The following is a 60,297-nucleotide window of genomic DNA, read 5'->3' as shown; positions in this document are numbered from 1 at the left end:
AGAGCAGCCCGGAGCCGGAAAAGCCTGCTTGGGTGGCCGAAATGACAAAACTCATTCGGGCTGTGTCGCTACAGGCGGCACGAAACACAAGCCCTGGTCCCAGGGTCTGCTGGGGTTGTGGCCAGCCAGGCCATCTGCGCCGAGATTGCCCCATGTCCCCCCAGAGCTCAGGGAAACGGCTCGGGGTCCGCATAGACCGGGTAGTGCGGACCCCTGGCTTTCTATCCCAACCACCATCATCTTCAGGAGGAGCCCACCTGCACAGACGGGGAAGCAAGGCTCCACTTCCCCCAGAAGCAGACGAGGGCAAGCGGATGGAGCCTGTTGTTGTGGTGGGCCGGACCTGTGTTGGGGACTTTTGTCATGTCCCTGTCACTGTGGAGGGGGTGCCCTGCTCCGCCCTGGTGGACACTGGGTCCACAGTAACCCTGGTGAGGCCAGATATTGTGCCAGGTTGGACTCAGTGTGAGCCTACAACTGTGCAGCTCCGCACAGTCACAGGTGAGCTGGCACCCATGAAAGGGAAGGGAATAATGACTCTGACAGTAGGGGGCAGGACTGTGCGTCATCCTGTGTGGGTGGCGGCTGTGCAGGACCCTTGTATCCTGGGGTTGGACTTTCTTAGGAGCACAGGCTGCCAGTTAGACCTAAATAGGGGCACACTGAGCTTCCAGGGAGGGACGGAAGTCACCATGGCCCCCCTAATGTCACATTCACTCAACCCAACAAACCCTTTACTCCAACAGTTAAAGTAGCAGAGACTCATGGCTGCGCCCCCTCCCCACAGCTGTGTGTGACTTTTCCCCAGTCCCCCTGTCACCTACGGCGGTGTGTTACATTCCCCAGCTACCTCCATGACACAGCCCTCTGTGAGCCCGGGCCGCAACCCCCAGCCCAGCTACCCCAGATGGGAGAGGAGAGGACACTGTCTGCAGTGAGGGAGATATGGGAGGAACTGTGTTGGTCTTGACCCCGAGCAGCAGGAACGGTTGTGGCAGTTGCTGTTTGAATTCAGAGACAGTTTTGCGTTGAGTGAGGAAGAGGTGGGTCAGACTCATCTGGTGCAGCATGAGATCGACACAGGTGATGCTCGACCCATCAAGATGCGTCCCCGCCGTATCCCGCTGGCACGCCAGGAGGCGGCAGACAAGGCTGTGTTGGAGATGCAGCGGGCAGACTTCATTGAGCCCTCAGACAGCCCCTGGGCGGCGCCAGTCGTCATGGTTCCGAAGAAGGGGGCAAGCTGAGGTTCTGTGCGGACTACAGGCGGCTGAATGAGGTAACCAGGAAGGACTCATACCCCATACCACGTATCGATGAGTCGCTGGACCTGGTTAGGGGTCCTCCTGGTTCTCCTCACTAGACCTCCGAAGTGGCTACTGGCAGGTGCCCCTCTCCCCAGAGGCCAGAGCCAAAACTGCGTTCTCCACTAACAGAGGACACTGGCAGTTCAAGGTCCTGTGCTTTGGCCTGTGCAACGCTCCAGCTACTTTTGAGCGTTTGATGGACAGGGTGCTGGATGGCATCCCCGACAGCAGTGTCTGGTATACCTCGATGACATCCTGGCCCATGGCAGCTCCTTCCAGTCAGCCCTGGAGGCGCTACGGCGTGTGCTGGAGAGGGTGGCTGCCGCAGGTCTGAAGCTCCACCCCGAGAAGTGCCACTTCATGAGGAGAGAGGTGTCCTTCTTGGGCCACCGAGTGGGGAAGGAGGGGATCAGCACCATGGAGGACAAGGTAGGGGCTGTCAGAGACTGGCCCACCCCCACCGACCAGCGTCAGCTGAAGAGCTTCCTGGGCCTGGCCTCGTACTACAGGAGGTTTGTACGGGGCTTCTCAAGCGTTGCTGCTCCACTGAACCGCCTGCTGCCGAAGGACAAGGCTTTCACTTGGACAGTGGAGTGTGAGGAGGCGTTCAACACCCTCAAACGTGCACTGATCGAGGCCCCGTGCTCGCCCCTGACCTCACCTTGCCCTTTATCCTGGACACAGACGCGAGCAATGTGGGCATGGGTGGGGTGCTGGCCCAGGTGGGGCCAGAGGGGGAGAGAGTGGTGGCGTACTTCAGCAAAACATTTGACAAACATGAGCGCCGCTACTGTGTCACCCGGCGGGAGCTCTTGGCTGTTGTGGCTTCCGTCAAACACTTCAAGTACTACCTGGGTGGTCTGCCCTTTACTGTAAGGACTGACCACTCTGCTCTCCAGTGGCTCATGTCTTTCAGAGAGCCTGAGGGGCAGGTGGCACGCTGGTTGGAGGAGCTTCAGCCGTATGACTTCACGGTGGTGCACAGGGCAGGGGCACGCCACTCCAACGCCGACGCCATGTCCCGTCGGCCCTGTACTGCAGACGGCTGCCGCCACTGTGAACGGAGAGAGGGACGGGAGAGAGAGCTGCGGGCAGAGGAGGGTGTCTGTGCCACAGTGTGTCGGGCGAGCGGGCCTGTCTGCTGCGAGCTGCAGACTGTCGACGTGGCTGAATGGCGGCAGCAGCAGGGACGGGACACAGACCTACAGCCAGTGCTACAGTGGGTAGAGGTGCAGGTGAGGCCACCATGGGAAGAGGTGACAGCGCTCTCACTCGCGACCAAAGGGTTGTGGTCGAAGTTTGAGAGACTGCGGCTGGCTGATGGCGTGCTACAGCGGGCATGGAAGGAGTCAGCTACGGGAGAGGAGAGGTGGCAGGTGGTGGTCCCAAAAGCATTGCGGGAGGCTGTGCTCCAGAGTACTCATGGGGGGTGGGGACTGGACACTTTGGGGTCACAAAAACACTGCGCCGTCTCCGTCAGGGCTTCTACTGGGGGCAGCACAAGAGGGATGTGGAGGACTTTTGTCGCCGCTGTGACAACTGCACAGCGAGAAAGGGCCCCCAGGCCGCTCTCATGCTCAGCTCCAACAGTTCCCAGTGGGGGCTCCCATGGAGAGGGTGGGAGTGGATGTAGTTGGGCCGTTCCCCACCACAGACAGTGGAAACCGCTGGGTGCTCACGGCCATGGACTATTTCACAAAATGGCCCGAGGCCTATGCTCTGCCTGACCAGGAGGCAGAGACCATCGTCGACGCCCTGACAGCGGGGATGTTCAGCAGGTTTGGAGCTGCAGAGTCCATCCACAGCGACCAAGGCAGAAACTTTGAGTCCCGTGTGTTCGCCACCATGTGTGAGAGGCTGGGTATGCACAAGACCCGCACTACTCCTCTCCATCCTCAAAGTGATGGCCTTGTGGAGCGCTTCAACAAAACGCTTGGACAGCAGCTGGCCATCGTCTCTTCCAAACACCAGCGTGACTGGGACAAGCACCTGCCTATGGTCCTCATGGCATGCCGCTCCGCTGTCCAAGACTCCACCTCCTGCACGCCTGCCCTCCTCATGCTGGGGGGAGAGATCCGCACCCCTGCGGAGATGGCGTTGGTCGGCCCCTGGATAGCCCTCATGTTCCTCCGGGGCCGGAGTATGCCCGGAGACTCCAGGACCGCCTGGAGACAGCCCACACCTTCGCCAGAGAGCAGCTGGTGAATGCAGGTGTGAGGCAGAAAAGGAACTATGACGTGCACACCCGGGGAAGGCACTTTGTGGCTGGGGAGCTGGTCTGGGTCTACAGCCCCCTAAGGAAAAAAGGCAGATGCCCCAAGTTGGACAGTCACTGGGTGGGACCCTGCAGTGTCCTGGAGAGGGTAGGGAGGTTGTGTACCGGGTGCAGCTTCCTCCCAGGGGAGAAAGGTGGCACTGCACCGGGACAGGTTAGCCCCATACAGAGGGGCCTCTTTTCCCCAAACCCCAGGAACCCCCACAATTCCCCTCTCTGGCAATGACATTCTCCAGGCACCCACCCTCAGGTGCCGCAGACAAGGCTCCAGACAGCCCACTCCCCCTGTCTCCCCCTGTGTCACCGCGTGGTTCCCCAGAGCCACGGACTGTATTACCCGTTCCCGCTTCCTTGTCCCCCATATCCCTGCCTTCATCCCCTGGTTCCCAGGGGGCACTCTGCGACCATCACGGCCACGCAGGCAAAGGAGACCTCCGGGTCGCTTCAGAGACTTTGTTTGTTCCCTCGGGGACGAGGGACTTTGTGGTGGGGGGCTGTGTAGCGACCCGCACAGACAGCTGTGTGTTATGTCTTAGGCTAGGATGTGGTTGTGTTGTACTGACCAGTACCCGGTGTTCGCGGGGTCCGACATGTCAGTCAACCTGCTATCTGCCAATCACGGGAATGCCTGGAATGTTCTGATGCCGGGCATCCTGGTGGTTGGCGGAGTGGCGTGGAGGGGGTTGGGCAGGGGGTGAGCATTGGAAGTTAAGACCAGGTTCAGCCTTTATTCTCTCTCTCTTACGTCTGGGCTTCCCAAGAGAAGGTCACGATTGGCTTATGGGTTATCTGTTATCTTTTTGGCGTGTGCTACGGCCCAAACAGTAGCCTGTGTAAAGTTGGTTTAATAAACCGTCAATTCGCAAACTCAAGCCTCTGTCTGGACAATTGTTCCTTTATGATCTAGTCAGGTCATTACAATATGTACACTTCAACTGTGAGAGACGGAATCTAAAACAAAAATCCATAAAATCACATTGTATGATTTTTAAGTAATTAAATGGCATTTTATAGCATGACATAAGTATTTGATACATCAGAAAAGCAGAACTTAATATTTGGTACAGAAACCTTTGTTTGTAATCACAGAGATCATACGTTTCCTGTAGTTCTTGACCAGGTTTGCACACACTGCAGCAGGGATTTTGGCCCACTCCTCCATACAGACCTTCTCCAGATCCTTCAGGTTTCGGGGCTGTCGCTGGGCAAAACAGACTTTCAAATCCCTCCAAAGATTTTCTATTGGGTTCAGGTCTGGATACTGGCTAGGCCACTCCAGGACCTTGAGATGCTTCTTACGGAGCCACTCCTTAGTTGCCCCGGCTGTGTGTTTCTGGTCGTTGTCATGCTGGAAGACCCAGCCACGACCCATCTTCAATGCTCTTACTGAGGGAAGGAGGTTGTTGGCCATGGCCCCATCCATCCTCCCCTCAATACGGTGCAGTCGTCCTGTCCCCTTTGCAGAAAAGCATCCCCAAAGAATGATGTTTCCATGGAGCCCCAGACCAAGGGTGATTGACCGTCATCTTGAACTTCTTCCATTTTCTAATAATTGCGGCAACAGCTTCTTAAAGAAAAACTAACAGGTCTGTGAGAGACAGAATTCTTACTGGTTGGTAGGTGATCAAATACTTATGTCATGCAATAAAATGCTAATTAATTACTTAAAAATCATACAATGTGATTTTCTGGATGTTTGTTTTAGATTCCGTCTCTCACAGCACCTATGATAAAAAATGACAGACCTCTACATGCTTTGTAAGTAGGAAAACCTGCAAAATCGGCAGTGTATCAAATACTTGTTCTCCCCACTGTATATGGATGAGTGATGGGCGAACGGCATAGGCAAGATGCAGTAGATGGTATAGAGTACAGTATGAGATGAGTAATGTAGGGTATGTAAACATTATATAAAGTGGCATTGTTTAAAGTGACTAGTGAAACATTTATTACATCCAATGTTTAATTATTAAAGTGGCTAGAGATTTGAGTCAGTATGTTGGCAGCAGCCACTCAATGTTAGTGATGGCTGTTTAACTGTCTGATGGCCTTGAGAAAGAAGCTGTTTTTCAGTCTCTTGGTCCCAGCTTTGATGCACCTGTACTGACCTCGCCTTCTGAATGATAGCGGGGTGAACAGGCAGTGGCTCGGGTGGTTGATGTCCTTGATGATCTTTATGGCCTTCATGTAACATCGGGTGGTGTAGGTGTCCTGGAGGGCAGGTAGTTTGCCCCCGGTGATGCGTTGTGCAGACCTCAATACCCTCTGGAGAGCCTTACGGTTGTGGGCGGAGCAGTTACCGTAGCAGGCGGTGATACAGCCCGCCAGGATGCTCTCGATTGTGCAGCTGTAAAAGTTTGTGAGTGTTTTTGGTGACAAGTAAAATTTCTTCAGCCTCCTGAGGTTGAAGAGGCGCTGCTGCGCCTTCTTCACCACACTGTCTGTGTGGGTGGACCATTTCAGTTTGCCCGTGATGTGTACGCCGAGGAACTTAAAACTTTCCACCATCTCCACTACTGTCCCATCGATGTGGATGGGGGGTGCTCCCTCTGCTGTTTCCTGAAGTCCACAATCATCTCCTTAGTTTTGTTGATGTTGAGTGTGAGGTTATTTTCCTGACACCACACTCCGAGGGCCCTCACCTCCTTCCTGTAGGCAGTCTCGTCGTTGTTGGTAATCAAGCCTACCACTCTAGTGTCGTCTGCAAACTTGCCACGCAGTTGTGGGTGAACAGGGAGTACAGGAAGGGGCTGAGCACGCACCCTTGTGAAGCCCCAGTGTTGAGGATCAGCGGGGTGGCTACAATAGTCATTTACAACATTAACAATGTCTACACTGTATTTCTGATCAATTTGATGTTATTTTAATGGGCAAAAAATGTGCTTTTCTTTCAAAAACAAGGAAATTATGCATGCCCGGTCGGTATGCAGACAAACAAATAAAAATTCCATTTAAATTGTAATACTTCTGACAGCCATCTGTTTAACTCTGCCCATAACTTTTGGACTTTATAACGTTCCCAGAACTCATGGATTATTGAGTCATTGTTAGTTTTACACTTCAGAGATGATTCTGCCATTGTGCTGTAGAATTTGTGAATCATGTCTTTGTATAAGAAATTATATACATTAGTTTATACTGGATTAAGCGTACATTTTTGACAACTGTAACTTCGTTAGTTATGTCCCAACATTCCCTCCAACATCAGCTATTTTTAAGTCTTGGTTCCAATAGTTCATATTTTTTTCTAAGAGGTTGTCAGTTGGATATGCTCTCTGCAAGATTTTATATATCTTACCTATCACATGAACAGCCTTTTCTGACTCAAATAAGATTCCCTCAAGGTTTCTCTGATATCCAAATGACTTATATAGCAACATTTCATGATATGAAACTTTTAAGTTGCATGTATTTGAAAATACTGTATCTACATTGGTCAGTCCAAAATGACTTTTTAATTCTGTCAAGGAAAAACATTTATTTCCTGTTTATGGTTTCTATGCCTTTAGTTTCCATGTGGACCAATTTATCAGTGAATTGTGAAAAGCCAAGAATTGTTCCAAAAGGTTGTGTTTTTAGGGAGTGACATTGGTTCTTGTAAAATACGTTTCATTTTCTTCCATATTGTTATACTGTTTTTAACTAGGAAGTTGTTCATGTTCTTAGCTTTATCTTACATTTACATTTACATTTAAGTCATTTAGCAGACGCTCTTATCCAGAGCGACTTACAAATTGGTGAATTCACCTTCTGACATCCAGTGGAACAGCCACTTTACAATAGTGCATCTAAATCATTAAGGGGGGGGGTGGTGAGAAGGATTACTTATCCTATCCTAGGTATTCCTTGAAGAGGTGGGGTTTCAGGTGTCTCCGGAAGGTGGTGATTGACTCCGCTGTCCTGGCGTCGTGAGGGAGTTTGTTCCACCATTGGGGGGCCAGAGCAGCGAACAGTTTTGACTGGGCTGAGCGGGAACTTGGAACTCTTTGAAAATAGACACGTAAAAAGATTCTGGGGATGAGCATGCGCATTTGGATTATGTACCCATTGTTCCTCGTTAGTGCGTTTAACTATAAGTCACAAGTAAAAGCCTTGGGTAGAGAGTTGATACAATTCCAAGTCTGGAAGGTTAAAACCACCCTCAGACTCAGAAAGGTTTAAACCACCCTCAGACTCAGGAAGGTTAAAACCACCCTCAGACTCAGGAAGGTTAAAACCACCCTAGGACTCAGGAAGGTTAAAACCACCCTCTGGAAGGTTAAAACCACCCCCAGGAAGGTTTAAACCACTCTCAGACTCAGAAAGGTTCAAACCACCCTCAGACTCAGGAAGGTTAAAACCACCCTCAGACTCAGGAAGGTTAAAACCACCCTCAGACTCAGGAAGGTTAAAACCACCCCCAGGAAGGTTTAAACCACCCTCAGACTCAGAAAGGTTTAAACCACCCTCAGACTCAGAATGGTTTAAACCACCCTCAGACTCAGAAAGGTTTAAACCACCCTCAGACTCAGAAAGGTTAAAACCACCCCCAGGAAGGTTAAAACCACCCTCAGACTCAGATAGGTTAAAACCACCCTCAGACTCAGGAAGGTTAAAACCACCCTCACTCAGGAAGGTTAAAACCACCCTCAGACTCAGGAAGGTTAAAACCACCCCCAGGAAGGTTAAAACCACCCTCAGACTCAGAAAGGTTTAAACCACCCTCAGACTCAAAGGTTTAACCACCCTCAGACTCAGAAAGGTTTAAACCACCCTCAGAAAGGTTTAAACCACCCTCAGACTCAGAAAGGTTTAAACCACCCTCAGACTCAGAAAGGTTTAAACCACCCTCAGACTCAGAAAGGTTTAAACCACCCTCAGACTCAGAAAGGTTTAAACCACCCTCACTCAGGAAGGTTAAAACCACCCTCAGACTCAGGAAGGTTAAAACCACCCTCAGACTCAGGAAGGTTAAAACCACCCTCAGACTCAGGAAGGTTTAAACCACCCCCTGGAAGGTTAAAACCACCCTCAGACTCAGAAAGGTTTAAACCACCCTCAGACTCAGAAAGGTTTAAACCACCCTCAGATTCAGAAAGGTTTAAACCACCCTCAGACTCAGGAAGGTTAAAACCACCCTCAGACTCAGGAAGGTTAAAACCACCCTCAGACTCAGGAAGGTTTAAACCACCCCCTGGAAGGTTAAAACCACCCGCAGGAAGGTTAAAACCACCCTCAGACTCAGAAAGGTTTAAACCACCCTCAGACTCAGAAAGGTTAAAACCACCCTCAGACTCAGAAAGGTTTAAACCACCCTCACTCAGGAAGGTTAAAACCACCCTCAGACTCAGGAAGGTTAAAACCACCCTCAGACTCAGGAAGGTTAAAACCACCCTCTGGAAGGTTAAAACCACCCGCAGGAAGGTTAAAACCACCCGCAGGAAGGTTAAAACCACCCTCAGACTCAGGAAGGTTAAAACCACCATCTGGAAGGTTAAAACCACCCCCAGGAAGGTTAAAACCACCCTCAGACTCAGAAAGGTTTAAACCACCCTCAGACTCAAAGGTTTAACCACCCTCAGACTCAGAAAGGTTTAAACCACCCTCAGACTCAGAAAGGTTTAAACCACCCTCAGACTCAGGAAGGTTAAAACCACCCTCACTCAGGAAGGTTAAAACCACCCTCAGACTCAGGAAGGTTAAAACCACCCTCAGACTCAGGAAGGTTTAAACCACCCCCTGGAAGGTTAAAACCACCCGCAGGAAGGTTAAAACCACCCTCAGACTCAGAAAGGTTTAAACCACCCTCAGACTCAGAAAGGTTTAAACCACCCTCAGACTCAGAAAGGTTTAAACCACCCTCTGACTCAGAAAGGTTTAAACAACCCTCAGACTCAGAAAGGTTTAAACCACCCTCAGACTCAGAAAGGTTTAAACCACCCTCAGACTCAGAAAGGTTTAAACCACCCTCAGACTCAGAAAGGTTTAAACCACCCTCAGACTCAGAAAGGTTTAAACCACCCTCAGACTCAGGAAGGTTAAAACCACCCTCAGACTCAGGAAGGTTAAAACCACCCTCAGACTCAGGAAGGTTTAAACCACCCCCTGGAAGGTTAAAACCACCCGCAGGAAGGTTAAAACCACCCTCAGACTCAGAAAGGTTTAAACCACCCTCACTCAGGAAGGTTAAAACCACCCTCAGACTCAGGAAGGTTAAAACCACCCTCAGACTCAGGAAGGTTAAAACCACCCTCTGGAAGGTTAAAACCACCCTCTGGAAGGTTAAAACCACCCGCAGGAAGGTTAAAACCACCCTCAGACTCAGGAAGGTTAAAACCACCATCTGGAAGGTTAAAACCACCCCCAGGAAGGTTAAAACCACTCTCTGGAAGGTTAATACCACCCTCAGGAAGGTTACTACCACCCTCAGGAAGGTTACTACCACCCTCAGGAAGGTTACTACCACCCTCAGGAAGGTTACTACCACCCTCAGGAAGGTTACTACCACCCTCAGGAAGGTTAAAACCACCCCCAGGAAGGTTAAAACCACCCCCAGGAAGGTTAAAACCACTCTCTGGAAGGTTAAAACCACTCTCTGGAAGGTTACTACCACCCTCTGGAAGGTTAAAACCACTCTCTGGAAGGTTAAAACCACCCTCAGGAAGGTTAAAACCACCCCCAGGAAGGTTAAAACCACCCTCTGGAAGGTTACTACCACCCTCTGGAAGGTTAAAACCACTCTCTGGAAGGTTAAAACCACTCTCTGGAAGGTTACTACCACCCTCTGGAAGGTTAAAACCACTCTCTGGAAGGTTAAAACCACCCTCAGGAAGGTTAAAACCACCCCCAGGAAGGTTACTACCACCCTCAGACTCGGGAAGATGTAAAACTTTGCTTTTTATTCTATGAGTTTTAACTGCCCATAAAGTCTGTTTTGACAGAGTATACTTTTTAAAGAATGTCTTCGGTGGGTAATTGGTATTCCCAAAAATAAAACCAAAACCTTTGTCAGCCATGCCGTTCTAAAGAGTTTTATTCTCCCTGTAAGATTCATGGGAAGATTATTCCATTTAGTTTGATCTGCTTTCATGTGGTTGAGTAATGGAATAAAGTTATCTTTATATATTTGTTGGCACTTATTAAGAATCCTAAGTATTTTATATTTTTTGCGGACCACTTAAAGCACAGGTGTCAAACTCATTCCACAGAGGGCCGAGTGTCTGCGGGTTTTTGCTCCTCTCTTGTTCTTGATTGATGAATTAAGGTCACTAATTAGTAAGGAACTCCCCTCACCTGGTTGTCTAGATCTCAGTAAGGAACCCCCCTCACCTGGTTGTCTAGATCTCAGTAAGGAACCCCCCTCACCTGGTTGTCTAGATCTCAGTAAGGAACTCCACTCACCTGGTTGTCTAGGTCTCAGTAAGGAACTCCACTCACCTGGTTGTCTAGGTCTCAGTAAGGAACTCCACTCACCTGGTTGTCTAGGTCTCAGTAAGGAACTCCACTCACCTGGTTGTCTAGGTCTCAGTAAGGAACTCCCCTCACCTGGTTGTCTAGGTCTCAGTAAGGAACTCCCCTCACCTGGTTGTCTAGGTCTCAGTAAGGAACTCCCCTCACCTGGTTGTCTAGGTCTCAGTAAGGAACTCCCCTCACCTGGTTGTCTAGGTCTCAGTAAGGAACTCCCTCACCTGGTTGTCTAGGTCTCAGTAAGGAACTCCCCTCACCTGGTTGTCTAGGTCTCAGTAAGGAACTCCCCTCACCTGGTTGTCTAGGTCTCAGTAAGGAACTCCCCTCACCTGGTTGTCTAGGTCTCAGTAAGGAACTCCCCTCACCTGGTTGTCTAGGTCTCAGTAAGGAACTCCCCTAACCTGGTTTTCTAGGTCTTAATTGAAAGGAACAACCAAAAACCAGCAGACACTAGGAATAATGGAATAAGTTTGACACCCCTAACTTAGAGGATTGCTGTAGATCATGAGTTATGCTTTCTTTCTTTTTATCCACGTTAATTTCATATCCTGAGATTTTAGAACATTCTGAAAATATTTTTAGCAAGGGGGTTGAGTTTTCAATATTGGTCAGGTATATGAGGGGGATCATCTGCAAATATGTTTAGTTTATATTCATGTTTATCAATACTGATATGTTTGTGTCCTATCTAATTCTTTCTGGAAGCGGTTCAATTTCCAGTGCAAACATGAGTGGACAACATCCCTGTCTTGTTCCCCTTTCTAAAGCAATTTTATCAGATAATGTATTATTTGTGTATATTTTTGCTTTAGCACATTTAAAGAAATGTTTTTATTAAATGTATTATTTCAGCTGGAAAGTTAAAAGCTTCCAAAGTTTTGAATAGAAAAGGCCATTCAAGATTGTCGAAAGCCTTTTCGGCATCAACAGCCATTATTAATAAATCTAGATCTTGTTTTTTTAGCGTATTGTATTAAACTGAAACATGTTCTTGTATTTGTTTGTGTAAATTTTTTATAAATCCTGTTTGATAGATATGTATCAAATCTGGTAAGACTTTTGCCATTCTATTGCTTATGAGCTTTGTTATTATATTGTCACAATTTCTTAAACTTATGGATCTATAATGAGCAGGGGACTCTCCAGATTTTAACAGAACTGAAATAACTCTTTCATACATGGAAGTAGGAAGTACTGAATGGGGCGGCAGCGTAGCCTAGTGGTTAGAGCGTTGGACTTGTAACTGAAAGGTTGAAAGTTCAAATCCCAAGCTGACAAGGTACACATCTGTCATTCTGCCCCTGAACAAGGCAGTTAACCCACTAGGCTGTCATTAAAAATAAGAATTTGTTCTTAACTGACTTGCCTAAGTAAAAAATTGAGTGCTGTATGTTGTCATTTGTGTAAATAGGGGGGCTACTTTGTCCCAAAATGTTAATTCTATGAGAAAGCTGTCCATTCCTGGTGCTTTTCTCCATGCAAATGTTTTAACAGTGTCCAATATTTATTTTTGGGTGATATCTATTTTTTGTCTGCTTCGACTCAACAACCCTGAAGCAACTAAGGCCAACTGATGTTTAAATCTGATTTATATAGATTCTGTTGTTTCTAATTAACACATTTGCATTCTTTGTATTTTCAAATGATAACAATATTGTTCAATTTCATTTCTTGATGTGCAAAAACCACAAGTTCAATCAATCAGGATGAATTTTATAAACCATATCTATCATTGATTACAGTTGCAGGAACATAATCAACCAACTGGGCACCCATACTGGCACTGCTTCCCAAGCCTGTGGGATTTCCTAGAAAGAATATGAAGTGTAGGTGACTTGATGCAATACTGTGACACACTAAAAACTAACAGAACAAAAATGAGTCAATGTTGTAGTCGTCCACTTCACCGCGCATCAAACACAACCACTGGAGTCTGGGAGTCGAGGAATAGCAACAAGAATGGAAAATATTATTTCATATAGTAAGTAGCCTTGCACGAGTCTTGGCTTGTGCGAGCCATAACGGCTAATATGAGCAGGAGCCTATCTCCTGTTTTTGTAGCGTGAGTCAGCTTGATGTACAAGTAGGATGTTAGTCTATCACAGGGCAATTTTCTATAATGTACAGTAATGATTGGGTCCCTCCTAGAATTCTTATGTAGAAAGACCGAAGCTCCGTTCTGGTGACCTTTTAAAAGGTCATTCTACTCCAAAATGAATGACAATAAAATTATGCAAACACCATCTAAAATAGAATTTCCACCTCCAGAAATGAGCCCAATAATACATTGGTAAAATTATTTGTTAGAATTCTTTTAACATTTTTGGAATATTTGTTTTTGCTACTGCAAGAATTGTTGTTCATTGACTGCTTGTCAGAATCCATATCCATATTCCCTAAGGCACTCATAAAAATAAATAAAAATATGTTTAAATTTTTTTTTACCCCTTTTTCGTGGTATCCAATTGGTAGTGACAATCTTGTCTCATCGCTGCAACTCCTGTACGGACTCGGGAGAGCCGTGTGTCCTCTGAAACACAACCCAACCAAGCCGCACTGCTTCTTGACACAATGCCCTATGGCACTCATAACTTGAGCCATAACAGAATATTCCTTTCACATAGAACACACAACAAGCCAACTAGGTAAATAGACCAACTATTCTACTATGGGCTTGTCAGATTTTTCTATTAATCACTCATTTCATTTGCACAGGAAAAGTAAAATGTCTACTGTTCTAGCATCTTCAAAGTGTGCCTCGGCAGAAATATATTTTCACATTAAATATATTTTTTTTTGCTTGGCGGCAATGATTTTTCTGTGGCAAATAGCAGCGAACAGGAAAATAAGTGCAGCAGAAACACTATTTAAAAGGATACATCTCTTTGTTCTCTTCTTGTACATGATTCTGTATCCACACTCTCTGCATCTGATTGGATCACGAGCCTTAATTTCATTTTCAGTGTGGCATTCTGTTTGGAGAGAAAACAACATTTCAGCCACTACAGCAGACATACTGGTAAGCATTCTGTAAGGCATGAGCTGCAGTAGTACATCAACCATGTAGATACATGTATAGATATGGGTGAACAAAACAAGGGTAGACAACTGAGGGGGCATGTTATGAAAAGTTACTAATAGTCTTCGTTACAGTACAAAGACAAAGCATGGATTTTTAGAAAAATAGCACCCCATGTACAGTATGATAGAATATTAGTTTCAGAACAGCAGACATTACCCCCACATATGTAGATCATAGGCTGTTGCTTGGGGGGTTGCACATCTTTTTGAGTGTCCATGCTTGAATCTGGAGAAAAATCAGATTAAACATTGTCAGTACCGTTTGGGAGTGTATTTGTATGTATTATGAATCCCCATTAGCTGTTGCCTTCCTGGTGTCCAGCAAAATGAAGGCAGTTATGCAATTTTAAAAACAATACAATACATTTCACAACACAATAAGTGTATGCCCTCATGCCACTCCTGTACTACCTGTGTGTGTGTAGACATATGACACATTTCTGAAATAGCCGAACCAGCATGGCTTATAAATGAGATTGTAATGACTAGCTAACATATAACAGGTTTGCAAAGTGAGCCAAAGGCATAATTATCTCACAGCATTTTAGCCAAATATTATGATAACTAACCCCTTGTATCTGTGGTTTAGCCTTAGCTAGTTACCCTGATATGAATGTTTTCCTGGCTAGCGTTAGCAGGCTAACTTCAAAATAATAACTGAGAAATATCAAAGCATATATCGCGTGCTAAAAACCAATTCAACTTGAAATAATTAGTCATTAAGGTAGCCTACCGGTTTAGAAAGTTGATAAATATGTTTTTTGTTTCTCTCATGCCAGCGTGCGCAGTCGTACTGGACGTCGCAACAACGTGATTCGTGATTGGTTACCTAATCCTCCATTGTAATTGGTCCATCAATGCTTGGCGAGTTTTATTTTTTATTTAATCTTTATTTAACTAGGCAAGTCAGTTAAAGAACAAATTCTTATTTACAATGACGCTTTATTCAATATATTTTCTAGCAGTTTGATGTCAAATTAAATATAACAATCGGTACATAGGAGTCGTTCTATGTTTGTCACAAGCCATACTTCGTTTTTTTCTCGACGGGACTTGGATGATTTTAGGTTCACAGCTCCAGAACAGCAGAGGGCGATGTTCGGTTCATGTAAGCGCCGTTACACACTGCAAATCCGAAGACGATATCACCACAGATAGAACAATGAGACAGATATTTTACCGGATGTATAAATGTGAAGCATCCGTTTGGCGTTTCCACTCACTACCAAATATGGTGATGAGAAGAAGCCGAGTGGCGGGCAGTGTGGGAAGATGGGATGAGATGGAATTCTACAAAATGTTGTCATCGTTGAAACATTTGATCTCAATACAGTTTTCTGTTCCCAAACAGTTTTCTGTTAACTGACTTGCCTAGTTAAATAAAGGTTAAATAAAATAAAATTGAGTTATTGCGCATGAACACTTCACAGAGCAGGCGTTCCCTAACGGAAAAATGAAAATATATGCTAGAACACGCCAATATGCGAACTCGTGCATGGCTCTGCACCATCCTTGCGTGTTCTGCCCACTATGACTCAATTGTTCCCATTGCAAATAACAGGCTGTGGTTTGTCTAGATTATCTTTGATACTGCCGCACAATGAGTTAGTTATAAAATGAGTTAGTTATAAAAATCTTTGATGATGCCTTAAAGGCTTTTCAAATAAGTCGAAGTATAGTTCCTTGGTGGACTGAAGCATGTGATAAGGCTTTTAAAACTTTAAAGAATAATTTGATATTTGATAGCATGATAGTCTTTCAGAGAAAGAGAGTGTTTTCTAGAATGCAAAGAAAGGTTCGTGGAGGGAATTCTGTTCTTCTATAGGAAGGGAAACTCAACTGGGGGATGTGTGGAAGAGTGGATGTGGTTGGAAGAGTGCGCTTTTTTTAAATGGAAAAGCACTGTACTGTGGAGCACTACGGAGATTGTGGCAGCCGGTTAAATGGCGTTCCTTGAGAAGGCAAGAACACTATATATGTCAGGAGAAGTGCAGTATTATCATAAGGACACGTATACTTGGAATAGGAGGAATGGAGGGAAAAAGAGAGGCAGAGGAGGTCTAAGAGAGTGGGAGGATGAGGGTACGCTTGAATCGGTTAAAAAGGGAGATGGTTTGTTTAAAGAAGAATGGTAGAAAGTGTAAGCAGAGTGAGCTGATGACAGGAGGAGAAATTGAAGTGAAAGCAGGGTGAAGTATCGGAGGTGGTAGGTGTGGTGTGGCCTCACACTCCGGTACAGTAGGAGGCGTTGTATGCGCATCAGTTGTTTGCGATTCCCCCGATAAAAGTTAAAGAAGAATAAACCTTTTACACTACAGCTGACCGGACCTCTTGCCTAAAAACAACGACAGAAACAGAAAATATCACAAATATTAGTTTGAATTTGTTATATTTTAGCGTTTTAAACAAGGGCGACTATTTGAAGTTGTAAAGCATGGAGCCGACAGCGCCCAAAAGGTGTGTGGGAGTTAGACACATTTAGCAAGTTTACTAACAATATTTGTCATGTTTTATAAGCTAGCCAGCTAGAGTGTTAGCTTCACCATTATGAGTCAAAGCTTGACTTGTAGTTATCCAACTAGACATTTTATGGTTTACCTTAATGTAGCTACCGGCGGGCTAGTTTTCTAGTTAGACAGAAACGGTCTGAAAATGTATTATATGTTCTTGTCATGTTTACATTTATGCCTGAAAAGCTAGCTAACTACTTTGACATAAATTACATTAAAATCTATGTAGACCCAGTTCCACAATGTCAGTCATGTTGTTCATACTGTGAAATTGAAATGAATAGAAAGATATTGAACCCTCAACTCTGGCAATTTGACGATAAAATAATGGGTCACTCTAATGGCTCTCTGGTGTTGTGATGCCATCATTTCCATGCTAATTAAACATATCTTAAAACTGATCCTGGATTTGTCATGGTAATGTAGAATGCTAATTCATATGATGCTAACTGATGTAGCTCATGGAATGTATTTTTTTGTTTGTTTAATCAACAAATCACAATGCAGATTGAATGGTACACTTCCTGCTTTTACTTCCAGGCATGGGTACACTGTGTGGTACTGGTTATAGTGTGGGGTCTGCCAGTCTCCCATCATTGACTTGAATAGGGACGCCTGTTCTATCCATTATATTTCTATTGTTCATGCTCAAACTTCCTCCACAGCAAGCTGAAGAAACTGAGTGAAGACAGTCTCACAAAACAACCAGAGGAGGTCTTTGATCTTCTGGAAAAACTAGGTGAAGGGTGAGAATATTCATTCATTCATATATTTTCTTACAGCATTATAACTTGAATAACGCTTATAATGAAAATAAAGAGATGTTCATGTAAATTGACATTATAATAATGACTAGATTATTTATGCAACAGCTGATGGAACCACTAATATGTATCTTAAGATATTGTTGGGGTATTACCCTTACAAACTATCTCATGAACTTCTTATTTTTTCTTAAGATGCTTACATTTTTACATGTGTTTTGTGAATCTGGGCCCTGGTCTTTGGTACTTTCTGCATCATTTCCACTGTCTTTCATAATCTCCAGGTCCTATGGCAGTGTGTTTAAAGCCATCCATAAGGAGTCAGGCCAGGTGGTGGCTATCAAACAGGTGCCTGTTGAGTCAGACCTCCAGGAGATCATCAAGGAGATATCCATCATGCAGCAGTGTGACAGGTATTCTGTATGTAAGAGAGGAAAGACTCTCTGGCCCAGACGTTCATCAGTCAGAGCTAGTATGGCTCCAGAGGCTAGTGAGAGGAGAACGGTCTCCTCCACAATCACATAACCAGTACCCCACACTCTGTTACTATAATCAGTACCCCACACTCTGTTACTATAACCAGTACCCCACACTCTGTTACTATAACCAGTACCCCACACTCTGTTACTATAACCAGTACCCCACACTCTGTTACTATAACCAGTACCCCACACTCTGTTACTATAACCAGTACCCCACACACTGTTACTATAACCAGTACCCCACACTCTGTTACTATAACCAGTACCCCACACTCTGTTACTATAACCAGTACCCCACACTCTGTTACTATAACCAGTACTCCACACTCTGTTACTATAACCAGTACCCCACACTCTGTTACTATAACCAGTACCCCACACTCTGTTACTATAACCAGTACCCCACACTCTGTTACTATAACCAGTACCCCACACTCTGTTACTATAACCAGTACCACACACACTTACTATAACCAGTACCCCACACACTGTTACTATAACCAGTACCCCACACTCTGTTACTATAACCAGTACCCCACACTCTGTTACTATAACCAGTACCCCACACTCTGTTACTATAACCAGTACCCCCACACTCTGTTACTATAACCAGTACCACACACACACTGTTACTATAACCAGTACCCCACACTCTGTTACTATAACCAGTACCCCACACTCTGTTACTATAACCAGTACCCCACACTCTGTTACTATAACCAGTACCCCACACTCTGTTACTATAACCAGTACCACACACACTGTTACTATAACCAGTACCACACACACACTGTTACTATAACCAGTACCCCACACTCTGTTACTATAACCAGTACCCCACACTCTGTTACTATAACCAGTACCCCACACACTGTTACTATAACCAGTACCACACACACACTGTTACTATAACCAGTACCCCACACTCTGTTACTATAACCAGTACCCCACACTCTGTTACTATAACCAGTACCCCACACTCTGTTACTATAACCAGTACCCCACACTCTGTTACTATAACCAGTACCCCACACTCTGTTACTATAACCAGTACCCCACACTCTGTTACTATAACCAGTACCCCACACTCTGTTACTATAACCAGTACCCCACACTCTGTTACTATAACCAGTACCCCACACTCTGTTACTATAACCAGTACCCCACACACTGTTACTATAACCAGTACCCCACACTCTGTTACTATAACCAGTACCCCACACTCTGTTACTATAACCAGTACCCCACACTCTGTTACTATAACCAGTACCCCACACTCTGTTACTATAACCAGTACCCCACACTCTGTTACTATAACCAGTACCACACACTCTGTTTGCTCACCTTTCATCAATAATTGTTTGTTCACTGTCTCTCCTCCTGTCCAGTCCCTATGTGGTGAAGTACTATGGCAGCTACTTTAAGAACACAGACCTGTGGATAGTGATGGAGTACTGTGGAGCCGGCTCTGTTTCAGACATCATCAGACTACGCAATAAGACGGTCAGTAGATTGACTAAAAGTGTGAGAATGAACATGCCCTTTTGTATTTTGGTAGCCTTTTACCATTCATTTCTCATGTTAATGTATATTCATAGACTACAGAATTATCAGAATGAATCATTTATACCATCTCCTCTTGTAAAGCTCACAGAGGATGAGATAGCCACCATCCTCAAGTCCACATTGAAAGGTCTGGAGTATCTGCATTTCATGAGGAAGATCCACAGAGACATCAAGGCAGGCAACATTCTCCTCAACACAGAGGGCCATGCCAAACTGGCTGACTTTGGAGTAGCGGGACAACTCACGGTCTGTCTACCTGTCTGAGTCTACCTGTCTGAGTCTACCTGTCTGAGTCTACCTTTCTGAGTCTACCTGTCTGAGTCTACCTGTCTGAGTCTACCTGTCTGAGTCTACCTGTCTGAGTCTGCCTGTCTGAGTCTGCCTGTCTGAGTCTGCCTGTCTGAGTCTGCCTGTCTGTCTGAGTCTGCCTGTCTGTCTGAGTCTGCCTGTCTGTCTGAGTCTGCCTGTCTGTCTGAGTCTGCCTGTCTGTCTGCCTGTCTGTCTGCATCTGTGTCTGCATGTCTGTCTGCGTCTGCATGTCTGTCTGCCTGTCTGTCTGCATCTGTGTCTGCATGTCTGTCTGCGTCTGCATGTCTGTCTGCATGTCTGTCTGCATGTCTGAGTCTGCCTGTCTGTCTGTGTCTGCCTGTCTGTCTGCCTGTCTGTCTGCATCTGTGTCTGCATGTCTGTCTGCGTCTGCATGTCTGTCTGCATGTCTGTCTGCATGTCTGCATGTCTGTGTCTGCATGTCTGTCTGTGTCTGCATGTCTGTGTCTGCATGTCTGTCTGTGTCTGCATGTCTGTGTCTGCATGTCTGTGTCTGCCTGTCTGTCTGTGTCTGCATGTCTGTGTCTGCATGTCTGTCTGTGTCTGCATGTCTGTCTGTGTCTGCATGTCTGTGTCTGCATGTCTGTCTGCGTCTGCATGTCTGTCTGTCTGTGTCTGCATGTCTATGTCTGTGTCTGCCTGTCTGTCTGTGTCTGCCTGTCTGTCTGCCTGTCTGTCTGCATCTGTGTCTGCATGTCTGTCTGCGTCTGCATGTCTGTCTGCATGTCTGTCTGCATGTCTGTGTCTGCATGTCTGTGTCTGCATGTCTGTCTGTGTCTGCATGTCTGTGTCTGCATGTCTGTCTGTGTCTGCATGTCTGTGTCTGCCTGTCTGTCTGTGTCTGCATGTCTGTGTCTGCATGTCTGTGTCTGCCTGTCTGTCTGTGTCTGCATGTCTGTGTCTGCATGTCTGTCTGTGTCTGCATGTCTGTGTCTGCATGTCTGTGTCTGCCTGTCTGTCTGTGTCTGCATGTCTGTGTCTGCATGTCTGTCTGCGTCTGCATGTCTGTCTGTCTGTGTCTGCATGTCTATGTCTGTGTCTGCATGTCTGTGTCTGCATGTCTGTCTGTGTCTGCCTGTCTGTGTCTGCATGTCTGTGTCTGCATGTCTGTGTCTGCATGTCTGTCTGTGTCTGCATGTCTGTCTGTGTCTGCATTTCTGTCTGTGTCTGCATGTCTGTCTGTGTCTGCATGTCTGTCTGTGTCTGCATGTCTGTCTGCATGTCTGTCTGTGTCTGCATGTCTGTCTGTCTGTCTGCATGTCTGTCTGTCTGTCTGCATGTCTATGTCTGTCTGTCTGTCTGCATGTCTGTCTGCATGTCTGTCTGCATGTCTGTGTGTCTGTCTGTCTGTGTGTCTGTCTGTGTCTGTCTGTGTCTGTCTGTCTGTCTGTCTGTGTCTGCATGTCTGCATGTCTGTGTGTGTGTCTCTGTCTGTCTGTCTGTCTGTCTGTCTGTCTGTGTCTCACCTGTGGTAGTCGTCCGTCCGTCCGTCTGTCTGTCTGTCTGTCTGTCTGTCTGTCTGTGTCTCACCTGTGGTAGTCGTCCGTCCGTCTGTCTGTCTGTCTGTCTGTCTGTGTCTGTCTGTGTCTGTCTGTCTGTCTGTCTGTGTCTGCATGTCTGTGTCTGCATGTCTGTGTCTGTCTGTGTCTGTCTGTGTCTGTCTGTCTGTGTCTGTCTGTCTGTCTGTGTCTGCATGTCTGTCTTCAACTCTCTCTGTCTCCCTGAAGTGAATTCTGACTGTCTAACGATGTAATCTGGTGTCAGTTTGATCAGGCGTTCTTATTATCCTTGTAGTGATTGTATTAGTGTATCACAGAAGTTTATATATAGATGAGACTAATGCTCGTATTATTCTGTCCCTGTCTAGGACACGATGGCAAAGCGGAACACAGTGATCGGGACTCCGTTCTGGATGGCTCCAGAGGTCATCCAGGAGATAGGATATAACTGTGTGGCAGACATCTGGTCCCTGGGCATCACCTCTATAGAGATGGCTGAGGGCAAACCTCCCTACGCTGATATACATCCCATGAGGGTGAGTCTGACCTCTAACCCTGGCCATCACCTCTATAGAGGTGGCTGAGGGCAAACCTCCCTACGCTGATATACATCCCATGAGGGTGAGTCTAACCTCTAACCCTGGCCATCACCTCTATAGAGGTGGCTGAGGGCAAACCTCCCTACGCTGATATACATCCCATGAGGGTGAGTCTGAGTTTGGGCAGGACAGTTCAGTGAGGTTAGTCTACATGTTGATTATAATTCACCTCGCTGGTGACTATACCTGAAAAATAAGACATCTGGGATACTTCACAAACACCTGGATGTCTCAGAATCACAAATAAACATTCTTCAAAATATATTTTATAACCCTTTTTTGGTAACTACATGATTCCATATGTGTAATTTCATAGTTTTGATGTCTTCACTATTATTCTACAATGTAGAAAATAGTACAAATAAAGATAAACCCTTGAATGAGTCGCTGTCAACTTCTGACTGGTCAAAAGTGTTTCTTTATTTTGACTATTTTCTACTCTGTAGAATAATAGTGAAGACATCAAAACTATGAAATTACACATGGAATCATGTAGTTACTAAAAAAGTGTTAAACAAATCAAAATATAGTTGAGATTCTTCAAAGTAGCCACCTTGATGACAGCTTTGCACACTCTTGGCATTCTCTGAACCAGCTTCATGAGGTAGTCACCTGGAATGCATGTCAATTAACAGGTGTGCCTTAACTTCATTTGTGGAATTTCTTTCCTTAATGTGTTTGAGCCAATCAGTTGTGTTGTGACAAGGTAGGGGTGGTATACAGAACATAACCCTATTTGGTAAAAGACCAAGTCCATATTATGGCAAAAACAGCTCAAATAAGCAAAGAGAAACAACAGTCCATCATTACTTTAAGACATGAAGGTCAGTCAATACGGAACATTTCAGGAATTCTGAAAGTTTCTTCAAGTGCAGTCGCAAAAACCATCAAGCGCAATGATGAAACTGGCGCTCATGAGGACCGCCACAGGAAAGGAGGACCCATAGTTACCTCTGCTGCAGAGGATAAGTTCATTAGAGTTACCAGCCTCAGAAATAGCAGCCCAAATAAATACTTCACAGAGTTCAAGTAACAGACACATCTCAACATCAACTGTTCAGAGGAGACTGCGTGAATCAGAAACCACTACTAAAGGACACCAATAATAAGAGATTTGCTTGGGCCAAGAAACACGAGCAATGGACATTAGACCTGTGGAAATCTGTCCTTTGGTCTGATGAGTCTAAATTTGAGATTTTTGGTTCCAACCGCCATGTCTTTGTGAGACGAGCTGTTGTGTTGTAATTACATAACCCACTGTGACGGCCCTGAATATTTCTGAACCGTCTCAGTGCAGCTCCTTCCAATAAGGCGCTTTCCCTTTAATTCCCAATTAAATAGCCAGCATCAGCTGCGCAAAAGTTTTTTTTTTTATGGAGACGTGAATGAGGATGTGGTCAACCCTCAGTTCCGACGCTTCTCGATTCCGTTGTTTTGTTGCCGTTAAACGTGTGTTTTGTAGCCTAATAGAGTTTATCCAGGATCGGATCCACTCTTTGCGTCCGTGGACTACACCTCTCTGTTCTCCGTGGCCTTTCTCCGCTGGAGATCTATTGGCGGATTGTCTGACTGACCGACTGACTACAACCTTTTTGTATACGGTATTTCATTTGTTTTGATGTCATGTATACGGTGATGATTTATGTAGTTAGTTGTAGTTGAGGACTTAGTAAGAGTTGATACGCTTTAAAGTTCTGTGGGAAAATAATTGTTATATGGATTGTATGATTAATACTGGGTTTACGCTACACTTGAATGAACGGACAAACATTGCGTGACTAAGGTCACGGGTGTTCCCTGAAGTCCTTTACCGGGCTGGACTCTTTTTAAACCCGAGGTACAGGACATTTCTAGAAGAACCAGAACTCATTGTGATATAATAATATGTGTGTGTAATCATTGATGTTGCTAATACAACCCACGCAAAAGAATATAGTTGTTTTTGAAGTTCTTTCCAATGTTTTAAGGGTTTATGAAAAGTTTATTTCCATCCTGACTTTTGCACAAGTCCTTTGTATTGGTATAGACTTGACGGACCAGATGGGACTCATTCCCTCCCAAACCAAAAGGAGAAACCAATGTTTTCTCTGGTAGGCACAACCTACCTGGCACCCTATAAATAATAACCTCAAGTCAAAACCGTTACAGTGTGGCTGAACGGATGATCTCCACATGAGTATTTCCCACCGTAAAGCATGGAGGAGGTGGTGTTATGGTGTGGGGGTGCTTTGCTGATGACACTGTCAGTGATTTATTTAGAATTCAAGGCACATAACCAGCATGGCTACCACAACATTCTGCAGCAACACGCCATCCCATCTGGTTTGGGCTTAGTGAGACTATCATTTGTTTTTCAACAGGACAATGACTCAACACACACCTCCATGCTGTGTAAGGGCTATTTGACCAAGAAGGAGAGTGATGGAGTGCTGCATCAGATGTCCTGGCCTCTACAATCACCCAACCTCAACCCAGTTGAGATGATTTAGGATGAGTTGGACCGCAGAGTGAAGGAAAAGCAGACAACAAATGCTCAGCATATGTGGGAATTCCTTCAAGACTGATGTAAAAGCATTCCAGGTTAAGCTGGTTGAGAGAATGCCAAGAGTGTGCAAAGCTGTCATCTAGGTGAAGGGTGGCAACTTTGAAGAATATAAAGTATATTTTGATTTGTTTAACACTTTTTTTTGTTACTTCATGATTCCATATGTGTTTCAAAGTTGTGATGTCTTCATTGCTATTCTACAATGTAGAAAATAGTAAAAAGAAAAACTCTTGAATGAGTAGGTGTGTCCAAACTTTTGACTGGTACTGTGTGTGTGCATAGAGTCCGTGCAAGAGCGTTAGTGGAAAAAAGGGTCAATGCAGGTAGTCCGGTAGGCATTTGATTAGCTATTTAGCGGTCTTGTTTAGCAGTCTTATGGCTTGGAGGTAGAAGCTGTTCAGGGTCCTGTTGGTTCCACACTTAGTGCAGCGGTATCGTTTGCCGTGCGGTAGCACACAGAACAGTTTATGACTTGGGTGGCTGGAGTCTGACACATTTTTAGGACCTTCCTCTGACACTGCCTGATATAAAGGTCTTGGATGCCAGGGAGCTCTCGGCCCCAGTGATGAACTGGGCCTTACTCAACACACTTTTGTAGTGCCTTGCGGTCGGGTGCCTTGCAGGTGCCGTACCAAGCGGTCTATAGACATTCATTAGGGTTACAGAGAGGTTCGGTACCAAGCGGTCTATAGACATTCGTTAGGGTTACAGAGAGGTTCCGTACCAAGCGGTCTATAGACATTCATTAGGGTTACAGAGAGGTTCGGTACCAAGCGGTCTATAGACATTCGTTAGGGTTACAGAGAGGTTCCGTACCAAGCGGTCTATAGACATTCGTTAGGGATACAAAGAGGTTCAGTACCAAGCGGTCTATAGACATTCGTTAGGGATACAGAGAGGTTCAGTACCAAGCGGTCTATAGACATTCGTTAGGGATACAGAGAGGTTCAGTACCAAGCGGTCTATAGACATTCGTTAGGGTTACAGAGAGGTTCGGTACCAAGCGGTCTATAGACATTCGTTAGGGTTACAGAGAGGTTCCGTACCAAGCGGTCTATAGACATTCATTAGGGTTACAGAGAGGTTCGGTACCAAGCGGTCTATAGACATTCGTTAGGGTTACAGAGAGGTTCCGTACCAAGCGGTCTATAGACATTCGTTAGGGATACAGAGAGGTTCAGTACCAAGCGGTCTATAGACATTCGTTAGGGATACAGAGAGGTTCAGTACCAAGCGGTCTATAGACATTCGTTAGGGATACAGAGAGGTTCCGTACCAAGCGGTCTATAGACATTCATTAGGGTTACAGAGAGGTTCTGTACCAAGCGGTCTATAGACATTCATTAGGGTTTACATTGAGGCTTCTATACTACCTGCTTAACTAGGTGTTTTCTGTCTCTTCTTCCTCTGTATTACTGTCAGGCTATTTTCATGATCCCAACCAACCCTCCACCTACGTTCAGGAAGCCTGAGCTGTGGACAGACAACTTCACACACTTTGTAAAGAAATGTCTGGTGAAGAACCCAGAACAGAGAGCTACAGCCACGCAACTACTACAGGTGAGAGATACAGCCACACAACTACTACAGGTGAGAGATACAGCCACACAACTACTACAGGTGAGAGATACAGCCACACAACTACTACAGGTGAGAGATACAGCCACACAACTACTACAGGTGAGAGATACAGCCACACAACTACTACAGGTGAGAGATACAGCCACACAACTACTACAGGTGAGAGATACAGCCACACAACTACTACAGGTGAGAGATACAGCCACACAACTACTACAGGTGAGAGATACAGCCACACAACTACTACAGGTGAGAGATACAGCCACACAACTACTACAGGTGAGAGATACAGCCACACAACTACTACAGGTGAGAGATACAGCCACACAACTACTACAGGTGAGAGATACAGCCACACAACTAGTACAGGTGAGAGATACAGCCACACAACTACTACAGGTGAGAGATACAGCCACACAACTACTACAGGTGAGAGATACAGCCACACAAACGCTGACACTACACATCCAAATATATCGAGGGACCAAATTATAAAAGACCAGAATTGTATTTTTGAATTCCGTAAAGTCAGTATGGACGAGGTGAAAAAAGTATTGTTGATCAACAACGACAAACCACCAGGGTCTGAGAAAATTACTGAGGATAATAGCGGACAATATTGCAACTCCTATTTGCCACATCTTCAATTTAAGCCTACTAGAAAGTGTGCCCTCAGGGCTGGAGGGAATCAAAGTCATTCCTCTACCTAAGAATAGTAAAGCCCCCTTCACTAGCTCAAATAGCCGACCAATCAGCCTGATACCAACCCTTAGTAAACTTCTGGAAAAAATGGTGTTTGACCAGATACAATGCTATTTCACAGTAAACAAATTGACAACAGACTTTCAACACCCTTATATGGAAGGACATTCAACAAGCACTTACACAAATGACTGATGATTGGCTGAGACAAATTGTTTGTGGGGGCTGTCTTGTTAGACTTCAGTGCAGCTTTTGACATTTTCGATCATTGTCTGCTGCTGGAATAACATATGTGTTATGGCTTTACACCCCCTGCTATAATGTGGATAAAGAGTTACCTGTCTAACATAACACAGAGGGTGTTCTTTAATGGAAGCCTCTCCAACATTATCCAGGTAGAATCAGGAATTCCCCAGGGCAGCTGTTTAGGCCCTTTTACTTTGTTCAATCTTTACTGATGACATGCCACTGGTTTTGAGTAAAGCCAGTGTGTCTATGTATGTGGGTGACTCAACACTATACACGTTAACTATTACAGCGACTGAAATGACTGCAACACTTAACAAAGAGTTACAGTTAATTTCAGAATGGGTGGCAAGGAATAAGTTAGTCCTAAATATTTATAACACTAAAAGCATTGTATTTCAAATCAAAATCAAAGTTTATTTGTCACGTGCGCTGAATACAACAGGTGAAATGCTTACTTACAGGCTCTAACCAATAGTGCAAAAAAAGGTGTTAGGTGAACAATAGGTAAGTAAAGAAATAAAACAACAGTAAAAAGACAGGATATATACAATAGAGAGGCTATATACAATAGAGAGGCTATATACAGTAGAGAGGCTATATACAGTAGCGAAGCTACATACAGACACCTGTTAGTCAGGCTTATTGAGGTAGTATGTACATGTAGATATGGTTAAAGTGACTGCATATATGATAAACAGGGAGTAGCAGCAGCGTAAAAAGATTTGGGACAAATCATTCACTAAACCCTAAACCTCACCTCCATCTTGTAATGAATACTGTGGAAAGTTGAGGTGACTAAACTGCTTGGAGTAACCCTGGATTGTAACCTGTCATGGTCAAAACATATTGATACAACGGAGACACCTGAAACCCCACCTCTTCAAGGAATACCTAGGATAGGATAATGTAATCCTTCTCACCCCCCCCCCCCTTAAATGATTTAGATGCACTATTGTAAAGTGGCTGTTCCACTGGATGTCGGAAGGTGGATTCACCAGTTTGTGAGTCGCTCTGGATAAGAGCGTCTGCTAAATGACTTAAATGTAAATGTAATGTAAATGTAATGTAAATGTAATGTAAATGTAGCTAAGTTTTTTTAAATTGTATTTCTCCTTTATTTAATAGGCCAGTTGAGAACAAGTTCTCATTTACAACTGCGACCTGGTCAAGATAAAGCAAAGCAGTGCAACAAAAACAACAACACAGAGTTACACATATACAAACACAATAGAATCATCTATATACAGTGTGTAGATGGGGAGAAGTCTGTCCATAATAAAGCGCTGCTCTACCTTCTTAACAACATTATCAACAAGACAGGTCCTACAGGCCCTAGTTTCTACCTTCTTAACAACATTATCAACAAGACAGGTCCTACAGGCCCTAGTTTCTACCTTCTTAACAACATTATCAACAAGACAGGTCCTACAGGCCCTAGTTTTGTAGCACCTGGACTACTGTTCAGTCGTGTGATCAGGTGCCACAAAGAGGGACTTAGGAAAATTGCAATTGGCTCAGAACAGGGCAGCACGGCCCTTGGATGTACACATAGAGCTAATATTAATAATATGCATGTCAATCTCTTCTGGCTCAAAGTGGAGGAGAGATTGACTTCATCACTACTTGTATTTATGAAAGGTATTGACATGTTGAATGTACCGAGCTGTCTGTCTAAACTACTAGCACACAGCTCAGACACCCATGCGTACCCCACAAGACATGCCACCAGAGGTCTCTTCACAGGCAAAGGGAGTGTCGTGTCTTTACTATCATTAAATTGAAGACTTCGTTTTTATCAAAGATTCTCTGTAATTAGTATTACGCTATCAAATTGATTAATCATGTAACTGTAATTAACTAGGAAGTCGGGGCACCAAGGAATATATTCAGATTACAAAGTTATCATTTCCTAAAATAACTTTTCAGATATTTTATCTGATCAATTAGTCTTCGAATTAATGAATTATTTACTTTACCTCACGTTAGTCTCATTCTAAACGTCGTAAATTGTTGGTTATCTGCACGAACCCAGTCTTCACAATGAGTCATCCATACATCAATTGTCTTCAATCATTTATTTATTACTAAGTAATTCACAGAAATGCATAAACAAAACAGCAAGGGAAATGTGGTTACAAGAAATGATAGGGGAATGTGCCCTAGTGGGCTAAACTGGCATGGCGGCTTGTTAGACGAGGGGAAGTGGGGGTCAGCTGAGAAGTCACTACAGAGTTGATAATTATAATAATTGAAATGCTTATCCTTTGCACATGAACGCTCACTCATTTGGGAACAATTGCAATCAATATATATATTTACGCTCAGTGTGTCGTCTTGATCGCTGTTGAAAAGTTGTTTATTTTGTAGAATTGTCCGTCTCTCTCTCTCTCTGTCGTGGTTAGAGGGGATAGTTCAGAGTGACATTCATTCATGTTGTTGTAGAATGGATGTTTCGGCGGTTGTCGTTCTTCGCATTCAATGATACCGAATTCCTAGCTGCAGACTAGTAATTAATATCAAAGACTTGTTCTTATTCTGTTGGTATCAATAGTCTAAGAGTTTAACCACGTGGTATGGTTAAAATATTTAGCAATGGTCTACAACCTTTGTCCCCTCCTAATGGAGAAAAGAATGGTCTGGTGATAATTTCTCAAAGTTCGGTTTTATTCGGAATTTCAGAAAAGGGGCTGTCCCAGGATGCCTGACCCTAACTGGGCACAGGGGCGGTCCTCTGATTTAGTTCAAATCAAAGGGGAATTGGATTTTCCTTCATTAAACAGTTCAAAATCATATTACACAATTTCAGTATCATACTCATTCATCTTATACAACAATTAAACCTCATATCTGAGGCTATTATATAAACGGCGTTATGGTAATGTGCCCACCGTCTCCCATGAGCTTTCCCAAGTTGTAACAAACGGACCAGTTCGTAGCTGGATTCTTCACCGATCTTTTATACCTTCTCCGGAACATGAAATTTGCTCGGACCTCCAGTTCTGTGAGGTGGAAGAAATTCCTTTGTTCTCTATGAAACTTCACTCTCTCTATACTATGTGGCCATGAGGCAGGGTCTTCTCAGGAATTTACGACCTTTCTCTGACCACAGCAGCCTAGTTGAAGGAGGCAGGGAGAGGGGGATGGGCTTGCTGTACCAAAAGAGGGCAACGTCATGACAGGAGGCACACAGTGGAACTCTATTCCACATAAGAGGAACTGATGCAGCAGTAGAATCAGATTTAAAAAACAGATAAACACCTTATGGAACAGCGGGGACTGAAGCAACACAACCATTGGCAGAGACACACAATAACATGCGCACCATACACACGCATACACATGGATTTAGTACTGTAGATGTGGTAGTGGTGGAGTAGGGGCCTGAGGGCACACCGTGTGTTGTGAGATTTGTGAAGGTATTGTACTGTTTTAAAGTTGTATAAACTGCCTTAATTATGCTGGACCCCAGGATGAGTAGCTGCTGCCTTGGCAGGTGAGACACAGACAGACAGACAGACAGACAGACAGACAGACGGACGACTACCACAGGTGAGACACAGACAGACAGACAGACGGACAGACGGACGGACGGACGACTACCACAGGTGAGACACAGACAGACAGACAGACGACTACCGCAGGTGAGACACACACGGACGGATGACTACCGCAGGTGAGACACACACGGACGGACGACTACCACAGGTGAGACACACACGGACGACTACCACAGGTGAGACACACACGGACGACTACCACAGGTGAGACACAGACGGACGGACGACTACGTCAGGTGAGACACACACGGACGACTACCACAGGTGAGACACACACGGACGGATGACTACCACAGGTGAGACACAGACGGACGGACGACTACCACAGGTGAGACACACACGGACGACTACCACAGGTGAGACACAGACGGACGGACGACTACCACAGGTGAGACACACACGGACGACTACCGCAGGTGAGACACACACGGACGGACGACTACCGCAGGTGAGACACACACGGACGGACGACTACCGCAGGTGAGACACACACGGACGGACGACTACCGCAGGTGAGACACACACGGACGGACGACTACCGCAGGTGAGACACACACGGACGGACGACTACCGCAGGTGAGACACACACGGACGGACGACTACCACAGGTGAGACACAGACGGACCACTACCACAGGTGAGACACACACGGACGACTACCACAGGTGAGACACAGACGGACGGACGACTACCACAGGTGAGACACACACGGACGACTACCGCAGGTGAGACACACACGGACGGACGACTACCACAGGTGAGACACACACGGACGACTACCACAGGTGAGACACAGACAGACAGACTCCTGTATACTGGTAGAACATCATAGTGTGGTCTTCTGTAGCTCATCAGAGTGTAGCACCTTGACAGTTATCTGTCTATGCTGTCCCTTCCTCTACAAACATTAAACCACTGGCAGGCATGTGGAGCTTCGTCAACTTACTGCCTTCCTCCTCTCGCTCTCTCCTGTAGCATCCGTTCATCACAGCAGCCAAGCCAGTCACCATCCTGAGAGACCTGATCACTGAGTCCATGGAGATGAAGGCTAAGAGACAACAGGAGCAGCAGAGAGAGCTGGAGGAGGAGGACGACTCTGTACGTATAGCTTACACAGTACACAGCCATTAAAGCAGCTGGGTTCAGACATGTTCACCAAGCTGCCTTAATGGCTGGGCTTCTAGGGGCGTTATAGTTCTGATGATCGTCAACTACAAGTAGGGGATTGGTTGATGCTGAATGTTATATTAAAATATTCCCCCCATTTCATCAAAGTCAATATGACACCAATAAAACGTATCTTAATAGTTAGCTAACACCAGTCTGCTGAACAGGCAAAGAAAAGGTCATGGAACCTTGACACAAATTACTTTTGCCATTAGCTAGCTAGCTAGAGAACAACAGCTGACCTCAACACTTCACATAAAAGCTACAGGTAACTGTCAAAATAAAGGAAACACCAACAGTGTCTTAATAGGGCGTTGGCCCACCATGAGCCAGAACAGCTTCAATGCAATTCAATTCAACTAGAGCTGTTGCGGTGACTGTATTACAGTCACACCGGCTGTCACGAGTCATGACCGCAGTACAATTCCACATGACCATTGAGTCAAGGTAATCTCCTCTTATGCACAGTGGTCTTGCGTTGGTAGTACCCGTCCCTAATGGCCTGGTACTCAGGGCTCTATTGTCCCTCCATCAGGTCCTAATGGCCTGGTACTCAGGGCTCTATCGTCCCTCCATCAGGTCCTAATGGCCTGGTACTCAGGGCTCTATTGTCCCTCCATCAGGTCCTAATGGCCTGGTACTCAGGGCTCTATCGTCCCTCCATCAGGTCCTAATGGCCTGGTACTCAGGGCTCTATCGTCCCTCCATCAGGTACTAATGGCCTGGTACTCAGGGCTCTATCGTCCCTCCATCAGGTCCTAATGGCCTGGTACTCAGGGCTCTATCGTCCCACCATCAGGTCCTAATGGCCTGGTACTCAGGGCTCTATCGTCCCTCCATCAGGTCCTAATGGCCTGGTACTCAGGGCTCTATCGTCCCTCCATCAGGTCCTAATGGCCTGGTACTCAGGGCTCTATCGTCCCTCCATCAGGTCCTAATGGCCTGGTACTCAGGGCTCTATCGTCCCTCCATCAGGTCCTAATGGCCTGGTACTCAGGGCTCTATCGTCCCTCCATCAGGTCCTAATGGCCTGGTACTCAGGGCTCTATCGTCCCTCCATCAGGTCCTAATGGCCTGGTACTCAGGGCTCTATCGTCCCTCCATCAGGTCCTAATGGCCTGGTACTCAGGGCTCTATCGTCCCTCCATCAGGTCCTAATGGCCTGGTACTCAGGGCTCTATCGTCCCTCCATCAGGTCCTAATGGCCTGGTACTCAGGGCTCTATTGTCCCTCCATCAGGTCCTAATGGCCTGGTACTCAGGGCTCTATCGTCCCTCCATCAGGTCCTAATGGCCTGGTACTCAGGGCTCTATTGTCCCTCCATCAGGTCCTAATGGCCTGGTACTCAGGGCTCTATCGTCCCTCCATCAGGTCCTAATGGCCTGGTACTCAGGGCTCTATCGTCCCTCCATCAGGTCCTAATGGCCTGGTACTCAGGGCTCTATTGTCCCTCTAACCACTCTGACATCAATGCAATCTAAAGTCACATCAAACAGTATTGCAGTTGATACACAACAAAATGGACAGTGCTTTTAGTTCCCAACACCCATATGCATAGGCCTATATATGAGCCCCCCAAAAATCCCTGAATTAAAATGATTGTGCCGTTATATTATACGTGGCAAAGAGTTATTGAATGCGAATGTAAGATGTCTTTGGTATATAATTTGTCTACCCTATGCTCCAAAAGCTCCAAAAGTAAGTCAATAGCCATGTTAGACTGAAATATGTAAAGGTCATTATGTAAAGGTGAGGCTCTCTCGTCTCCATGCTCATTCAACATACAGTGCATTCCGAAAGTATTCAGACCCCCCAGAAATACCTTTATGTAAATAAGGTCGTTTCAAAGTTACAAAAATGTCAACCTGTTTTTGCTTTGTCCTCATTGGGTATTGTGTGTAGATTGATTTGAAATAATTTCATCCATTTTAGAATAACGTCAGCTAGCTCATGTCCAAATGCCAGTCCTACATTCTTCCACAAAGAAGGTTTGAATCCTATGCAACCTGCCTACATAGTGTTGAAGTACAATAGACTAACATAACTACTGTAGTAGGTTAAAGCTGTGTGTTGGAAAACCATGGTAGAGCATGGGTGGATTACACATTAGTGCTTTTGTTGCTTAAGACCAATGCTTATTTTACACTTAAAATGTTGTTTTTGTGTTAATAGATACCTAGTATGAAAGCATAATAATGGGCCAGCACACATTTGATATACTTGCAGTTGATACTTTGAACGTATTTGTTTATTTCCTGGGAAGCATGTCCTTCTACACAGCTCAGGTTTGGGCCTGCACATTCCGCAGTTAGTGGGTATTTGTATGAATGAATCCCAGCACCTTACTGTCCACCTGCTGATGTAAAAAGGACTTTACAAGTTAGTTTGATTGACCTGACCCTCCTCTCTCTCTGTCCAGGAAGAGGAGGTGGAAGTGGACTCTCACACCATGGTGAAGTCTGGGTCAGAGGGGGCTGGAACCATGAGAGCTACCAGCACCATGAGTGACGGAGCTCAGACCATGATCGAGCACGGCAGTACCATGTTAGAGGCAGACCTGGGAACCATGGTCATCAACAGTGATGAGGAGGACAACGATGAAGGCTCAATGAGGAGTGAGTAGAGCTTGTCAGGATAGTACCGTAGGCTGTAACATAGTATATTTTGTGATCATTTAGTTATATTTATTATAGTGAGCTGTCGGCGTAGTACCTGACATTATCTAGTTTTTGTGATACATTTTTATTTGATTTGAGACTAGATGCACATGAAGAAAGACTTAAACCCCCAACCTCCGTCCTGTAACTGTCTCTGTCTTTAGTATAGTAGTGTTGCTACTGGAAACAAATATATCAATGCAAAATACAACAATTCCTGAGTTACAGCTCATGTAAGGAAGTCAGTCAATTCAAATAACTTCATTAGACCCAAATCTATGGATTTCACAAGACTGGGTGCAGCCATAGGCCTACCCACTGGGGAGCCAGGTCCAGTCAATCTGAATGAGTTTTTCCCCCACAAAAGGGCTTTATTACAGACAGAAATATTCAGTTTCATCAGCTGTCCGGGTTTTTATTTATTTTATTTTACCAATGACGGCTTAGGAACAGTGGGTTAACTGCCTGTTCAAGGGCAGAACGACAGATTTGTACCTTGTCAGCTCGGGGATTTGAACTTGCAACAGTCCGGTTACTGGTCCAACGCTCTAACCACTAGGCTACCCTGCCGCCCCAGGTGAAGAAGTCGAATGTAGAGGTCCTGGGCTGGCGTGGTTACATGTGGTCTGCGGTTGTGATGCCGGTTGGACGTACTGCCAAATTCTCTAACACGATGTTGGAGGCGACTTGTGGTAGAGAAATGAACATTCAATTATCTGGCAACAGCTCTGGTGGACATTCCTGTAGGCAGCATGCCAATTGCACATTCCCTCAAAAATATAGATATCTTTGGCATTGTGTTGTGACAAAACTGCACCTTTTTTGTGGCTTTTTATTGTCCCCAGCGCAAGGTGCACTTGTGTAATAATCATGCTATTTAATTATCTTCTTGATTTGCCACACCTGTCAGGTGGATGGATTATCTTGGGGGGGAAAGGCTCACTAACAGGGATATAAACAAATTTGTGCACAGCATTTGAGAGAAATTAGCTTTTTGTGCATGTGGAACATTTCTGGGCTCTTTTATTTCAGTTCTTGAAACACTTTACATGTTGCGTTTTTATATTTTTGATCAGTATATTTTAAAACCTTATCTATTCCTCCTAGATATAAATCTTCACAGTTAGAAAATTATTATATTCAAGGGATACATCAGGATTTTGGCAATGAGGCTCTTAATCTACTTCCCCAGAGTCAATGACCTTGTGGAAACCATTTTTATGTTTCTGCGTACAGTTTGAAGTTGCTAACTAGCGTTAGCGCAATCACTTAGAAGTCTATGTGAACAGCTAGCATGCTCGCAGATACCCATAATGCTAGCTGATACCCATAGGCTTACAGTCATAGCGGCTCACGATACTACCCCCAACTTCCTTCATACTGGAAACCGAGACATAATGATCCGGAAGTATCCCTTTAACATGTGTTCATTACTCCAACATGCCTAGCTCTAACTCCCTCCACACCGTGTGGTTTTGTTATTCATTAGGAAGAGTAGAGTAAATGCTACCTTCTCTCTGCACAGGACACCCAACCTCCCAGCAGGCCCTGAGACCCTCCTTCATGGACTACTTTGACAAGCAGGACTCTAAGGTCCAACAGGAGAGCTATAACCATAACCGGCAGCAGGAACCAGGCTATCACATCAGCCAGGCTAAGGACGTCTTCCCTGACAACTGGAAGGTTCCTCAGGACGGAGACTTTGACTTTGTGAGTTATACCTAATCACCCTTCTATAGAACAACATATAGAACAACAAAAATAACCATCCATGGAACTACATATAGAACCATCCATAGAACTACATTTAGAACCATCCATAGAACTACATATAGAACCATCCATAGAACTACATATAGAACCATCCATGGAACTTCATATAGAACCATCCATGGAACTTCATGTAGAACCATCCATGGAATGACATATAGGACCATCCATATGGAATGACATATAGAACTGTCCATGTAACTACATATAGAACCATCCATGGAACAACATATAGAACCATCCATGGAACTACATATAGAACCATCCATAGAACTACATATAGAACCATCCATGGAACTACATATAGAAAAACATCTAGAACCATCCATGGAACTACATATAGAACCATCCATGGAACGACATATAGAACCATCCATGGAACGACATATAGAACCATCCATGGAACGACATATAGAACCATCATATAGAACCATCCATGGAACGACATATAGAACCATCCATGGAACGACATATAGAACCATCCATGGAACGACATATAGAACCATCCATGGAACGACATATAGAACCATCCATGGAACGACATATAGAACCATCCATGGAACGACATATAGAACCATCCATGGAACGTCATATAGAACCATCCATGGAACGACATATAGAACCATCCATGGAACGACATATAGAACCATCCATGGAACGACATATAGAACCATCCATGGAACGACATATAGAACCATCCATGGAACTACATATAGAACCATCCATGGATCAACATATAGAACTACATATAGAACTACATATAGAACCATCCATGGAACTACATATAGAACCATCCATGGAACTACATATAGAACCATCCATGGAACTACATATAGAACCATCCATGGAACTACATATAGAACCATCCATGGAACTACATATAGAACCATCCATGGAACTACATATTTAACTACATATAGAACCATCCATGGAACAACATATAGAACCATCCATGGAACGACATATAGAACAACATATAGAACCATCCATGGAAGTACATATAGAACAATATATAGAACCATTCATTGAACTACATATAGAACCATCCATGGAATGACATATAGAACCATCCATGGAACGACATATAGAACCATCCATGGAACGACATATAGAACCATCCATGGAACTACATATAGAACCATCCATAGAACTACATATAGAACCATCCATGGAACTACATATAGAACCATCCATAGATCAACATATTTAACTACATATAGAACCATCCATGGAACAACATATAGAACCATCCATGGAACTACATATAGAACCATCCATGGAACTACATATTTAACTACATATAGAACCATCCATGGAACAACATATAGAACCATCCATGGAACTACATATAGAACAACATATAGAACCATCCATGGAAGTACATATAGAACAATATATAGAACCATTCATTGAACTACATATAGAACCATCCATGGAATGACATATAGAACCATCCATGGAACGACATATAGAACCATCCATGGAACGACATATAGAACCATCCATGGAACGACATATAGAACCATCCATGGAACGACATATAGAACCATCCATGGAACTACATATAGAACCATCCATGGAACTACATATAGAACCATCCATGGAACTACATATAGAACCATCCATGGAACTACATATAGAACCATCCATGGAACTACATATAGAACCATCCATGGAACTACATATTTAACTACATATAGAACCATCCATGGAACAACATATAGAACCATCCATGGAACTACATATAGAACAACATATAGAACCATCCATGGAAGTACATATAGAACAATATATAGAACCATTCATTGAACTACATATAGAACCATCCATGGAATGACATATAGAACCATCCATGGAACGACATATAGAACCATCCATGGAACGACATATAGAACCATCCATGGAACTACATATAGAACCATCCATAGAACTACATATAGAACCATCCATGGAACTACATATAGAACCATCCATAGATCAACATATTTAACTACATATAGAACCATCCATGGAACAACATATAGAACCATCCATGGAACTACATTTTGAACAAGATATAGAACCATTCATTGAACGACATATCGAACCGTCCATAGAACTACATAAGAACCATCCATAGAACTACATATAGAACTACATATAGAACCATCCATAGAACGACATATAGAACCATCCATGGAACGACATATAGAACCATCCATGGAACGACATATAGAACCATCCATGGAACGACATATAGAACCATCCATGGAACGACATATAGAACCATCCATGGAACGACATATAGAACCATCCATGGAACTACATATAGAACCATCCATGGAACTACATATAGAACCATCCATGGATCAACATATAGAACTACATATAGAACCATCCATGGAACTACATATAGAACCATCCATGGAACTACATAAAGAACCATCCATGGAACTACATATAGAACCATCCATGGAACTACATATAGAACCATCCATGGAACTACATATAGAACCATCCATGGAACTACATATAGAACCATCCATGGAACTACATATAGAACCATCCATGGAACTACATATAGAACCATCCATGGAACTACATATAGAACCATCCATGGAACTACATATTTAACTACATATAGAACCATCCATGGAACAACATATAGAACCATCCATGGAACTACATATAGAACAACATATAGAACCATCCATGGAAGTACATATAGAACAATATATAGAACCATTCATTGAACTACATATCGAACCGTCCATAGAACTACATATAGAACCATCCATGGAATGACATATAGAACCATCCATGGAATGACATATAGAACCATCCATGGAACGACATATAGAACCATCCATGGAACGACATATAGAACCATCCATGGAACGACATATAGAACCATCCATAGAACTACATATAGAACCATCCATGGAACTACATATAGAAAAACATATAGAACCATCCATGGAACGACATATAGAACCATCCATGGAACGACATATAGAACCATCCATGGAACGACATATAGAACCATCCATGGAACGACATATAGAACCATCCATGGAACGACATATAGAACCATCCATGGAACGACATATAGAACCATCCATGGAACTACATATAGAACCATCCATGGAACGACATATAGAACCATCCATGGAACGACATATAGAACCATCCATGGAACGACATATAGAACCATCCATGGAACGACATATAGAACCATCCATGGAACGACATATAGAACCATCCATGGAACGACATATAGAACCATCCATGGAACGACATATAGAACCATCCATGGAACGACATATTTAACTACATATAGAACCATCCATGGAACAACATATAGAACCATCCATGGAACTACATTTTGAACAAGATATAGAACCATTCATTGAACGACATATCGAACCGTCCATAGAACTACATAAGAACCGTCCATAGAAATACATAAAGAACCATCCATAGAACTACATATAGAACCATCCATAGAACTACATATAGAACCGTCCATGGAACTACATATAGAACCATCCATGGAACTACATATAGAACTACATATAGAACCATCCATAGAACTACATATAAAACTACATATAGAACCATCCATGTAACTACATATAGAACTGTCCATGGAACTACATATAGAACTGTCCATGTAACTACATATAGAACCATCCATGGAATAACATATAGAACCATCAATGGAACTACATTTTGAACAACATATAGAACCATCCATGGAAGTACATATAGAACCATTCATTGAACTACATATAGAACCATCCATAGAACTACATATAGAACCATCCATAGAACTACATATAGAACCATCCATAGAACTACATATAGAACCGTCCATGGAACTACATATAGAACCATCCATGGAACTACATATAGAACTACATATAGAACCATCCATAGAACTACATATAAAACTACATATAGAACCATCCATGTAACTACATATAGAACCATCCATGGAACTACATATAGAACCGTCCATAGAATTACATATAGAACAACATATAGAACTACATCTAGAACCATCCATGGAACTACATATAGAACCATCCATGGAACTTCATATAGAACCATCCATGGAACTACATATAGAACCATCCATGGAACTACATACAGAACCATCCATGAAAATACATATAGAACCATCCATAGATCAACATATTTAACTACATATAGAACCATCCATGGAACAACATATAGAACCATCCATGGAACTACATTTTGAACAACATATAGAACCATCCATGGAAGTACATATAGAACAAGATATAGAACCATTCATTGAACTACATATCGAACCGTCCATAGAACTACATAAGAACCATCCATAGAACTACATTTCTATCCTTAATGTGTTTGAGCCGATCAGTTGTGTTGTGACAAGGTAGGTTTGGTATTCAGAAGAAAGCCCTATTTGGTAAAGTGGGGCAAAAAAGTATTTCGTCAGGCACCAATTGTGCAAGTTCTCCCACTTAAAAAGATGAGAGATGCCTGTAATTTTCATCATAGGTACACTTCAACTATGACAGGCAAAATGAGAAAAAAAATCCAGAAAATCACATTCTAGGATTTTTAATGAATTGATTTGCAAATTATGGTGGAAAATACGTATTTGGTCACCTACAAACAAGCAATATTTCTGGCTCTCACAGACCTGTAACTTCTTCTTTAAGAGGCTCCTCTGTCCTCCACTCGTTACCTGTATGAATGGCACCTGTTTGAACTTGTTATCAGTATAAAAGATACCTTGTCCACAACCTCAAACAGTCACACTCCAAACTCCACTATGGCCAAGACAAAAGAGCTGTCAAAGGACACCAGAAACACAATTGTAGACCTCCACCAGGCTGGGAAGACTGAATCTGCAATTATTAGGAAATGGAAGACATACAAGACCACTGATAATCTCCCTTGATCTGGGGCTCCACGCAAGATCTCACCCCGTGGGGTCGAAATGATCACAAGAACGGTAAGCAAAAATCCCAGAACCACACGGGGGGACCTAGTGAATGACCTGCAGAGAGCTGGGACCAAAGTAACAAAGCCTACCATCAGTAACACACAACGCCGCCAGGGACTCAAATCCTGCAGTGCCAGACGTGTCCCCCTGCTTAAGCAAATACATGTCCAATTTGTAAGTCGCTCTGGATAAGAGCGTCTGCTAAATGACTTAAATGTAAAATGTAATGTAAATGTAAATGTCCAGGCCCGTCTGAAGTTTGCTAGAGAGCATTTAGATGATCCAGAAGAAGATTGGGAGAATGTCATATGGTCAGATGAAACCAAAATATAACTTTTTGGTAAAAACTCAACTCGTCGTGTTTGGAGGACAAAGAATGCTGAGTTGCATCCAAAGAACACCATACCTACTGTGAAGCATGGGGGTGGAAACATCATGCTTTGGGGCTGTTTTTCTGCAAAGGGACCAGGACGACTGATCCGTGTAAAGGAAAGAATGAATGGGGCCATGTATCGTGAGATTTTGAGTGAAAACCTCCTTCCATCAGCAAGGGCATTGAAGATGAAACGTGGCTGGGTCTTTCAGCATGACAATGATCCCAAACACACCGCCCGGGCAACGAAGGAGTGGCTTCGTAAGAAGCATTTCAAGGTCCTGGAGTGGCATAGCCAGTCTCCAGATCTCAACCCCATAGAAAATCTTTGGAGGGAGTTGAAAGTCTGTGTTGCCCAGCAACAGCCCCAAAACATCACCGCTCTAGAGGAGATCAGCATGGAGGAATGGGCCAAAATACCAGCAACAGTGTGTGAAAACCTTGTGAAGACTTACAGAAAACATTTGACCTCTGTCATTGCCAACAAAGGGTATATAACAAAGTATTGAGAAACTTTTGTTATTAACCAAATACTTATTTTCCACCATAATTTGCAAATAAATTCATTAAAAATCCTACAATGTGATTTTCTGGATTTTTTTTTTCATTTTGTCTGTCATAGTTGATGTGTACCTATGATGAAAATTACAGGCCTCTCTCATCTTTGTAAGTGGGAGAGCTTGCACAATTGGTGGCTGACTAAATACTTTTTGCCCCACTGTATATGAGTCCAATTTTTAGTTTTTTGGCTCCAACCGCCGTGTCTTTTTGAGACGCAGGGTTGGTGCATGGATGATCTCCGCATGTGTGGTTCCCACCTTGAAGCATGGAGGAGGAGGTGTGGTGGTGCTTTGCTGGTGACACATTTTGATTTGTTTAACACTTTTTTGGTTACTACATGATTCCATATGTGTTGTTTCATAGTTTAGATTTCTTCACTATTATTCGACAATGTAAAAAAATTAAAAATAATTGAAAAAGCACTTGAATGAGTAGGTGTGTCCAAATTTTTGACCAGTAGTGTACATACGTACATAACATATTCAGATAAATACATTTAAAAAGTGGTATTGGGTTTTTATTAGGATCTCCATTAGCTGTTGCAAAAGCAGCAGCTACTCTTCCTGGTCCACACAAAACATGAATCATAATACAGAACATTAATAGACAAGAACAGCCCAAGGACAGAACTACAAAACATGTTTTAATGGCACATGTAACCTACATATCAATACATACACACAAACTATCTACGCCAAATAGGAGTGAGGCGTTGTGCCGTGAGGTGTTGCTTTATCTGTTTTCTGAAACCAGGTTTGCTGTTCATTTGAGCAATATGAGATGGAAGGAAGTTCCATGCAATCATGGCTCTATATAATACTGTATGCTTTCTTGAATTTGTTCTGGATTTGGGGACTGTGAAAAGACCCCTGGTGGTTTGTAATAGCATGTCTGTGATCAATAGGAATGTAATATTATCTCTGTGATTTAATAGTCATATGATGTCATCTCTGTGATTTGTACTATGTGATGTCATCTCTGATCAGTAGGAATCTAATATTATCTCTGTAATCAATAGTCATGTGACATTATCTCAGTGATCAATAGTCATGTGATATTATCTCTGTGATCCACAGTCAGGTGACATTATCTCTGTCCATCCCTTGGTCTTTACTTCCTATCTGACACAGTGATTTAGGTTGTGCCGTGTTCTAAAGTTGCTTCTCTCCTTCTGTGTGTCCCTGCGTGTTCTCTGTCTAAGCAGCTGAAGAACCTTGACTTTGAGGAGCTGCAGCTGCGTCTGACGGCTCTGGACCCCATGATGGAGAGAGAGATTGAGGAGCTGCGCCAGCGCTACACCGCCAAGAGACAACCCATCCTCGACGCAATGGACGCCAAGAAACGCAGACAGCAGAACTTCTGAAGAGCCTGACCTGAGGAACACATTCTGACCTGGGCCCGTGTTCATACAGCGTCTCACTTTCCAGAGTGCTGATCTAGGCTAAGGTCCACTTTCCACGTAATCTTATTCCTTATGATCTAAAAGGCAGAACTGATGCTAGATCAGCACTCTGGCAGCAGAACTGATGCTAGATCAGCACTCTGGCTGCAGAACTGCTGAGGACCTTAGAAAAGGAATTCTGACCTGGTGCTTTCTGTTAAGACCTGACCAAGGGAGAGGAGAGACCTGACCAAGGGAGAGGAGAGACCTGACCGCTGTCTGGAATTTAATTCACCCTGCTTCTGTGCTTCTAAATGTCCCCCATTTTGTCTCTCATCACCACCCCAGTAGTCAGTGTAACCTGGAGTTATCCTATCTTCCCATGGCTCTGCTGGCCCTCAGGACTATTTTAAACAATTATTAGCCTCCCCCTCTGTTAATTATAAACCTGTAGGTAGCCTTATACCCCTCTGTTAATTATGAACCTGTAGGTAGCCTTATATCCCTCTGTTAATTATGAACCTGTAGGTAGCCTTATACCCCTCTGTTAATTATGAACCTGTAGGTAGCCTTATACCCCTCTGTTAATTATGAACCTGTAGGTAGCCTTATACCCCTCTGTTAATTATGAACCTGTAGGTAGCCTTATATCCCTCTGTTAATTATGAACCTGTAGGTAGCCTTATACCCCTCTGTTAATTATGAACCTGTAGGTAGCCTTATATCCCTCTGTTAATTATGAACCTGTAGGTAGCCTTATACCCCTCTGTTAATTATGAACCTGTAGGTAGCCTTATACCCCTCTGTTAATTATGAACCTGTAGGTAGCCTTATACCCCTCTGTTAATTATGAACCTGTAGGTAGCCTTATACCCCTCTGTTAATTATGAACCTGTAGGTAGCCTTATACCCCTCTGTTAATTATAAACCTGTAGGTAGCCTTATATCCCTCTGTTAATTATGAACCTGTAGGTAGCCTTATATCCCTCTGTTAATTATGAACCTGTAGGTAGCCTTATATCCCTCTGTTAATTATAAACCTGTAGGTAGCCTTATATCCCTCTGTTAATTATAAACCTGTAGGTAGCCTTATATCCCTCTGTTAATTATAAACCTGTAGGTAGCCTTATATCCCTCTGTTAATTATGAACCTGTAGGTAGCCTTATACCCCTCTGTTAATTATGAACCTGTAGGTAGCCTTATATCCCTCTGTTAATTATGAACCTGTAGGTAGCCTTATACCCCTCTGTTAATTATGAACCTGTAGGTAGCCTTATATCCCTCTGTTAATTATAAACCTGTAGGTAGCCTTATACCCCTCTGTTAATTATGAACCTGTAGGTAGCCTTATATCCCTCTGTTAATTATGAACCTGTAGGTAGCCTTATATCCCTCTGTTAATTATAAACCTGTAGGTAGCCTTATATCCCTCTGTTAATTATGAACCTGTAGGTAGCCTTATATCCCTCTGTTAATTATAAACCTGTAGGTAGCCTTATATCCCTCTGTTAATTATGAACCTGTAGGTAGCCTTATACCCCTCTGTTAATTATGAACCTGTAGGTAGCCTTATACCCCTCTGTTAATTATGAACCTGTAGGTAGCCTTATACCCCTCTGTTAATTATGAACCTGTAGGTAGCCTTATATCCCAAAGTATTATTGATTAACATTTTCTTAAAGATACGTTTTTCCCCTTTAGAGCATCCTCTGATAAACTGTCTGAGTTTATTTGCCTCTTGGGAAATGACCAGCGATATGGAAAATAATGTTAAAGGAGGATACAACAACGCATTGTAAACTGCAGACTTTCTACTTGACAAGAAAAGCTAGTTTATGTTGTTAAGATGGGGAAGCTTCACCATCCTTACATCGGCGTCACTAAGAGGCGTGGTCATCTCAACGACAGATGGCAGATTGGGGGAAGCGGCCATTGTAGAAATGGCTGTCGTTTCCAGGTGATACAAAGAAAACAATCATGTGTGAGAAACCATCTAAATCGCTATCAAATATATTTTCAATAACAACTTTTTTTTACGGCTGTTGAAAGTTGGACGAAACTGAAAGTGAATTGTTATCCGGGGTCCTTTGGACGTCCACCATCATTGTCCATGCTATCCGGTATCCTTGTACAGTCTGTAGCCATAACGACAATTGGTCCTGAGAATGTAACTCTTAACGTTACCCCATTGAAGTTGAAAATGGTCATGGTCAAGGTTAGGTAAGTGTTATGGTTTAGGGTAGGGACGTTCCCTGAAATCCAGATAGCACTAACCACCATGTTACAGAGAAATGGGATGCGAGGTAGGGGATTGGAGTTGTTTGGAATGGAGCCTAGTTGTTGCAGTTCACCGAGATTCCACACGGATGGGACATTCTACATGTACTGTCGCACCTTCAATATAGCCCCACGATTCATATCAGTTCCCCTGTGGTAGTGGCAGCCAGCCTGGGGGATGATAGAGTAGTGCATCGATGGAAACCCTGTGGTGTGTATTTGATACATCATGATGTAATACTGTATATAATACAACTGTTGAGGTTTGTCAACTACCAAACACTATCTGGATGAGAATAAATGCCTTAAAAAAATATATATATCTTTTTTTAAAGCAATTAATTTATGTGATCTGAGTGGACAGAATCTTTTCTCCCATTAGGAACTCGATCTGAAAACCTAATGGAGAGGATGTGATCTGATGTGCACCGAGAAGTTAACCCCTGTTCATTGGAACGTCTGCCAGTTGTTTATCCTTTCCTGTTCTGCTTGATATTCTGAGCCAGTTGGTTACTAGGTTACTATATTACAGGTTTCCCTGTAATGTTGACACAGGCTTTAGGTTTCCTGTACTCTTAGTGCTTCATGAGTCTTAACGTGCGCTCACTGTCATAAGATTTCCATACTCTGGGTCTGTCCCAAATGGAACACTGTCCCCTATGTAGTGCATTACTTTTGACCCGGACCCATAGCTGCTACACAGAGTATAGGGTGCATTTGGAACACTGCCTCTGACTGTATATTCCCAGAGACAGAGAGCAGCTCCTGTCTGACTGTATATTCCCAGAGACAGAGAGCAGCTCCTGTCTGACTGTATGTTATTTCTGTGAGTAGTGATTCTGTATGACGTTCTGTAGAGATGGCTGACTCTGTTCCCTGGGAGGTTGAATAATAAGGAAGGAAACCACTTGATGGACAGAGGAGGGAATCTCCTGTCAGTCATGTAATAACGGATCCTAGTAACTGCTCTTTTACAAGCACATCAAAGAGTTTTTATCCAGGTGATGATTGAGGGCGTGGTGTGATATCTTACATTGTAGGGTTCAGAAAGAGGCTTCTACAAGGAGTCAAGTCACTTTTATATTGAGTATTTTTATTATTGTGGTTAATTAATATTGTTTCCGTGCTTGATGAGAATCACTAAACCCAATAGGACCAGCATTCCTTTAGGTGGACGGTGAGAGTGAAGGATGGATTTACCTTGCATCGTCCATTTACTAAAGCTGTTCAGTCCATTGTCATAGAAACACATGAGTTATTGAATGTTGTGAAACATTTCTGGAAGACTTGTTGTGGTCATGTCAGATGTCTCTGGGTTCATGATGTTTGCCTAATACTATGCATGTTGATCTTTGCATCAATCTGCTGTGTAGTGGGATATGTGATATACTATACAGAATGACAGTACTATCTGTATATAGTACTGTCATGGTTCACACTTCTCTTCCTCAGCTTTTAACAAACTACTTCACAGTACCATTACACAACCTAGAAGACCCTTGCCACAGATGGGAGATTCCCATATAAAGTTTTTGTAATAAAACTCCTCAGCTTTTAATATTTTGCCCTAGTTCCTCTTCATTTACTTCCACAATGTACAACCTGTACGCAGTTTCTCCAGTCCCCTACAAGGTTGCAGTTGTCTGCCTGTGGAATCGATCCTAGGCTTTCTGTGGTGCCAGGGCATGTAGCCTAATAGCTTTGCTTTAGCTAATGGTTCAATATTTATTGGTTGTTTAAAATATGTATATATACTGTATATATCCTACATGAAGCAATATGCAGTGTTGCACGGGTGCCATTTATACTGCTGGCTGGCGGCAATAATGGAATTACTTGTTCAGTAATTAAAGTTGGAAATTCCAGTTTTTCAGGTTATATAATAGTTTTGTTTAAAACAAATATATATACACACACAAACACACACAACTGTCCTGTACAGGCTACCCGAGTACAGGCTACCTGAACCTGCATGACATGAGATGTCCTCACACTCTGTCCCAGCTTAGATAGAAATTTGAGTAAAACCTGTCTATTAATGCCAATTAATAGTCAGTCCACCCTCAACACTAGTTAACTAGGGATCATTATGTGGTGTACTATCAGTCCACCCTCAACACTAGTTAACTAGGGATCGTTATGTGGTGTACTATCAACACTAGTTAACTAGGGATCATTATGTGGTGTACTATCAACACTAGTTAACTAGGGATCGTTATGTGGTGTACTATCAACACTAGTTAACTAGGGATCGTTATGTGGTGTACTATCAACACTAGTTAACTAGGGATCATTAACACTAGTTAACTAGGGATCATTATGTGGTGTACTATCAACACTAGTTAACTAGGGATCATTATGTGGTGTACTATCAACACTAGTTAACTAGGGATCGTTATGTGGTGTACTATCAACACTAGTTAACTAGGGATCATTATGTGGTGTACTATCAACACTAGTTAACTAGGGATCGTTATGTGGTGTACTATCAACACTAGTTAACTAGCGATCGTTATGTGGTGTACTTTCAACACTAGTTAACTAGGGATCATTATGTGGTGTACTATCAACACTAGTTAACTAGGGATCGTTATGTGGTGTACTATCAACACTAGTTAACTAGGGAATTATCTTTGATTATAATCACAGCCGTATATATCCCCCCCCAAGAGGAGAAAATAATTTCAGTTTTGCGCTGTACTCAATATAAGCAGTGGCCTGAAGATTGAAATGGAACAATTCACTTTCTAGCGGACCAAACTAATGCACAGTACACTGTGGCCTGAGCCAGTTATCACTTTGTTTTCTATTCTTTTTTTAAAACATTTTTTATTAAGACACATCGATGGCTCTGAACTAAATTTATTTAACTCTTTGCAAACTGGAAACCATTTATCCGGAGGCTGCATTCATCGTTGTTGGGGATTTTAACAAGGCTAATCTGAAAACAAGACTCCCTAAATTTTATCAGCATATCGATTGCGCAACCAGGGGCGGAAAAACCTTGGATCACTGTTACTCTAACTTCCGCGACGCATATAAGGCCCTGCCCCGCCCCCCTTTCGGAAAAGCTGACCACTACTCCATTTTGCTGATACCTGCCTACAGACAAAAGCTAAAAAAAGAAGCTCCCTCGCTGAGGTCTGTCCAACGCTGGTCCGACCAAGCTGACTCCACACTCCAAGACTGCTTCCATCACGTGGACTGGGACATGTTTCGTATTGCGTCAAATAACAACATTGACGAATACGCTGATTCGGTGTGCGAGTTCATTAGAACGTGCGTTGAAGATGTCGTTCCCATAGCAACGATTAAAACATTCCCTAACCAGAAACCTTGGATTGATGGCAGCATTCGCGTGAAACTGAAAGCGCGAACCACTGCTTTCAATCAGGGCAAGGTGTCTGGTAACATGACTGAATACAAACAATGCAGCTATTCCCTCCGTAAGGCTATCAAACAAGCTAAGCGTCAGTACAGAGACAAAGTAGAATCCCAATTCAACGGCTCAGACACAAGAGGCATGTGGCAGGGTCTACAGTCAATCACGGACTACAGGAAGAAATCCAGCCCAGTCACGGACCAGGATGTCTTGTTCCCAGGCAGACTAAATAACTTTTTTGCCCGCTTTGAGGACAATACAGTGCCACTGACACTGCCTGCAATGGAAAAATGCGGTCTCTCCTTCACTGCAGCCGAGGTGAGTAAAACATTTAAACGTGTTAACCCTCGCAAGGCTGCAGGCCCAGACGGCATCCCCAGCCGCGCCCTCAGAGCATGCGCAGACCAGCTGGCTGGTGTGTTTACGGACATATTCAATCAATCCCTATACCAGTCTGCTGTTCCCACATGCTTCAAGAGGGCCACCATCGTTCCTGTTCCCAAGAAAGCTAAGGTAACTGAGCTAAACGACTACCGCCCCGTAGCACTCACTTCCGTCATCATGAAGTGCTTTGAGAGACTAGTCAAGGACCATATCACCTCCACCCTACCTGACACCCTAGACCCACTCCAATTTGCTTACCGCTCAAATAGGTCCACAGACGATGCAATCTCAACCACACTGCACACTGCCCTAACCCATCTGGACAAGAGGAATACCTATGTGAGAATGCTGTTCATCGACTACAGCTCGGCATTCAACACCATAGTACCCTCCAAGCTCGTCATCAAGCTCGAGACCCTGGGTCTCGACCCCGCCCTGTGCAACTGGGTACTGGACTTCCTGACGGGCCGCCCCCAGGTGGTGAGGGTAGGTAACAACATCTCCTCCCCGCTGATCCTCAACACTGGGGCCCCACAAGGGTGCATTCTGAGCCCTCTCCTGTACTCCCTGTTCACCCACGACTGCGTGGCCACGCACGCCTCCAACTCAATCATCAAGTTTGCGGACGACACAACAGTGGTAGGCTTGATTACCAACAACGACGAGACTGCCTACAGGGAGGAGATGAGGGCCCTCGGAGTGTGGTGTCAGGAAAATAACCTCACACTCAACGTCAACAAAACTAAGGAGATGATTGTGGACTTCAGGAAACAGCAGAGGGAACACCCCCCTATCCACATCGATGGAACAGTAGTGGAGAGAGTAGCAAGTTTTAAGTTCCTCGGCATACACATCACAGACAAACTGAATTGGTCCACTCACACAGACAGCATCGTGAAGAAGGCGCAGCAGTGCCTCTTCAACCTCAGGAGGCTGAAGAAATTCGGCTTGTCACCAAAAGCACTCACAAACTTCTACAGATGCACAATCGAGAGCATCCTGGCGGGCTGTATCACCGCCTGGTACGGCAACTGCTCCGCCCTCAACCGTAAGGCTCTCCAGAGGGTAGTGAGGTCTGCACCACGCATCATCGGGGGCAAACTACCTGCCCTCCAGGACACCTACACCACCCGATGTTACAGGAAGGCCATAAAGATCATCAAGGACATCTACCACCCGAGCCACTGCCTGTTCACCCCGCTATCATCCAGAAGGCGAGGTCAGTACAGGTGCATCAAAGCTGGGACCGAGAGACTGAAAAACAGCTTCTATCTCAAGGCAATCAGACTGTTAAACAGCCACCACTAACATTGAGTGGCTGCTGCCAACACACTGACACTGACTCAACTCCAGCCACTTTAATAATGGGAATTGATGGGAAATGATGTAAATATATCACTAGCCACTTTAAACAATGCTACCTTATATAATGTTACTTACCCTACATTATTCATCTCATATGCATACGTATATACTGTACTCTATATCATCGACTGCATCCTTATGTAATACATGTATCACTAGCCACTTTAACTATGCCACTTTGTTTACATACTCATCTCACATGTATATACTGTACTCGATACCATCTACTGTATCTTGCCTATGCTGCTCTGTACCATCACTCATTCATATATCCTTATGTACATATTCTTTATCCCCTTACACTGTGTATAAGACAGTAGATTAGGAATTGTTAGTTAGATTACTTGTTGGTTATTACTGCATTGTCGGAACTAGAAGCACAAGCATTTCGCTACACTCGCATTAACATATGCTAACCATGTGTATGTGACAAATAAAATTTGATTTGATTTGATCATTGTGGTGTACTATCAACACTAGTTAACTAGGGATCATTATGTGGTGTACTATCAACACTAGTTAACTAGGGATCATTATGTGGTGTACTATCAGTCCACCCTCAACACTAGTTAACTAGGGATTGTCTCATTACTTTCTATAGCTATATACAGTATTTAGCTGCTATTTATAAACTTGTAAAAATGAAACATCAAATAGCCTAATAAGAGGAAAAAAGTAGTTCGGCTTGAGGATAAATTCACTATTTATTGTTGAACTCAGTGGGGTTTGTCTGGCTAATAGCCTAAACAAATAGTCTGCAGTCAAGGTCAATGAAACAAGAGTTCTATGTCGAGTCCTACAGTAGCTACAGATGCTTTCACGCTGGCTCTAGGTCCAGGTTTCTATACGGATTATTGAAACCCAGACACTTTCCTGAGACATTGTGCATTATACAGTGCCTTCAGATAGTATTCACATCACTCAACTTTTTCCATATTTTGTTACAGCCTGAATTTAAAATGGTTTAAATTGAGTGGTGTAGGAGGGGAGAGGCTGTAGGGGGAGAGAGGCTGTAGGAGGGGAGAGGCTGTAGGAGGGGAGAGGCTGTAGGAGGGGAGAGGCTGTAGGGAGGGGAGAGGCTGTAGGGGGGAGAGGCTGTAGGGGGAAAGGCTGTAGGAGGGGAGAGGCTGTAGGGGGGGAGAGGCTGTAGGAGGGGAGAGGCTTTAGGAGGGGAGAGGCTGTAGGAGGGGAGAGGCTGTAGGAGGGGGAGAGGCTGCAGGAGGGGGAGAGGCTGTAGGGGGAGAGGCTGTAGGGGGGAGAGGCTGTAGGAGGGGAGAGGCTGTGGGGGGTGGAGGCTGTAGGAGGGGAGAGGCTGTAGGAGGGGAGAGGCTGTAGGGGGGGGAGAGGCTGTAGGGGGGGGAGAGGCTGTGGGGGGGGAGAGGCTGTAGGGGGGGGAGAGACTGTAGGGGGGAGAGGCTGTAGGGGGGAGAGGCTGTAGGAGGGGAGAGGCTGTAGGAGGGGAGAGGCTGTAGGGGGAGAGGCTGTAGGGGGAGAGGCTGTAGGAGGGGAGAGGCTGTAGGAGGGGAGAGGCTGTAGGATAGAGGCTGTAGGGGGGAGAGGCTGTAGGAGGGGAGAGGCTGTAGGAGGGGAGAGGCTGTAGGAGGGGAGAGGCTGTAGGATAGAGGCTGTAGGGGGGGGAGAGGCTGTAGGAGGGGAGAGGCTGTAGGATAGAGGCTGTAGGGGGGAGAGGCTGTAGGAGGGGAGAGGCTGTAGGGGGGAGAGGCTGTAGGGGGAGAGGCTGTAGGAGGGGAGAGGCTGTAGGAAGGGAGAGGCTGTAGGAGGGGAGAGGCTGTAGGAGGGGAGAGGCTGTAGGAGGGGAGAGGCTGTAGGAGTGTAGAGGCTGTAGGAGGGGAGAGGCTGTAGGAGGGGAGAGGCTGTAGGAGGGGAGAGGCTGTAGGAGGGGGAGAGGCTGTAGGAGGGGAGAGGCTGTAGGGGGAGAGGCTGTAGGGGGGGGGAGAGGCTGTAGGGGGGAGAGGCTGTAGGGGGAGAGGCTGTAGGAGGGGAGAGGCTGTAGGATAGAGGCTTAGGGGGGGGAGAGGCTGTAGGAGGGGAGAGGCTGTAGGAGGGGAGAGGCTGTAGGATAGAGGCTGTAGGAGGGGAGAGGCTGTAGGAGGGGAGAGGCTGTAGGAGGGGAGAGGCTGTAGGATAGAGGCTGTAGGAGGGGAGAGGCTGTAGGAGGGGAGAGGCTGTAGGATAGAGTCTGTAGGGGGGGAGAGGCTGTAGGAGGGGAGAGGCTGTAGGATAGAGGCTGTAGGGGGGAGAGGCTGTGGGGGGAGAGGCTGTAGGAGGGGAGAGGCTGTAGGGGGGAGAGGCTGTAGGAGGGGAGAGGCTGTAGGGGGGAGAGGCTGTAGGGAGGGGAGAGGCTGGGGGGGGGGAGAGGCTGTAGGAGGGGAGAGGCTGTAGGAGGGGAGAGGCTGTAGGATAGAGGCTGTAGGGGGGGAGAGGCTGTAGGAGGGGAGAGGCTGTAGGAGGGGAGAGGCTGTAGGGGGAGCGGCTGTAGGGGGGAGAGGCTGTAGGAGGGGAGAGGCTGTAGGATAGAGGCTTAGGGGGAGAGGCTGTAGGAGGGGAGAGGCTGTAGGGGGAGAGGCTGTAGGGGGGAGAGGCTGTAGGAGGGGAGAGGCTGTAGGATAGAGGCTGTAGGGGGGAGAGGCTGTAGGAGGGGAGAGGCTGTAGGAGGGGAGAGGCTGTGGGGGGGAGCGGCTGTAGGGGGGGAGAGGCTGTAGGGGGGAGAGGCTGTAGGAGGGGAGAGGCTGTAGGATAGAGGCTTAGGGGGGGGAGAGGCTGTAGGAGGGGAGAGGCTGTAGGAGGGGAGAGGCTGTAGGGGGAGAGGCTGTAGGAGGGGAGAGGCTGTAGGATAGAGGCTGTAGGAGGGGAGAGGCTGTGGGATAGAGGCTGTAGGGGGGGGAGAGGCTGTAGGGGGGAGAGGCTGTGGGGGGAGAGGCTGTAGGAGGGGAGAGGCTGTAGGAGGGGAGAGGCTGTAGGGGGGAGAGGCTGTAGGAGGGGAGAGGCTGTAGGAGGGGAGAGGCTGTGGGATAGAGGCTGTAGGGGGGGGAGAGGCTGTAGGAGGGGAGAGGCTGTAGGAGGGGAGAGGCTGTAGGGGGGAGCGGCTGTAGGGGGGAGAGGCTGTAGGGGGGAGAGGCTGTAGGATAGAGGCTTAGGGGGGGGAGAGGCTGTAGGAGGGGAGAGGCTGTAGGAGGGGAGAGGCTGTAGGGGGGAGAGGCTGTGGGGGGGGAGAGGCTGTAGGAGGGGAGAGGCTGTAGGGGGGAGAGGCTGTAGGAGGGGAGAGGCTGTAGGAGGGGAGAGGCTGTAGGATAGAGGCTGTAGGGGGAGAGGCTGTAGGAGGGGAGAGGCTGTAGGATAGAGGCTGTAGGGGGGAGAGGCTGTAGGAGGGGAGAGGCTGTAGGGGGGGAGAGGCTGTAGGGGGGGAGAGGCTGTAGGAGGGGAGAGGCTGTAGGAGGGGAGAGGCTGTAGGAGGGGAGAGGCTGTAGGAGGGGAGAGGCTGTAGGAGGGGAGAGGCTGTAGGAGGGGAGAGGCTGTAGGAGGGGAGAGGCTGTAGGATAGAGGCTGTAGGAGGGGAGAGGCTGTAGGAGGGGAGAGGCTGTAGGAGGGGAGAGGCTGTAGGAGGGGAGAGGCTGTAGGGGGGGAGAGGCTGTAGGAGGGGAGAGGCTGTAGGAGGGGAGAGGCTGTAGGGGAGAGGCTGTAGGATAGAGGCTGTAGGAGGGGAGAGGCTGTAGGAGGGGAGAGGCTGTAGGATAGAGGCTGTAGGGGGAGAGGCTGTAGGAGGGGAGAGGCTGTAGGAGGGGAGAGGCTGTAGGAGGGGAGAGGCTGTAGGATAGAGGCTGTGGGGGGGAGAGGCTGTAGGATAGAGGCTGTAGGGGGGAGAGGCTGTAGGGGGGAGAGGCTGTAGGAGGGGAGAGGCTGTAGGGGGGGAGAGGCTGTAGGAGGGGAGAGGCTGTAGGGGGGAGAGGCTGTAGGAGGGGAGAGGCTGTAGGGGGGAGAGGCTGTAGGAGGGGAGAGGCTGTAGGAGGGGAGAGGCTGTAGGATAGAGGCTGTAGGGGGGAGAGGCTGTAGGAGGGGAGAGGCTGTAGGAGGGGAGCGGCTGTAGGGGGAGCGGCTGTAGGGGGGGGGGGAGAGGCTGTAGGGGGGAGAGGCTGTAGGAGGGGAGAGGCTGTAGGATAGAGGCTTAGGGGGGAGAGGCTGTAGGAGGGGAGAGGCTGTAGGGGGAGAGGCTGTAGGGGGGGGAGAGGCTGTAGGAGGGGAGAGGCTGTAGGAGGGGAGAGGCTGTAGGATAGAGGCTGTAGGGGGGAGAGGCTGTAGGAGGGGAGAGGCTGTAGGAGGGGAGAGGCTGTAGGGGGAGCGGCTGTAGGGGGGAGAGGCTGTAGGGGGGAGAGGCTGTAGGATAGAGGCTTAGGGGGAGAGGCTGTAGGAGGGGAGAGGCTGTAGGAGGGGAGAGGCTGTAGGGGGGGGAGAGGCTGTAGGAGGGGAGAGGCTGTAGGAGGGGAGAGGCTGTAGGATAGAGGCTGTAGGAGGGGAGAGGCTGTAGGATAGAGGCTGTAGGGGGGAGAGGCTGTGGGGGGGAGAGGCTGTAGGAGGGGAGAGGCTGTAGGAGGGGAGAGGCTGTAGGAGGGGAGAGGCTGTAGGGGGAGAGGCTGTAGGAGGGGAGAGACTGTAGGAGGGGAGAGGCTGTAGGGGGAGCGGCTGTAGGGGGGGGGAGAGGCTGTGGGGGGGGAGAGGCTGTAGGATAGAGGCTTAGGGGGGAGAGGCTGTAGGAGGGGAGAGGCTGTAGGGGGGAGAGGCTGTAGGGGGGAGAGGCTGTAGGAGGGGAGAGGCTGTAGGAGGGGAGAGGCTGTAGGGGGGAGAGGCTGTAGGAGGGGAGAGGCTGTAGGAGGGGAGAGGCTGTAGGATAGAGGCTGTAGGGGGGAGAGGCTGTAGGGGGGAGAGGCTGTAGGGGGGAGAGGCTGTAGGGGGGAGAGGCTGTAGGAGGGGAGAGGCTGTAGGAGGGGAGAGGCTGTAGGATAGAGGCTGTAGGAGGGGAGAGGCTGTAGGAGGGGAGAGGCTGTGGGGAGAGGCTGTGGGATAGAGGCTGTAGGAGGGGAGAGGCTGTAGGAGGGGAGAGGCTGTAGGGGGGAGAGGCTGTAGGAGGGGAGATGTAGGCTGTAGGAGGGGAGAGGCTGTAGGGGGGAGAGGCTGTAGGAGGGGAGAGGCTGTAGGAGGGGAGAGGCTGTAGGAGGGGGAGAGGCTGTAGGATAGAGGCTTAGGGGGGAGAGGCTGTAGGAGGGGAGAGGCTGTAGGAGGGGAGAGGCTGTAGGAGGGGAGAGGCTGTAGGAGGGGAGAGGCTGTAGGGGGGGAGAGGCTGTAGGGGGGGAGAGGCTGTAGGAGGGGAGAGGCTGTAGGATAGAGGCTGTAGGGGGGAGAGGCTGTAGGAGGGGAGAGGCTGTAGGATAGAGGCTGTAGGAGGGGAGAGGCTGTAGGATAGAGGCTGTAGGGGGGAGAGGCTGTAGGAGGGGAGAGGCTGTAGGAGGGGAGAGGCTGTAGGATAGAGGCTGTAGGGGGGAGAGGCTGTAGGAGGGGAGAGGCTGTAGGGGGGAGAGGCTGTAGGGGGAGAGGCTGCAGGAGGGGAGAGGCTGTAGGAGGGGAGAGGCTGTAGGAGGGGAGAGGCTGTAGGAGGGGAGAGGCTGTAGGATAGAGGCTGTAGGGGGGGAGAGGCTGTAGGAGGGGAGAGGCTGTAGGATAGAGGCTGTAGGAGGGGAGAGGCTGTAGGGGGGAGAGGCTGTAGGATAGAGGCTGTAGGAGGGGAGAGGCTGTAGGAGGGGAGAGGCTGTAGGGGGGAGAGGCTGTAGGAGGGGAGAGGCTGTAGGATAGAGGCTGTAGGAGGGGAGAGACTGTAGGGGGGAGAGGCTGTAGGAGGGGAGAGGCTGTAGGAGGGGAGAGGCTGTAGGAGGGGAGAGGCTGTAGGAGGGGAGAGGCTGTAGGAGGGGAGAGGCTGTAGGATAGAGGCTGTAGGGGGGAGAGGCTGTAGGAGGGGAGAGGCTGTAGGGGGGGAGAGGCTGTAGGGGGAGAGGCTGTAGGAGGGGAGAGGCTGTAGGAGGGGGAGAGGCTGTAGGAGGGGAGAGGCTGTAGGGAGGGGAGAGGCTGTAGGATAGAGGCTGTAGGAGGGAGAGGCTGTGGGATAGAGGCTGTAGGAGGGGAGAGGCTGTAGGAGGGGAGAGGCTGTAGGAGGGGAGAGGCTGTAGGAGGGGAGAGGCTGTAGGAGGGGAGAGGCTGTAGGAGGGGAGAGGCTGTAGGATAGAGGCTGTAGGGGGAGAGGCTGTAGGAGGGGAGAGGCTGTAGGGGGAGATGCTGTAGGAGGGGAGAGGCTGTAGGGGGGAGAGGCTGTAGGAGGGGGAGAGGCTGTAGGAGGGGAGAGGCTGTAGGAGGGGAGAGGCTGTAGGATAGAGGCTGTAGGGGGAGAGGCTGTAGGATAGAGGCTGTAGGAGGGGAGAGACTGTAGGGGGGAGAGGCTGTAGGAGGGGAGAGGCTGTAGGAGGGGAGAGGCTGTAGGAGGGGAGAGGCTGTAGGATAGAGGCTGTAGGGGGGAGAGGCTGTAGGAGGGGAGAGGCTGTAGGGGGAGAGGCTGTAGGGGGGAGAGGCTGTAGGAGGGGAGAGGCTGTAGGAGGGGAGAGGCTGTAGGAGGGGAGAGGCTGTAGGAGGGGAGAGGCTGTAGGATAGAGGCTGTAGGAGGGGAGAGGCTGTAGGATAGAGGCTGTAGGAGGGGAGAGGCTGTAGGAGGGGAGAGGCTGTAGGAGGGGAGAGGCTGTAGGAGGGGAGAGGCTGTAGGAGGGGAGAGGCGGTAGGAGGGGAGAGGCTGTAGGATAGAGGCTGTAGGGGGAGAGGCTGTAGGAGGGGAGAGGCTGTAGGGGGGGGAGATGCTGTAGGAGGGGAGAGGCTGTAGGGGGGAGAGGCTGTAGGAGGGGAGAGGCTGTAGGAGGGGGAGAGGCTGTAGGAGGGGAGAGGCTGTAGGAGGGGAGAGGCTGTAGGATAGAGGCTGTAGGGGGAGAGACTGTAGGAGGGGAGAGGCTGTAGGATAGAGGCTGTAGGAGGGGAGAGGCTGTAGGATAGAGGCTGTAGGGGGGAGAGGCTGTAGGAGGGGAGAGGCTGTAGGAGGGGAGAGGCTGTAGGATAGAGGCTGTAGGGGGGGGAGAGGCTGTAGGAGGGGAGAGGCTGTAGGGGGGAGAGGCTGTAGGGGGGAGAGGCTGTAGGAGGGGAGAGGCTGTAGGAGGGGAGAGGCTGTAGGAGGGGAGAGGCTGTAGGAGGGGAGAGGCTGTAGGATAGAGGCTGTAGGAGGGGAGAGGCTGTAGGAGGGGAGAGGCTGTAGGATAGAGGCTGTAGGAGGGGAGAGGCTGTAGGAGGGGAGAGGCTGTAGGAGGGGGAGAGGCTGTAGGAGGGAGAGGCTGTAGGGGGGAGAGGCTGTAGGGGGGAGAGACTGTAGGAGGGGAGAGGCTGTAGGGGGGGAGCGGCTGTAGGGGGGAGAGGCTGTAGGGGGGAGAGGCTGTAGGATAGAGGCTTAGGGGGGAGAGGCTGTAGGAGGGGAGAGGCTGTAGGGGGGAGAGGCTGTAGGAGGGGAGATGCTGTAGGAGGGAGAGGCTGTAGGGGGGAGAGGCTGTAGGAGGGGAGAGGCTGTAGGAGGGGAGAGGCTGTAGGATAGAGGCTGTAGGAGGGGAGAGGCTGTAGGAGGGGAGAGGCTGTAGGATAGAGGCTGTAGGGGGGAGAGACTGTAGGGGGGGAGAGGCTGTAGGATAGAGGCTTAGGGGGGAGAGGCTGTAGGAGGGGAGAGGCTGTAGGAGGGGAGAGGCTGTAGGGGGGAGAGGCTGTAGGAGGGGAGATGCTGTAGGAGGGGGAGAGGCTGTAGGGGGGAGAGGCTGTAGGAGGGGAGAGGCTGTAGGAGGGGAGAGGCTGTGGGATAGAGGCTGTAGGAGGGGGAGAGGCTGTAGGAGGGGAGAGGCTGTAGGATAGAGGCTGTAGGGGGAGAGACTGTAGGGGGGAGAGGCTGTAGGATAGAGGCTTAGGGGGGGAGAGGCTGTAGGAGGGGAGAGGCTGTAGGAGGGGAGAGGCTGTAGGGGGGAGAGGCTGTAGGAGGGGAGAGGCTGTAGGAGGGGAGAGGCTGTAGGATAGAGGCTGTAGGAGGGGAGAGGCTGTAGGATAGAGGCTGTAGGGGGGAGAGGCTGTAGGGGGAGAGGCTGTAGGAGGGGAGAGGCTGTAGGGGGGAGAGGCTGTAGGAGGGGAGAGGCTGTAGGAGGGGAGAGGCTGTAGGAGGGGAGAGGCTGTAGGGGGAGAGGCTGTAGGAGGGGAGAGACTGTAGGAGGGGAGAGGCTGTAGGGGGAGCGGCTGTAGGGGGGAGAGGCTGTAGGGGGGGGAGAGGCTGTAGGATAGAGGCTTAGGGGGGAGAGGCTGTAGGAGGGGAGAGGCTGTAGGGGGAGAGGCTGTAGGGGGAGAGGCTGTAGGAGGGGAGAGGCTGTAGGAGGGGAGAGGCTGTAGGGGGAGAGGCTGTAGGAGGGGAGAGGCTGTAGGAGGGGAGAGGCTGTGGGATAGAGGCTGTAGGGGGGAGAGGCTGTAGGAGGGGAGAGGCTGTAGGGGGGAGAGGCTGTGGGGGGGAGAGGCTGTAGGAGGGGAGAGGCTGTAGGAGGGGAGAGGCTGTAGGATAGAGGCTGTAGGAGGGGAGAGGCTGTAGGAGGGGAGAGGCTGTAGGAGGGGAGAGGCTGTGGGATAGAGGCTGTAGGAGGGGAGAGGCTGTAGGAGGGGGAGAGGCTGTGGGGGGGAGAGGCTGTAGGAGGGGAGATGCTGTAGGAGGGGAGAGGCTGTAGGGGGAGAGGCTGTAGGAGGGGAGAGGCTGTAGGGGGAGAGGCTGTAGGAGGGGAGAGGCTGTAGGATAGAGGCTTAGGGGGGAGAGGCTGTAGGAGGGGAGAGGCTGTAGGAGGGGAGAGGCTGTAGAGGGGAGAGGCTGTAGGAGGGGAGAGGCTGTAGGGGGGAGAGGCTGTAGGAGGGGAGAGGCTGTGGGGGGGAGAGGCTGTAGGAGGGGGAGAGGCTGTAGGATAGAGGCTGTAGGGGAGAGGCTGTAGGAGGGGAGAGGCTGTAGGATAGAGGCTGTGGGAGGGGGAGGCTGTGGGATAGAGGCTGTAGGGGGAGAGGCTGTAGGAGGGGAGAGGCTGTAGGAGGGGAGAGGCTGTGGGATAGAGGCTGTAGGGGGGAGAGGCTGTAGGAGGGGAGAGGCTGTAGGGGGGAGAGGCTGTAGGGGGAGAGGCTGTAGGAGGGGAGAGGCTGTAGGAGGGGAGAGGCTGTAGGAGGGGGAGAGGCTGTAGGAGGGGAGAGGCTGTGGGATAGAGGCTGTAGGAGGGAGAGGCTGTAGGAGGGGAGAGGCTGTAGGATAGAGGCTGTAGGAGGGGAGAGGCTGTAGGAGGGGAGAGGCTGTAGGAGGGGAGAGGCTGTAGGAGGGGAGAGGCTGTAGGATAGAGGCTGTAGGGGGGAGAGGCTGTGGG

At 46.8% G+C, this 60,297-nt stretch overlaps 2 protein-coding genes across 4 annotated transcripts; one reads left to right on the top strand and one right to left on the bottom strand.

The window, feature by feature from the left end:
* Positions 1-12,725: 12,725 nt before the first annotated feature.
* LOC135551672 (DNA-directed RNA polymerases I, II, and III subunit RPABC4) lies at positions 12,726-14,935 on the bottom strand. Its single transcript, XM_064982850.1, has 4 exons — positions 14,843-14,935; positions 14,267-14,335; positions 13,908-14,000; positions 12,726-12,954 (listed from the first exon to the last, which is right to left on the bottom strand). The coding sequence occupies exons 2-4, from the start codon at positions 14,325-14,327 to the stop codon at positions 12,932-12,934; spliced, it is 177 nt and encodes a 58-aa protein (XP_064838922.1). The 5' UTR covers positions 14,328-14,335; positions 14,843-14,935; the 3' UTR covers positions 12,726-12,931.
* A 1,458-nt stretch (positions 14,936-16,393) lies between these two features.
* On the top strand, positions 16,394-47,212 carry LOC135551669 (serine/threonine-protein kinase 3-like). 3 transcript variants are annotated; one of them, XR_010457348.1, is made up of 12 exons: positions 16,394-16,566; positions 17,285-17,365; positions 17,668-17,796; positions 19,254-19,368; positions 19,513-19,677; positions 21,626-21,793; positions 25,824-25,961; positions 31,465-31,587; positions 34,076-34,271; positions 35,839-36,023; positions 43,197-44,829; positions 44,867-47,212. XR_010457348.1 is itself a non-coding variant. In XM_064982847.1 (11 exons), exons 1-11 carry the CDS (start codon positions 16,544-16,546, stop codon positions 43,356-43,358), a joined length of 1,485 nt encoding a protein of 494 aa, XP_064838919.1. In that variant the 5' UTR covers positions 16,394-16,543; the 3' UTR covers positions 43,359-47,212. The 3 variants fall into 3 exon arrangements, 2 of the variants coding, with proteins under 2 accessions (XP_064838919.1, XP_064838920.1); XM_064982847.1 differs by having other exon boundaries at positions 43,197-47,212; XM_064982848.1 differs by having other exon boundaries at positions 16,395-16,566; positions 43,200-47,212.
* Positions 47,213-60,297: the final 13,085 nt, after the last annotated feature.

This window comes from Oncorhynchus masou, chromosome 13, assembly GCF_036934945.1.
Source record: "Oncorhynchus masou masou isolate Uvic2021 chromosome 13, UVic_Omas_1.1, whole genome shotgun sequence".
NCBI classification, from domain to species: Eukaryota; Metazoa; Chordata; class Actinopteri; order Salmoniformes; family Salmonidae; genus Oncorhynchus; species Oncorhynchus masou.
Note: the sequence above shows the minus strand (reverse complement) of the source record. Positions and strands in the feature narration are given on the sequence as shown.

What these genes read in the sequence shown, in the direction of transcription:
- LOC135551672 (XM_064982850.1), bottom strand. Translation starts at nt 14,327, where the DNA reads ATGGACACTCAAAAAGATGTGCAACCCCCCAAGCAACAGCCTATGATC. An exon ending in TATGATCTACATATGTGGGG is followed by an intron (nt 14,001 to 14,266) that starts GTAATGTCTGCT and finishes CTCTCCAAACAG; the next exon opens with AATGCCACACTGAAAATGAA. An exon ending in CAAGAAGAGAACAAAGAGAT is followed by an intron (nt 12,955 to 13,907) that starts GTATCCTTTTAA and finishes CCCAGACTCCAG; the next exon opens with TGGTTGTGTTTGATGCGCGG.
- LOC135551669 (XM_064982847.1), top strand. Translation starts at nt 16,544, where the DNA reads ATGGAGCCGACAGCGCCCAAAAG. An exon ending in ATCATGCAGCAGTGTGACAG is followed by an intron (nt 17,797 to 19,253) that starts GTATTCTGTATG and finishes CCTCCTGTCCAG; the next exon opens with TCCCTATGTGGTGAAGTACT. An exon ending in CTGATATACATCCCATGAGG is followed by an intron (nt 21,794 to 25,823) that starts GTGAGTCTGACC and finishes TATTACTGTCAG; the next exon opens with GCTATTTTCATGATCCCAAC.